The sequence below is a fragment of the Mustelus asterias genome, chromosome 1 (genome assembly GCF_964213995.1).
Source record: "Mustelus asterias chromosome 1, sMusAst1.hap1.1, whole genome shotgun sequence".
Classification (NCBI taxonomy): domain Eukaryota; kingdom Metazoa; phylum Chordata; class Chondrichthyes; order Carcharhiniformes; family Triakidae; genus Mustelus; species Mustelus asterias.
In genome coordinates, this window is record NC_135801.1 from 132,398,455 (window position 1) to 132,470,543 (window position 72,089).

Genomic DNA, 72,089 nt, shown 5'->3' on the forward strand with positions numbered 1-72,089 from the left:
CAGGCAGGTGGCTCCAATGCTTATTTCAATAATTTGGATACATTCTTTACTCCATTTATGTCAGATAGCAAACATTTTTATGTGCCAAGTGGGAGCAGGCCTGAAGAGGCTCTGTGAAATATTTTAATCTATGACCTCCTTTGCAAGGTTGCTTTGCAAGGGAACCTTTGGCCACCTCAGTCCTGGGTCTTTCCTCCACACTGGCTGTCATCATCCTGGAGCTCCACCACCCTAACCCTTCCTTCCCCTCCACCCCCACCACCTTCACTGCCTCCCACACTGACCTTTCTGGGCCTATTGTCTCAGGTTACTGCTCATACTCCGCAGTCACTCGATTTCCCACACCCATCCACTATCCTCTGCATTGACTCTGTCAATTTTTCAGGGGCGCCAGTGATTAAAATGAGGCTTGGGAATTAAAATTGCCCAGGCCACAAACTCCAGGACGGCCCTGCTCATGTCATTACTGTTCCAGGTGTAATAGAAAGGATTGAAATCACATTGTCAACAGCAGTGCCAAGGGGTAGTGCCCAGGAGGTGCTCAGGTAGTGCCAGGGTACTGCCCAGGCTTGACTCTCTTCCCCCAGGGATGTACTCACATGCCACCAGGTTCTGCTCATCAGCTTCATGTCTTGGGGGATCTGTCAGACAATCCACTGGGAGGGACTATCAATTTAAATGCCTGATCATTATATGTAAATACATTCAAATGGGGATCCCAATCCCAGCAGTTCCAAAACAGAGATACACTCGCTCTAACTGCTCGGCAATCGCTAGCTATAATCATGGCAAGTCATTCAACTTGGGGTAATTCTGACTGTGTGTGAGTGTAAAATGGCTGGGGTTCCCATTATGTCATTGGGATGGGGTGAGGACAATCAGAATGGGAAATCCCACCGGCATAAACTATGCTTTGGGATTCCTGTGGGATTCCATGCTCCTCACCCCTGAAAAGAGCGGAAAATCCCCTCTCCCTCAATAACCTTTCTGCCAGTATCTTTAATGTTGTATTCCTCAGGATCTGTGGTTTGGTTGGACATCACAATGTGCGTCATTGTTTATTTTGCAACTTCCAAAATGTTTCCCAAACTGTCTCTCAATATTATAATTTTTCATGTTAATCGGAACTGCCTGCATCTCCTTTTGACACATTCTCTCTCGCTTTGCTGATTTGCAGGTGGCAGGAAGAGGAAAGCTGATGACTTCTTTATTCAAAACCAATACACCAGGGAACCGGGTGAAATGGGAACTACCAAGTCCGGTTGCCAGCAGCAGTCCAATTGTTGCAAAGTGGCAAAGTCTACGCAGGAGAGAATATAAAAGTGCGGCTGCATCAAGTGGAGCTCCAGGAGTGACTGTAATTGAAGAGGAAGACAGGACTAGAATTGGGGCATTAACAAGTGCAGGGACAGCGACAGAGAGAGCGGGAAGAGGTGGGCTTGGTACTGAAGGAGAAGTAGTGATACAGGCAGAAGAAGGGACATTGGTAGCAGCTGAGGGTGGGGCAGGAGCAGAGAATGGAACTGCATTAGTGGCTATTGCTAAGATAGATGCAGGAGCAGAGACTAGGTCTGGGTTCCAGGAAGTGATAGAGATAGATATGGAGAATTTAGCCAAACTGAATCTTCCTCCAAGCAGGAAGGTGGATTTTAAGACTCCAGGTATGTGTCTGGTAATACTGTAACAAAATTAATATATCTTTCAAAGGAAATGTGAAACAGCATTAAAAGTGAATTTTTTTTGTGTGTCGCAGAAGGGATTGTTTCCTGATTTATCTCTTTTTATGTTAATATAATAAAAATTATAAATCTGCTACGTATTTACTCTGTCAAACCAGCCAGGTGCATTTAATGGATTCCCGACATAATGTCCAGAAGGTTCTTCTCTTTACAGATATGCATGACCTCCGAGTATTTCCAGCATGTTTTGTTTTTATTTCAGATTTCCAGCATCCGCAGTATTTTACGTTTGCTTTGCTTAAATGTAGTTGAAACGTGAGGAAGCTGCACTTGTTCCGAGCTCGCAATTACCAGCAACTGGGGCCGGAAACTCAGTGGATTCAGGTTCCATCCCGTTTCTTTTTAACTCATCAGACCCACCAGAACGACCTCGTAACTGAACAATTTAAATTGCACGGTTTCTTCCCCAACATTTTTTTTTGCTTTTCCTAAACACTAAGGTAACTTATCGCCACACATTGCGGTGAAAGCCACAAAGAGACAAACAAAACATTGAGAGGTCCAAGTTTGTATTGACTTGGCTGATTTCACATGGGTAATGATAGGGCTGCCGTCATTGTTCTCAACATCTTTGGGCTCCCGAGCTGTTTGCTATCCAATGCTGACCCCTACTGGCAGTTTAGATGTTTTTTCCTAAAAAAACCTGTGACCTACTTGTCTCCCAAACTGTTAAGGTCAATACTTGCTGTATAGTCAATGTGCTGGAGGATACCTGAAAAGTGATAACAAAGAGTTAAATGTTCTCAAGAGAGTAAGTAAGTGAGGAAAACTATTTATTAAACACAGGTATGAGCAGGGTGTAGGAATTGTAAAGAATGACAAACTTTATAATAAGCCTTCGGTTAACAATCACAGTTTCCAATATTATTCCTCAGTACCTTGAAACATTCTCAGCACAATGGATTACACATTAAAGCTAAATTCTTATGGAATGAAATAACCCCAAATATAATTAATTTGTGAAGTGTTCTAAAGCTGCAGCCAGTCGGTGCAATAACAACATACTGACTTATTTTCCTGTAATATTGAATATTATTTGATAAATTTGAACTCAACCAGTCAGTCACTAATCTTTCAGATTAGATGTCACCTGCCATCTACACAGTGGATACCCTGCACTGAGGACCAGTGGACTGGTCATAGCAGGATCACCGAATTGTTACTGCAGAAAGAGACCATTCAGCTCAATGTGCCTACATCAGCTTTGAATGATCAATTTGTTCAGTGCCATTTCCTTGCCTTCTGCCCGTAACCTTGCACATTTGCAGGGTGCCACTGTGGCACACTGATTAGCACTGCTGCCTCTCAGTGCCAGGGACCCGTGTTCAATTCCGGCCTCAGGTGACTGTCTGTGTCGAGTTTGCATGTTCTCCTTGTGTCTGCGTGGGTTTCCTCCGGGTGCTCCGGTTTCCTCCCACAATCCAAACGATGAGCTGGTTAGGTGCATTGGTCATTCTAAATTCTCCCTCAGTGTACCCGAACAGGCACCAGGGTGGTGACTAGGGGATTTTCATTACAGTGTGAATGTAAGCCTACTTATGACTAGTAAATAAACTTTACTATCAGCAAACTAACTGCCCAGCTATTTCCCATTCCACTTTTAAATGTTCTTAACAATACACCAGAAAACTAATCACTGCATAATGAACATTTTTTAAATGAAATAATAAAATAAATGATCAAACTGTGCCATTGCCTAAAGCTGCCCCATAATTAACAAACTTTGTTTTTTGAGTTCATTATTACACAACATTTTAAAGGCAAACCACATGTACAACTGCACTTATTGTCATTATGTACCACTGTTATAGACTTTAGAGCACTTAAGCAATGTTCAAATATTAAAAATCTGCATTATTTATTTTAAACATTTCTTTAAGAAGTGCATGTTGTGAAGTCTATACTCAATAATATAATGTGGAGATGTCGGCATAGTAAGAAGTCTCACAACACCAGGTTAAAGGCCAACAGGTTTATTTGGTATCACAAGCTTTTGGAGTGCTGCTCCTTCATCAGGTGAGTGACAGAGATTGCACTCACCTGATGAAGGAGCAGCGCTCCGAAAGCCAATAATATGAGGGATGCTAGTTGAACACATTTCTATCTCAGGCATCCAGACTCAGCTTCATGTGTGCGCAGGTTAAATATCACATGATTAAGTTCCCTTCACTCTGCCACATGAATGTGTCTTGGGTCCAACATCAACTTGTACTTTATAATGTATACCCAGATTGTAAAGTTAGCCCCAAAACAGGGCCAGTTTGGACCACTGACCCATGTCCACCAGGAACAATTCCAGGTTCTTGCATGCGGGATCAGACAGAATGGACTTGCATCCAATTTATCCCATCCAGATTTGATCCAGATCATAGAAACCAATGTAAAGTTCACTGTTCTATCCTCACTTTGCCTTATTTTCAGGTCACTATCGTAGAAAAAGATAAACATGCAGAATAGCTTGAAGATACAGATTTTGATTTTTAAAACTAATTTGTTCAAAGTAAACCAGATATGATTATCTCCTAGTCTTGCTTTGTAGTTGTGTCCACTGTGTCCAGTACTTGCTAACTATTTTTTATTGTTGGCCAAAATGACAGAGACTGCGAACAGGAAGAGAACATCCGCAGCACCATTTACTGATTACTACCTCCCTGGTCAGAAGCAATCCAACCAGAGCACTGCCAACCACTTTTTGAACAATCAGAAAGAAAGCTACATTTTAACAAAACAGGTAGGCAACATTAGAGTTCCTAACAAAGTAACATCGCCATGTTGATGATGGGACTGATTTTAGCAAATGTCTACCATCTTTGCTATAAATCAGTCAGTAAGTTTTAAAACTTACGGGGGCGGCATGGTCGCACAGGGGTTAGCATTTCTGCCTCAGTGCCAGGGACCTGGGTTCGCTTCCCAGCGTGGGTCACTGTCTGTGTGGAGTCTGCACGTTCTCCCTGCGTGTGGGTTTCCTCCCACAGTCTGAAAGATGTGCTGGTTGGGTGCATTGACCCGAACAGGCGCCGGAGTGTGGTGACAAGGGGAATTTCACAGTAACTTCATTGCAGTGTTAATGTAAGCCTTACTTGTGACCAATAAATAAACTTTACTTTAAAATTACATAATAGTTCATAAAACTGAGTAAAGTCCATATTAAAAACTATTTTGCTTTTGAAATACATTTTATGACCGAGCAATCTAGATGCAGCACTTTGAATGCCTGGGCTCCGGTCAGCCTGCTTGATTTTTTCTGCTTAGCATTTTTAGAATCACTGAATCATAGAATCCCTACAGCGCAGAAGGAGGCCATTTGGCCCATCGAGTCGAGTCTGCACTGACTTTCTAACAGTACCCATGCCCACCTCCCCCACCCTATTCCCGAAACCCCAGGTATTTACCCTGTTTATCCACCTTACGTACACTTCTTGGGACACTAAGGGGCAAGTTACCTTGGCCAATCCACCTATCCTTTTTGTTTACAAATTGAAGACCAGACCATAAGCAAGGGCTACTTAAGAGATGTTTAAATCAACATTTCAAACAATTACACTTTAAAAAAAACAACACAACCTGGGGCTCAAATCTGAATGTTACTAGCCCCTTCATTTAAGCTCATTCACTCACGCCCCATATAAACCATGGGGTATCAGTTTTAGATTAGTGTTCAAAATTTGATTTGAGAATTTAACCTTTTGCACATCTGTGAGGTTTATGACGCATGTGTTTTCCTGTCCGGTAAAATTCAAATAAATAGATTCATATCTTTGTTAAACTGGCAGAGAAATTTGATGCAATCACACCAGATGCTAGCCTGATGTACATGTTGCTAAATAAAAGCAGAACGTTGCAAAGAAATCTTGGAAGCATATAACCAGAGATATTAAGATATGAGCAATATTGTAAATGGATTTTAATGCAGGCAAACGTGAGGTCATCCTTTTTGAACATGAAAGATAAAAGCGGGTACTTTCTAAATGGTGAAAAACTAGATCTTTGGAGGTTCAACGAGATAAGGGAATCCAGGTACATAGATCATTAAAATGTCATGAACAGGAATAGAAAATAATCAAAAAGGCTGATGAAATGCTGGCTTTTATAACTTGAGGACTAAAATTCAAGTGGGTAGAAAATATGCTCTGGTTTTACAAAACCCTGGTTAGCTCCCACCTTGAATACAGTGAGCAGTTTTGGGCACCACACCTGAGAAAGGATGTATTGACCAGGGTGCAGCGTTTACCAGAATGATACCTGGCTTCCAAGCATTAAATTGTGAGGAGAGGTTATACAAACCAATGTTATATTCCTTGGAATTTAGAAGGTTAAGCATGATTTGATTCAGGTTTCAAGATATTAAGGGGAATATATAGGGGAGATTGGGAGAAACTATATCCGGTATTTGGGGAATCTAGGATTTAGGGGATATAGTCTAAAAACTAGAGCTAGGCCTTTCAGGAGTGAACATAGGAAACACATCTACACACAAAAGATGGTAGAAGTTTGGAGTTCTCTTCTGGAAACAGCAAGTGATGATTGATCAATTATTAATTTTAAAACTGATATTGAGAGAGGAACAAGATGAATTAAGGGATATGGGGCAAAAGCCGTGGATCAACCATGATCTCACCAAACAGGTTTAAGGGGCTAACTGATCCGGTTCCTATGTGTCCAGCAATGTCTAGGCACATGGATATGTATTACAAGCACATTCTACTGAAACTAGTTCTGATGAAAGGTCATGGATCTAAACCGTTGTGCTGAATTTTCATTCCAGGGTTCTGAATCTGACACCGAGCAGAATTCCAGATTGGAAACTCAGCTGCTGGCAGAGGGATGACTTTTGACAAGATGGCCAATTTATTGGCTTCCTCCAGGACCCTGCCTTATTAGGGATGGGCTCCAAGGCTAGAGAGCCAGTAGGAGGCCCTCCAGTAGGTACAGATCAGCAGTCCCAGCAGGTCGGAGCTGCTGGTATAGGGAACTAAAAAGATAGAGTGCCTCTGGATGGAGGCATCAGAACACAAAGAGACTACAGCTGCAAAACCGTTATCTTGGAGGGGCAACTCTTTCAAAGGCTGGCCTGAAGGTGTAGCTGTAGTCCTGTGGCACTGAGGTTGGGCAGGGGGTAGCATTTGCCCTATAGTTTATTGCAGAGAGGCAGCCTCCATCGCTTGGTAAGGTTTCTGCGTCATGATGGGCCCCATTGCTGACTTCTAGTCAGCATCAATGGTGTGGTCCTATTCGACAATATGGATGCATAATTGGCTAGCCTCTCCAAATTTATATGTTCAAAAATAATCTTAAACTGGCATGCCAACCGATGGTGCAAAATTGTGGCCCTATCGCCTTTCAGGATTACAGAATCATATAGTGAAGAACAGGCCCTTCAGCCCATCGAGTCTGCACCAACACATCCCACCTCATCCCATTTACCAACACTTCACCCATAGCCTTGTTATGATGTGCCAAGCATTCATCCAGGTACTTTTTAAAGGATGTGAGGCAAGTCGCCTCTACCACCCTCCTAGGCAGCGCATTCCAGACTGCCACCACACTCTGGGTAACAAAGTATTTCCTCACACCCCTTAAACTCCTGCCCCTCACCTTGAACTTGTGTCGTCTCGTGACTGACCCTTGAACTAAGGGAACAGCTGCTCCCTATCCAAACTGTCCATGCCCCTCAGAATCTTTTTTAAAATTCATTCGTGGGACATGGGCATCGCTGGCTGGCCAGCATTTATTGTCCATTCTCTAGTTACCCTTGGAAGGCAGTTGAGATTCAACCACATTGTTGTGGCTCTGGAGTCACATGTAGGCCAGACCAGGTAAGAATGGCAGATTTCTTTCCCTAAAGGACATTAGTGAACCAGATGGGTTTTTTCCAACAATTGACAATGGTTTCATGGTCATCAGTAGATTTTTAATTCCAGATATTTTTTTATTGAATTCCAATTTCACCATCTGCCGTGGTGGAATTTGAACTCGGGTCCCCAGAACATTAGCTGAGATTCTGGATTAATAGTTCAGTGATAATATCACTAGGCCATCTCCTCCCCAATCTTATATACTTCGATCAGGTTGCCCCTCAGTCTTCCTGCTCCAACAAAAACAACCCAAACCTATCCAACCTCTCTTCATAACTTAAATGTTCCATCCCAGGCAGCATTCTGGTGAATCTCCTCTGCACTCTCTCCAGTGCAACCCTTCCTGTCTCTGTGACCATTTGCAAGTTTGACCCATAAGCTCTGTTTCTCTCTGCACAGTGCTCTCAGACCTGCTGAATATTTCTAGTGGTTTCTATTTTATTACTAAAACTAATATTGATCGTCATTTTGAAAATATCCTCCCAAATAGAAAGCCCAGAGAGTGTTGTCTTGCAGCTTGAACAAGTCCAGAACTTTGACCATCAATGGAAAATCTGGAGCAATTTGTAAAGGTAAACTGATTTCCTATTATTTATCTATTTGTTTCCAACATATTTACTTTATGCTTTATAATGAAGAACTATTTTTGTTTTTGAAAAATTAATTTGCAAGATGCAGGCATATGGGTTTATACCTACCATATTACTGGGGAACTTAAATTCAGTTAAAGAAATCTGGAGAAAAAGCAAATATCATCAATAGTGAACTGGATAGTTGTGAAAATACTTCTGCTTCACTGATATCTTTCAAGGAAGAAAATCTACTGTCTTTCACCAGTCTGAACTCCAGCATCAAATGCAAGGCCAGCATTTGTTGCCCATCGCTAATTCGTGACTACCACTGAGTGGCTTATTGGACCACTTAAGAGGACTGTTAAAAGTCAACCACATTGCTGTCCAAGTCTGTGAATCATTGATACACCCGAACACCACGGTAAAATAATTAATTTGCATTGTGAAACTTCAAAGTGAAGGTAGCAGCACATGGTACCGTCTATCCCTGAGGAATCATTTTTTTCTTTATTCTTTCATGGGATGTGGGCATCTCTGGAAAGGCCAGCTTTTGTTGCCCATCCCTAATTGCCCTTGAATTGAGTGTCTTGCTATGTCATTGTAGGGGGCAGTTAAGAGTCAACCACATTGCTGTGGGTCTGGAGTCACATATAGGGCAGACCAGGTAAGGATGGCAAATTTCCTTCCCCAAAGGACATTAGTGAACCAGATGGGTTTTTACAACAATCAGTGATAGTGTCATGGTCACCATTACTGACACCAACTTTATATTCCAGATTTATTAATTGAATTTAAATTCCATCAGCTGCCATGTTGAGATTTGAACCCATGTCCTCAGAGCATTCGCTTGGGCCTCTGGATTACTAATCCAGTGAAATTATCACTGCTCTACCATCTCCCATTTTCATTCTTTCATGGGACATTGGTGTCACTGGTTAGCACAGTAAGAGGTCTCACAACACCAGGTTAAAGTCCAACAGGTTTATTTGGCAGCAAAAGCCACTAGCTTTCGGAGTGCCGCTCCTTCGGTCAGGAAGGAGCAGTGCTCCGAAAGCTAGTGGCTTTTGCTACCAAATAAATCTGTTAGACTTTAACCTGGTGTTGTGAGACTTCTTACTGTGTTTACCCCAGTCCAACGCCGGCATCTCCACATCGTCTCTGGTTAGGCCAGTCTTTTTATTGCCTGTTCCTAATTTCCCTTGAGAAGGTGGTGGAGAGCCACCTTCTTGAACTGCTGCAGACCATGTGGTGTAGGTACACCCAGAGTGCTGTTAGAATCCAGCAACAGTGAAGGAACAGCGATATAGTTCCAAATCAGGATGATGCGCAGGTTGGGGGGGAACCTGCAGGTGATGGTGTTCTGCTGCCCTTGTCCTTCTAGATGGTAGAGGTTGTGGGCTTGGAAAGTGCTGTTGAAGGAGCCTTACTGAGTTTCTGCACTGCATCTTGAGATGATATAAACAGTGGTCATTGTGCATTGGTGGTGGAGGGAGTAAATGCTGGAAGTGATGGATGGGTCACAATCAGGGTGGCTGCTTTGTCCTGAATGGTGTTGAGCATCTTGAATGTTGTTGGAGCTGCTATCATCCAGGCAAGTGGAGAGTATTCCATTACACTCCTGTCTTCTGCCTTGTAGATGGTGGATAGGTTTTGGGAGTCAGGAGGTGAGTTACTGTTGCAGAATTCCTAGCCTCTAACCTGCTTTTGCAGCAACAGTATTTATATGGCTAGTCTAGTTCAGTTTCTGGTTAATGGTAACTCACAGGATGTTGATAAAGTAAAGTTTATTTATTAGTCACAATTAAGGCTTACATTAACACTGAAATGAAGTTACTGTGAAATTCCCCTAGTTGCCACACTGCAGCACCTGTTTGGGTCAATGCACGTAGCCAGCACGTCTTTCAGAGCACCCTGAGGACCCACGCAGACACGGGGAGAGCATGCAAACTCCACACAGACAGTGACCCAAGCTAGGAATCGAACCTGGGTCCCTGGCACTGTGAGGCAGCAATGTTAACCACTGTGCCACCGTATCGCCCACACAGGTGTGGTAGTGGTGGATTCAGTGATGGTAATGTCAATCTACGCAGTGCGCTATGTGAATGAATTTTCTTTCCTTTGTTCATTCTCTGCCAACCATATTCTAGTAAGAAGTCTTACAACACCAGGTTAAAGTCCAACAGGTTTATTTGGTAGCACAAGCCACAAGCTTTCAGAGCACTGCTCCTTCATCAGGTGAGTGGGAGTTCTGTTCACAAACAGGGCATATAAAGACACAAACTCAATTTACAAGATAATGATTGGAATGTGAGTCTTTACAGGTAATCAAGTCTTAAAGGTACAGACAATGTGAATGGAGAGAGGGTTAAGCACAGGTTAAAGAGATGTTTATTGTCTCCAGCCAGGACAGTTAGTGAGATTTTGCAAGCCCAGGCAAGTCGTGGGGGTTACAGATAGTGTGGCATGAACCCAAGATCCCGGTTGAGTCCGTCCTCATGTGTGTGGTACTTGGCTATCAGTTTCTGCTCAGTAATTCTGTGTTGTCGTGTGTCGCGAAGGCCGCCTTGGAGAACGCTTACCTGAAGATCAGAGGCTGAATGTCCGTGACAGCTGAAGTGTTCCCCAACAGGAAGAGAACACTCTTGCCTGGTGATTGCTGAGCGGTGTTCATTCATCCATTGTCGGAGTATCTGTATGGTCTCCCCAATGTACCATGCCTCGGGACATCCTTTCCTGCAGCGTATCAGGTTGACAACGTTGGCTGAGTTGCAAGAGGATGTACCGTGTACCTGGTGGATGGTGTTCTCACGTGAGATGATGGCATCCGTGTCAATGGTCTGGCACGCCTTGTATACATAGGATCTGCTCAGATGAGGAGGATCGCAACAGACATCTCCAGACGCTGAAAGATGCTCTCATAAGAACAGGATATGGCGCTCGACTCATCAATCGACAGTTCCGACGTGCCACAGTGACAAACCACACTGACCTCCTCAGAAGACAAACACAGGACATGGCGGACAGAGTACCCTTCGTCATCCAGTACTTCCCTGGAGCGGAGAAGCTACAATATCTTCTCCGGAGCCTTCAACATGTCTTGCAGAGGTTGCTGTGGCAGGGTTGTGTGGTGTTGTGGTCACTGTTCTCCTGAAGGCTGGGTAGTTTGCTGCGGACAATGGTCTGTTTGAGGTTGTGCGGTTGTTTGAAGGCAAGAAGTCGGGGTGTGGGGATGGCCTTGGCGAGATATTCGTCTTCATCGATGACATGTTGAAGGCTCCAGAGAAGATATTGTAGCTTCTCCGCTCTGGGGAAGTACTGGATGACAAAGGGTACTCTGTCCGCCGTGTCCCATGTTTGTCTTCTGAGGAGGTCGGTGCGGTTTTTCGCTGTGGCGTGTCGGAACTGTCGATTGATGAGTCGAGCGTCATATCCTGTTCTTATGAGGGCGTCTTTCAGCGTCTGGAGGTGTCTGTTGCGATCCTCCTCATCTGAGCAGATCCTGTGTATACGGAGGGCTTGTCCATAGGGGATGGCTTCTTTAACGTGTTTAGGATGGAAGCTGGAGAAGTGGAGCATCGTGAGGTTATCCGTGGGCTTGCGGTACAGTGAGGTGCTGAGTCCTTGATGGAGATGCATGCATCCAAGAATGCAACCGATTCCGGAGAGTAGTCCATGGTGAGTCTGATGGTGGGATGGAACTTGTTGATGTCATCATATAGTTGTTTCAGTGATTGTTCATCATGAGTCCAAAGGAAGAAAATGTCTCGGTGTATCTAGTGTATAGCATCGGTTGAAGGTCCTGTGGGTGAAAAGGTTTTGTTCGAACCTGTGCATGAAGATGTTGGCATATTGAGGTGCTAATTTGGTCCCCATGGCTGTTCTGAAGGTGAAGACATTGTGGTCCAGGATGAAGCGGATGAGTTGTAAAATTGCATCTGGAGATTGACAGTTGTCGGCATTGAGTGCTGAGGCAGTTGCTGGTGTAGAGTGCCGAGACATCCTGTGAACAGAACTCCCATTCACCTAATGAAGGAGCAGCGCTCTGAAAGCTTGTGGCTTGTGCTACCAAATAAACCTGTTGTGAGACTTCTTACAGTGCTCACCCCAGACCAACATCAGCATCTCCACACCATGGCAACCATATTCTATCCATTGCACTATATTTCCTGTACCATAGGCCAGAATGTTTGTATCAAGCCTCTTGTGCGAAACTTTATTGAATGCCTTCTGAAAATCCACTTACACTACCTTTATAGCATTGCCTTCAGCTATCCACTTCTTCAAATAACCCATACATTACGAAGTGCTTATTAATTTAATGTTGAATAATAGATTCTAAGAATTAACCCATAGCTGCAGTAAGCTTTCTCATCTATAGTTAGCTGGTTTATCTTTGCATCGCTTGTTAAATAAGGATGCAAAATCAACTATTCTCAGGTCACATGATATAATTTGTATATTTAATGAGGAGCGATGAATTGTGAATAAAGTCACTGACTTTCTATCTGACGTCTTTCAAAACTTATTCCAGCATGGCTTGGTGTCGGATTCACTCTGGGTTCTGCTCATTTTTTCCACAGCTAATTCTAACAATTGTTCCATATTCTCTTCTCACACACTGATATTTGCATTTCCATCGATATTTGTGAAAATAATATCATTTATTTAAATGATATTATTTGCTGCACAAAGTGGCTGCAATAGAAGTCATTCCCTTTCTCGTACTGCGGCCTCACAGCATCAGCGACCTGGGTTCAATTCCGGCCTTGGGTGACTGTGTGAAGTCTGCATGTTCTCTCTGTGTCAATGTAGGTTTCCTTTGGGTGCTTTGGTTTCCTTCCATAGTCCAAAGCTGTGCAGGTTAGGTGGTTTGGAAATGCTAAATTACCTCCCAGTGTCCCAAGATGTGTAGGTTAGGAGGATTAGTGGGGTAAATATGTGGGGTTATGGGGATAGGGCCAAGGTAAGGTGTTCCGTCAGAAAGTCAGTGCCATTGAGCGCGTAGAGTGACATGAGTCCAGTCGATTGCCCCCTGCACCTGTGGCAGACTAGCTATGATCCTGAATCCCGCAGCCTTCTCATCCTGCTGGGCCTGGTCCAGATTGAAATGAATGAAGTCCGACACCCTTGCTTAGAATGCATCCGCCACCACATGGGTGGATGCTTGCAAAATGCTTTACAGGTCACTTCTAGAACCCTGGAATGAACCTGTCGCTTAGAAGTTGAGGGGTGCCGTGACCCTCACGGACACAGGGTGCCCTCCTCCTCCAAGTGCAAAGAATATGGCACAGGTACCGCACAGTGAGGTGGAGTCTTTGGCGGCACCTGTTGGTCGACAGCTCCATGAAGGACACTCAGGTCGTGTATACCCTCAGTCTCCTTCTTTGCCTTCACTGTTTAACTGCAGTGGGCCTTGAGCCTGCCCTGCAGCCCCCTGGGCTCCTGGTGCTGGGTGTTACCAGGGTGCCACTGCTTATTGCTGCTGGAGTCTGTGCTCCACTGGCTCCATAACATCTCCATCGGTAAGTAGAGAGAGAGAGAGTCAGCTTGGTGTCCGAGCCGCTTAACTTCAGAACCTCCCCTCACCCATTGGCCTCCCGGTCCTATCTGGCTACTGCTCACCCACATATCGGGGTCCTTCCATCTTCATCACTTCACTGGCCCCGGTCAATGCCCTTGCCTCGTCAGAGTCGCTCCTGGCCTCCGTCTAGCTGTCCCCTCCCGTATTTACTGTGTCACTGAAGGTTCTAACATGAGGTTGCCCATCCCTCATTGGCAGGGTCAACTGGATGGCTATGTCCACCTTTGGGGCTAATGGATTCGCAATGGCAGACATTGGGATCTGGCACTAATGCATCAACAGTCCCTCTCGATCCTGTGCACCCAAGCGTTTATTCTTGAACAATGAGTTATTATCGCCCTCCTTGACTTTGAGACAATGGGCAGCTGACATTGTTAAGGGTTTACTCTCGGTGGCCAATTAGTTTGACAAACATGTGTCTCAGGAATTTTTTTTTTAGTTTTCCCATTTTATTTTGCAACTACTGTACTTCAATGCACAGTATTACAACAGATCAATGTATAAGGTCTCCTCATGGCCAGCATCTGAGGTGCCTCTAAATTTTTGGTCTTAGAAAAAGCCATTTCAGCAGAAGCGTCAGAGTCCCTTTGCTTTGTAAAATTCAACAGAGCCTGATCAGTACGGCATCGTCAGCAGTCCTTCACCTGGAACTCTGCCTCATCTTTCATCCTTTACGCTTCACCCTGTGCATATGCTTCTTCCGACACTTAGTTCTCATGTCGACAAGGATCTCAAAAGCCCAGAACTGAAAGAAGGAGGCGCGCTCAGCTTGTCCGGATATAGATTCACAGAATCCCTACAGTGCAGAAGGAGGCCATTCAGCCCAATGCCACGCAGGCCCTATTCCTGTAACCCCACACATTTACCCTGCTATTCCGCCTGATGCTAGGGTCAATTTAGAATGGCCAATCAACCCAACCCGCACATCTTTGGACTGTGGGAGGAAACCGGAGCACCCGGAGGAAACCCACACAGACATGGGGCAGAAAATGCAACCTCCACACAGACAGTGACCCGAGGCCGGAATTGAATCCGGGTCCCTGGCGCTGTGAGACAGCAGTGCAAAGCACGGTGCCACCGTGCTGCCCCGGTTAGAGGGCACAATTACTGTCTGCATCAGGGATAGTCAAGGCCAATGGGCACCTTTCTTACTCAGGCTGCATCATTCTGAGATCTTATTGCTGTCAGCTGTTGCCTTCTCTTTCGGGATCTCATCCACCCAGCCCCTTAAGCCCGCCTCCTTCATTCACATCACCCCCCAATCTCATATGCCCCGCACCCACAGCCACCCCATGTCACCATCAGCTGAATAACACAGCGCTCTAAGAACGTTTGAAACACAGGCAGCAGGTTTCAGGACCAGACACACCAGCTGCGACCACCAACCCTCCCACCCCCCCCCCCCCCCCCCCCCCGCCTATCCCACTTCATGCTCCTTTTAATGATAATTGCTGCATTAGGAGTTGGGGTGAGGGGGGAGGGGTGGGGGTGGGGGGGGGGGGAGCGGCTCACAGTAGTTGCGAGGGGCAGAATGGAAAAAAGTAGCAACAGAATGAAACTGACCACTCTGTAATCTTCTGCATGATCTGTAATCTATTCGTCAAGATGCACAATTTCCTCTTGCAGCCTGCAGAGAATGTGTGTGGTTTGTTTTAACACTGTGGGCTTCTCTTCTATTTGCTACACCTACTTCCTGAGGCAAAGTGCCTCTGTTGACCAATGATTAAAAACCTCACTAAGTGTATCAGTACATCTCCCGCAAGAAAGAGCTGAATAAATTATTTTTAGAATTGCATGCAGGATTGCCAAGATATAAACTTTATCAAACTATTAGACTTTAGTGACCAAGATGTTTCATTTCAATTTCTTACAGTCCACTTTGTCTGGCTGTTTAACTATTTAAAGAGATATATCCATTGAGATGTATAAGCACATAAGCTTGCTATATTATGCATATAGGTTGAGAGAATTATGGAACAAACATTCGCAGGTTTTAGAAATTATTTAGAGTTTTAAAATCCAGATGTTAAAATGTGTAGTCTTTAATTTAATATGGGATGGAATTTTCTGGCCCTTCCCGCTGGTTGGATCTTCTGGTCCTGATGATGGCGAACCCCCCTCATGGCATATTCTCCGGCAGTGAATGGGTGAGCCACGCAAAATGCCGTAGACGTTGGTGGGACTAGGAGATCCAGCTGGCGGCCAATGGTGAGCTGCCTCTGCCACCTGAAAACACGCTGTGGGGCGTGCCGGAAAATTCCACCCATAAAGTGAGAAATCAGGGTGTAGTGTAATGACCCACAACCCATTCACCTTGAGGAGAACGGCATGACCAGAATAGAAGCTGAGCAAAGTGGGTGAATGTGATGGAGGAGTTTTTCACTATAATATGGATTTGTGTTTCAGGGGCCACAGGGTTCAGCATTAAATAAAAGCAAATTACTGTGGATGCTGGAATCTGAAACCAAAAGAGAAAATGCTGGAAAATCTCAGCAGGTCTGGCAGCATCTGTAAGGAGAGAAAAGAGCTGACGTTTCGAGCCCAGATGGCCCTTTGTCAAAGCTAAGATCAGCTTTGATGAAGGATCATCTGGACTCAAAATGTCAGCTCTTTTCTCTCCTTACAGATGCTGCCAGACCTGCTGAGATTTTCCAGCGTCTTCTCTTTTGGTTACAGGGTTTAGCATTGTTGTGGCTTCACATACTCAGGTGATGTGAAGTGTGCCTGATGAACATGGCACAGATTTCTCTGGCAGCAAAGTGAGTGGCCCTGGTCCCACAAATCTCCTCCTTCTCCTTGTTGATGGATGCAGGGTGGTCAGCACATTCCTCCTCCTATAGCTCCAGTCCTTTCTCCATGTTGTGCAAGGCACAGTGAACCACCACCTCGATACCCTTGCTGGTGGAAGCTCCCTAATCTGTCCAGATGACCTGAATCTTTCTTCAGCAACCAATTGGCTTTTTCAATGATCACCTTTAAGCTCATGTGGCTCTGGTTGTATCTTTCCTCTGCATCTGTGGTAGCGCTCCTCACAGAGGCAGTCAGTCCCATCCTCAGAGGGTAGGTCTTGTTTCCAAATATCCATCCCTTACTCAGTTAGGAGGTACAAAGACATGAGGGAGGATTTACAGGAGCAGATTGAAGGAATTGTGGAAGCGTTCAGGAGACCTTGAGCAGATGTACATGAAAACGTTCTGGAGATTATAAGGAGTGAATCCCATCAGGATGACCTGAGGTCACCTTGATTAACTACCCACATGGGGCAGTGACTCCCTGGGCAGGATTTTTGCCCGCAGGATACGGCTGGCCAGCTGCTATTCTGTTGGCCCTTGGGCCATTTTCCTGCAAACTGTGGGTCACCAATTAAGGTCAGTTTATGACGAATTACAGTCAATTATCAGAGGCTGACTGGGATTTTCCAGCTAGCCTGCAGGATCCCTGTAACGTCAGGGGGAGGTCAGCTGCCTGGAGGTGGACTCTCGAGATGGGAGAGGGCAACAGTTCCAGACAGGCTTGATGGCCTCTCTGCCTACCATAGCTGCGACTACAGGTCCCCTGTGGAAGTGTCCCCTCCACAATGGTGGCCTGGCAGCTGTGGCCATTTTTAAATTGTAAACTTTGTCTTACTTACAATGGAAGGATGCAGCTCCTTCAACATTGCAGAGCATCCTATTGGCCCTTCAGCTTTGAAAGACTGCCCACTGCCCTAATTGGATGGCAAGCAATGACATTCACTGGCATTACCATTGCTGAATCCACTCCTATCAACATCCTGGAGATTCCCATTGATCAGAAACTGAACAGAGGCAGGGAATTCTGTGGCGAATAACTCATCTCCAGACCCCCCCAACGCCTGTCCACCATCTACAACAGTCAGTGTGACGGAATACTCTCTCCTTGCCTGGATGAATGCACTCATGAAGCTTGACACCATCTAGGATAAAGCTTGATTGGTATCCCATCTACAAACATTCACTCCCTCCACCACCAGTGCACAATGGCAGCAGTGTTCACCATCTACAAGATTCTCAGCAGGAACTGACCAAGGCTCCTTAGACAGCACCTTACAAACCTATGACCAATGTCACCTGGAAGGATAAGGGCAGCAGATGCCTGGGAACAGCATCACCTGGAAGTTGCCCTCCAAGTCACCCACCATCCTGACTTGGAAATAGATCGCCATTCCTTCACTGTCGCTGGGACAAAATCCTGGAACTCCCTCCCTAAAGCACTGTGGGTGTACCTACACCACAGGGGCTGCAGTGGCTCAAGAAGGCAGCTCATTACCACCTTCTAGATCAATTATGGATTGGGCAATAAATGCTGACCTAACCAGTGATGTCCACATCCTGCAAATGAATTTAAAAAAAGCTTATTGGGTTTGGCCAATTCAGGAAAAATCACGGCTGAGCAGCTGTTTCCCACAAAATGTGGGCTCTGGGCTCCCATTTGACCTTTATGTTGGGGTCCCAGCCCAAAAACCCTGCCCTTTGTATCTGTGGAAATACTGCAGCAAATGTGAGAGCCTTCTGGGTCTGACTGACCTCCCCAAATGAAAATGGGCGTAAGAGGTGACCTTGGCAGACATTGCATTGGCAATGTTTGTCCGTCTCGTCCTCTTGGGAGGAAGTCTTGTTTCAGGAGGCTGCAGCTGTCAGCAGCAACTTTCCACAAAAGCCTGGGTGTCCTGAGGCCCTGTTGCTCAGTCATGTCGAGGAAGCTTATCCCCATTACTTATATACCCTGCACTGGGTAGATCACTTCCTTTGAGCTGGAGCTCTGTGACCATCTCCGCTGCTCTGTGGAGCAACATGTGGCTGTGGAGAAGGCCGGCTGCCATTGCTATTGATGTTGTTTCTGTTGCTGTGGTTGCTGCTCATCTTGTTGCTCATCTGAAGTCCCAGTTCGAGCTGTAGAAGTGGCTCCCATACTGAACTGAAGATTGACAGCTGGGAAGTGAAGGTCCAATGAACTGACTCAAATGTATTGGAAATGATCCCTGCAAACACCCTTTCAGAACAGGTCCTGTGGGCAAAAGCCTTTCACAGAGGCAAGGAAGCAGCTACGAGTTCTCAGTATTTAACAGATTTGTTTGTTCAGATCTCTCATGCTTGATTTTCTAAGCAAGTTCTACGAAGCCTGGAAAATCTGTACACCCAGAACTAAAGTTCAAATCCTGCTTTTAATGAACATCATCATGGTCATTCAAGTTCATGGTCATTCAACAGCAAGTTCTGTGCTGTACTGTTCTATGTTCTATGTTCTATCACGCGTTATAGTTACCAACCCACTGGTCTCGCAGTGGTTTCTTAAGTTCAGCAGTTTATCCTCAGCCTGAAGGTGGAAGTCAGCAGCTTGCTGCCAGTTTTTGTGCACGTTGGTATTTTCAGCCTTTAGACCAATCACTAACCCCATTCCAGTTTTCCAATTAAAATTCCCCCCATGAGATTCAGTTTGAATGCCAAGTGAATGCACTGTTACATTCCCTGGGTTAAGCTATCATTATAATACGTATTCAGCAGTGTTAGTCTATTTCAGCACTGGGTCAATGTCATGTTCACCAGGGCAGGGTTTGATGTGCGCTTCTTAATCAATGAGGGTCACTCTGTTTTCCCAGCCTGGTTAAGTTCCTACATGTCTTCCCAAGCTGCATGATGTCATATTCATCTATGATTGCCCATGATGAAGTTTTCAAAGTCACGTAATGTTCAGGATCCTGATGTTTGAATCATTGTACATCTAGACTTCAGTATTCTTCTCAGTGCTGATCTGACAGAGAATAGAAATTCATTTTGGGTGGTAGGATAAATTGAATGGTATCACACATTAGCTGCCTGTTATACACCCACCAGATATTCTGGAATTGAATATATGGACAGGATATATATATTTGATGTTATGCATTTTGCGGTCCTACCCAGGAAGAATTTCTATCCCTAGTTATTAATTTATCATCCATTAAAATTGGTATCAATTGCCTTTAGCTACTTAACTGGTCATTCTTCAGGCCAGTGTCTGGACAGTAAGGTGATATGCACACACGTAATTCCAGCAAGGTGAAATATTGCCAATGAATTTTACTGTGACTCATCCATTTACTGATTATTGATCAGTATTTATGATTAGATTGAGGCACTGATAAGAAAGGAATTAAAGGCCCTCGCATTCATGTTGAAATTGCTGTTCTTTATCTCAGCAGACAAGAACAACCTTGGTGATGCTTTTCTTCCTGGTGAATGTGATGGTACAAAAAGCAAACGATGTATATCCCTCACCCCTATGAGAGTCTTAGATGCTCCAGGTCTGAAGGATGATTACTGTAAGTATTCTTGCAGATTTCTGGGCTTTACAAACATTTTTACTTCCTTAGGAATCATATATTTTTGAGATTGGCTTCTGTATATCCCAAGCCTCATTCACACCGGTTTTAGAACTAAATTGAAAGTAGAAAATGAGCAGATTATTCTCTCTGGGGTTTGTTGAATTGCAATATTAACCTGAATTAATATTGCTGGGGAAAATGAATGTGAATGTAATAATGATATTATTGAGGAACTTGATATTGGTATCAGCATTTTCACAAATTAACAACTGACTATTGTGCTGTATCAAGACTACAACAAATGGGTAATTATCTGAACAGAATGGTTCTGATATCATCAAGGAAGGAAGCAGTTGATATTAGATTTGATCCAAAATATGTGTTTAAAGAGAAGCATTGCACTATTTGGTTATTTCAATTTTGTTGAAGTTTATTGAGTATAATATTGTAAAATAACTTTGTGAAGCATAACCTTTTTCTTAACGGATGTTAGTTCAAAATGTTTTGATTTTACCAGATAGATAATTCCATTGAGTGGAATGACCACTATTCCAAAAAAACATTCAAAATAAACTCTACTATTACCTGGAACCAAATGTAAGTCTAAAGACTTGAAGAATATTGGTATCTCTCTCTCTCTATATAATGTCCTCGTAGACTAAGGATTGCCTTTCATGGTTCATTGTCACAAACCACACTGATGTTACCTGCAAGGGTGTCCCGACTCGAAACACCGGTTCATGGTGTTGTGTAGTTTTTTTTGGAATATTGTGAGGAGTCACATTCAACCTCCAATGAGAAGCCAGTCCAGTCATTGTGTAAGCAATTATTAAAGAATATTTATCAACTTAACAGACAGAAAATTATACGATGAAAAGGATTACAATACTCTAAGATACTTAAGTTTATGAATAGCTAAATACACACACAGTTTATGTAGAAATTATCCCCTTGTTCCAAAATATATCTATAATCCCAGAGCTCCCAAAGACTTCCCTTTCCAAACAACATCCAAATTTATATAAATCTATAAGTCAAATCCAGCTTATAGTTACCAAACATTACAGGGCTGATGATCAAGTCTGGGAAATGTCTTTTCCTGGTGCAGCAAAGATATTAAAAGTTTCTTGCAATGCCTTGGCTCTAAGACTTAGATGCAACACGACAGCATCTCTGAGAATTAAAAGATGTTGCAGGACCCGTTGGCTGTGAAATGGATCTTAGCCTCCTGGCTGTGGGTTGGCTGGAATGTGGAGGAGAATGACACCACCAGCATGAGTTCAATCCCCATACTACATCTGCCTTGTAACAACTGTAAAAAGAATTTTAAAAGGCCTGAAAGGTAAAAATCTGCCTTGTAGAACTGACTTCTGGCTGTGAGGTGTGGACTGTCGGCTGCTACCAAGGAGGAGTAACAGTTATACTGTTTGTCCTTTTGTTATTTCAAACTCGAGTCAGCTGTCTACATATCTTGAATTCTTTCCTTTTCTGGAGCTTAGCATTTCTACAGCCCTGAATCACCCAGTCATTTAGATAAACTGTTTCTGTTTGTGGAGCTTAACATTTCTATAGCAGTCATCTAAGTAATCTGTTTCTACCACTAAAGCGATTCACACCTGATCATCTTTAGATGCTCTCATATTGTTGAAATGCCCTGATCACTTTTAGAGGTATTGCCTGTCCCTGAAAATGCTGCTGTTACTGTTGTTAGGCAGATTTCTACCTTTCAGGCCTTTTTACATTCTTGTTACTGTTGCTGCTAAGGAAATCCTTGAAATTTATGCCATATTATTGTTATGGGGCAAGGTGAGGAGACAGGCCCCAAAAACTACTTCAACCGGTATGGGGATTAAATCCATGTTTTTGGTGTCATTCTCCTCCACACTCTAGCTAACTGAGCACTCTGGCCCCTATATCTAGTACAAGCGGTTATAAACACATTTAAATAACAACGAATAAATAATAATAGCCTTTCTTAGGACCCCAAATAGTTCAGTGGGAAGGACAGAGGTTGAATACCTAGCCTGTGTTTAGTTAATTGATCTTCACACCAGTTGCAGTAGAGATCAGTCAAGGTCTGATTTTAATTCAATCACCATTGCAGAGAAATACATGTGTGTGTGTGTGAACATTATGAGAGAATGGTACCAAGTTGACCTGTGATGCCCTGTCTGTCAAATCCTCTTGCAACAGTCAACTTCAAGGCTGTTAGATGATGTATGGAGATGCAACTGATGATCATGGAACTGTGCATCAATAAACAATCTATACATCTACCATTCTACATTTAATTGGTGCAAAATGAGTGTAGTCCTGGCATGTTTGCTGGAGCTTGGGTAATAGATCTGGGACCATCTTCCTGCTCAAAAATTCCAGTCGGATTGATTACTGGTCCTCAATGTATGTAAATAACATGATAACAAGGGCAAAAAGCTGCTAACTCATTGATTCAGTCATTTACACCAGAATTGCACCCAACTTAACTCAAGCTTCCAGAAATTAAGACGGTTAGGTTACTTGCATGTCTTGTCAAACCAGGAAGTGGTTGAATTCACAAGCTTTGATGCACAAATTTTGTCTGAACTATCAGCTTTGACTACAGAGATTAGCAAAATATTTTTTCGGCTGTGTATGCAAGAAAGGATTCTGCAAACTGACCCTCAGTCATTCCAGACAGGTAAATCCCTGTTGCCCACCTTGCCATGGAAGCCTTCCCACGAGTTGATTATGTGCATTCTGTATCTGTTGATTTTTTTTCTGTAAGCTGCAGACCTGGAAGTGACAAGTCTTGTGGCTAATTGTGTTCCTTGTGTGAGGTAGTAATTGGAGGCAGGGAGATACCACAGGCTTTTGAGGCCTAGTTTTTGCTCATAAAAGTGGTTTATCTTTAGTAGTATTTGTCACCTTTTTAGAGAAATTAAAGCAAGAATCTATTGTGTGTTCACAAAATTCTTTGCTCAGTCTCCTTAATGGGATAAACATTCTGTCATTATACTGTGATATGGCTGCCTAGAACCACAAAATAGTAACTACCCTTGATGTCCCAGAGCATTTTCCAATCTATTCTGTGAGGCATAATAGGCTGCTGTGCATTCTAAGGCAGTAAGACATTTTAGTTTACAGTGTCCTCTCAACCTGTCAAACTGCAGGCTATGTTTGTGTTTATATCTTGATTAACAAGTTGACTGGCCGGGTAACTGTCATATTAGAGGGTCTGGTTGCTGAACAGAAGACAAGTTGAATCCCATTTTCAACTGGCCGTCATATTTTGGGTTTCCATCATAGGTTGTTTCACCCAGTTTACCTGGGCAAGAAGGGAAAATGGGACATGGAGGGAGCTGTTGGAAAATTTTGAAAGGAAGTCTAATTAGCCAAAGAAACCAATTGCCCTGGCTGATGGCTGTCCCTCCATTCAAAGATAACATGTATCATAGAATCATAGAATCCTACAGTGCAGAAGGAGGCCATTTGGCCCATCGAGTCTGCACCAACCACAATACTACCCAGGCCCTATCCCCATAACCCCATGCATTTACCCTGGCTAGTCCCCCTGACACTAAGGGGCAATTTAGCATGGCCAATTCACCTAACCCGTGCATTTTTGGACTGTGGGAGAAAACCGGAGCACCCGCAGGAAACCCATGCAGACATGGGGAGAATATGCAAACTCCACACAGACAGTGACCCAAGCTGGAAATCGAGCCCGGGTCCCTGGCGCTGTGAGGCAGCAGTGCTAACCACTGTGCCACCGTGACACTCAAATGTACTCGAGGTTTTATTTTTCTGCCACGGGTCTTCATGTGGCTGAACAGGCCGATTCTCCCACAAATCTTTGGGCACATGGGGCAGGAGGTCCCGAAAGGTTGTGGCATCCGGAGTGCAGGATTTGCTTCCTTTTCTTTCCGTCTCTGCTATTGCTCTGCCTCATCATTAAGACATTATCACTCAAAGCATGGTACAGCTTGATGGACAGGTTGTCACCATTTTGAACGAGTGTTGCAAGCTCCTCCAAGTCATTTCATGCTAAAGGCATGATATGAAATGTAGTTTTTTGCTGTTAGACCCATTCTGTATTAATTTTTTTAGATCTTAACTTGGTTGACTGGAACGCTGCAAATCTGGTAGCCATTGCACTTTCCAATGCAGTGTACCTCTGGCACCCGGAGAAGGGAGTGCAGCAAACCATAAATTTGGAATCAGGGTTCATCTCATCAGTCGCCTGGATTAAGGATAGAAACAACCTTGCAATTGGAACCAGTGCTGCAGATGTGCAGGTGAGAGGATATTAATGATCATCTTTTCAGCTTGATTTGAGTAACCAAATAGATTATAGAAATTATTGTTTGTTTAAATCAAATTTTTTACACTTTAATGTCGCATACAATAAATTCTGGCATTCTTCATTTGGCGTTAAGAAGCGTTGCCATTATAAAAGTGATAACAGAAATACATCTGCAATAAAGATTGTATAATCAGGAGAGGTGGACCCTGCGTTTTTCATTCTGGTGTGAAGGTTGCTCGAAGGGCGCCATCTTACCGCCCATTCACAACACACGGCCACTGCAGTGAAGGTAGAGAATTTGGCAGCAAGCCAAATCTCCATACGCTGCGGCGGGATGGGAAAATCCTGCTGGTGTGAACGATCAGAAAATTCTGGCCAGTGTTTCAAAGGCCAGGGCTGAAGAAATTCCTGGAGGGAGAATTCTCTCCACTTGACTCTGGTCACCTGGCACCTGGAGCCATTTTTGGGATGGATAAAAGCAGCCCCAAACCAGGGCCTTTGCAGATTTTCAATGGATCCTGAGTGGAGACCAGTCATCTCTGGGTTGCAGTGGACATTCCACCCTAAGCAGGCCTCGTCCCCTCAGTCTGCATCACAGGACTGCAGCTGGCAGCTCTGAATGTAATGGGGCTATCAGAAGCAGGTTGGATGATTTAATCAGGTGGGGGCCAAAATCTTGCCAATGCCAGGTTGAGTTGAAGGAATTAAGTTGGCAGTGTTACAGTGGTGTGTCTGGCCAGAATCTCTTTTCCCTACATTTGTATGCCATATCTCCTTGATAAATTACAACTATGTGTGGGTTAGGTGGATTGGCCATGCTAAATTGCCCCTTAGTGTCAGGGGGTCTAGCTAGGGTAAATGCATGGGATTATGGGGTTAGAGCCTGGATGGGATTGTGATTGGTGCAGACTCAATGGGCCAAATGGCCTCCTTCTGCAGTGTAGGATTCTATGATTCTATACTCCAAATTAAATTACACTTTCAGGGTTAAACCAGCGCCAAATGTTCCACCTGATTTACAACTGGTTAGAGGTGGTATGCACCAGATGAGGTGGTTCATTCAGATCAGAGGTGAGCAGTTGTCTTTGTTGAACACTGAGGAAAAGGGGATGGGGAATAGGAGCAGGGAAAGTTCATGGATCTGGACTGTCGTTAGCAGGTAGGGTGAAGCAGGGGTGGGTTCTTGCATGTTGGGGTCAGGCCTGAACAGGAGGAAGAGCAGGGTTTACATATGGTGGAGTCAAAGCAACAGTGGGAGCAACAATGGGGCATCGACCGGTTGAATGATCGGTGTGGAGGGGTGGAGTGTAGCAGGGGAGAAAGTAGTTTAATTAGAGCAGTTGTCTGGCCTACAGGCTGGCATCCAATGTTCCCAGGGAGTTCCAATGTCCAATGTTGAGCCCTGGGTATTTAATTGAGGCAGCTCAATTGAGAGAGGAGTTGAAGCATAATGGAGGGAAAGCCCATCTTGAGAAAGGGCAGGTCAATGGTGTCTGAGGGTGAATTGAGGACCACAGAAGACAGATTAAGAATGATGGAGGGAGGCTTATAGGAGGCAGGTCAAGGATGAGACATGAAAGGTCAAGGGTCACTATCACTGGATCAAACATGATGGTGGGAGATTCAAGGGTGATTGAGAGAAGGTGTAGTAGGATGACATTTGGAGATTAATAATTGTCATTGAATATGTTGCATGCAAACTTCAGATCGTGGTAGATTGGATACATTTTGTTCACAATCTTTCCTTTAAATTCAAGTTATGGGATGTTGAGACTACGAAGAAATTACGAAATATGCACAGCCATAACTCGATGGTTGGTGCTCTGAGCTGGAATGACTACATTCTTAGCAGGTATGTCTTTAGTAATCTGGTTGCACAACCACCATCTAAACTTATATCAACTCACACGTTTCACACATTTTAGCTTAATTTTACAAAGCACTTACGTGTTCCTGAAACAGGTATAAATTGACTGTTAGCATTTTCTGGGTTTTTACTGTATGTATTGGATTTCTATGTATTTCTATGGATCAGGGGATATGGGCAGAAGGCAGAATCAGGGTAGTTTCTAGTTTCGAGACACAGTTTTGTTCAGATTGAAATAGTTACTGAGAGAACCTCATATTTAACCACTCCAGTGGGAAAAAGCAGAAACTGGAACTAAAATTTAAAATAAAATAATAAAAACTTATTTTGAGTTTGATGTTTTCTCCTTTTTGCAAAACATAGCTTTATGCTTTGCATGTTAAACATTGCATTGTTCAGAACCAATGTGAAAAGTGTAAGTAGAATTCCCCAGTCCTTCTGCGCACATCTTGTTTGTATCGATTTTATTGATTTGAGTTATCATTTTCACATAAATGGAAAGATTATTTTGATTTTCAAGCCCAGGATGCTTTGTGTACTCGAACACCATCAGTCATAGCGGGCAGCCCCCGACCAGAGGATGAACGTCAGAGAGCCGCTCTCTCCGCTTTCTGCTTTTTTTTTTTCGTGCCCCCCCCCGGGCGCGCTGTCAGATTTTTTTCGAACTGCTCATGCGCAGTTCAGAGCTTCGATCGGTCCGCCAGCGCTAAGCCCCACCCACAGCGCGAATCAGACCGGAGCCAGCAAAATGCGTATGGGCGCACTGGAAAGAGGATTCCAGGCTCTGATCTATTTGATACCCAGATCCGGCACTTAGACTCAAAATGGTAAAATTCCCCCCACAGTTTCTCATCATATCTGGTGAATACTAAGTTCTAACCAAAATGAGATAACAAATTGTCTTTGTTCCAGATCATTATGGATAATGGTTTCAAGTACTAGCTCATTAGGTCAGGGCTCGTTAGCATTCTGATCCCCTCCTTGTTTCTGTGGCATCAGACTGCCTTCTTCTGTTGAATTGAGCATTAGGATATTGTACCTTTTTTCTAATTAACCCGAAAACATTTAAATCTTCCTTTTCAGATACAGTTCTGAAAATCTCTGCGAGGTCAGATAGCCAATAATTCTTATAAATATGAGCAAAATACTGCAGATGCTGGAAATCTGAAATAAAAACAGAAAATGCTGGACAAACTCAAAAAGTCTGGCAGCATCTGTGGAATGAGGAACAGAGTTAACATTTCAGATCTAAATGACCCTTCTACAGAACATAATTCCTAGTCTTCCATGAGTATCTCAGCCCAGAACAGGTGAATGAGTCTCTAGCTCTGCTGAAGCCACAGGGGGCAGTACCATTTGGAATTAATAGGAAAAAGAATTTGCAGTTTGCAAAGGGGAATCACATGGGTGTTTGCAAGTTGCCTCTGTATCCATCTTATTGTCACTGTTAATGGACCATAAACTTATTTCAAGTCTCCAACGTCCTGACATCTCCATTTTTTCCTTTCACCTGCCAAATGGCCATCAGCCTTGAGGAAGATAGCATGACAAGAGTGGAAGATATCAGGAAGATGCAAAGATTCTTGATTTTGAGTGGCATGGTGACACAGTGGTTAGCACTGCTGCCTCACAGCGCCAGAGACCTGGGTTCGAATTTAGCTTGGGCCACTGTGTGGAGTTTGCATGTTCTCCTGTGTGGGTTCCCTCTGGGTGTTCCGGTTTCCTCTCTCAGTCCAAAGATGGGCGCAGTAAGAAGTTCTTACTGTGCCCACCCCAGTCCAATGCCGGCATCTCCACATCATAGTCCAAAGATGTGTAGGTTTGGTGGATTGGCCATGGTAAATGTGCGAATTATGAGGAAAGGGTGGGGGGTGGGCCTGGGTAAAATGCTCTTTCGGAGAGTCGCTGCAGGCTCGATGGGCTGAATGGCATCTTAATGCTCTGTTGGGTTTCTATAGTTCCATGGAATGCATTGTATTCTGGGATGGGGCATCCAATGGGTTCTCCCCCTCAAGTTGCGCTGTACTCATATGTCGGACTGATTTGAGGTATGTTGGAAATGGAATTCCACATTTTGTAAATAACTGCCGAAGTTTGTTGAAATAGGAATAAAAATGTGTCATATATATTTCCACCTGTTTGCTTTCTGCAGTGGCTCCCGATTTGGCACAATTCACCATCATGATGTAAGAATTGCACGGCACCATGTTGGAACACTCTGTGGTCACAACTCCCAAGTATGCAGCCTCAAATGGTCACCAGATGGTGGGCTCCTTGCTAGTGGTGGCAATGATGGTCGACTGAATATCTGGCTCAATGATCCAGGAGCCAACATTAACAGCAAAGCAGACGTAACCATTAATAATCAACAGTCAGCTGTAAAGGTGAATATTGCTTAACTGTGAACAATGTTGCAATGCATGTTTTCTGTCTTACGCTACCAATCAGTTTAAAACCTTAATTCATATCAAATTTTCTCAAGTGGTTGGGTGGTATCGTAGTTTAACTGAACAGCTTTTTTAGCTCTGGGACTTGGAATTAAATCTACCCAAGCTGATAGGATGAGCATATTATCTGTTGGTTCTATGTAAGTGTTCCATGTTCCTCGTGCGGATGATCCTCCGGGGCTACACTGATCATGTAAATGAGAGGTGATCTTATAAGATCCTGAGAAGACTTGGCAGGGTGGATCCTGAAAGGATGTTTCCCCATGTCGGAGAGACTAGAACTAGGTTTTAAAATAAGGGGTATCTATTTAACATGGGGTGAAGTGAAATTGTTACTGTCAGAGGTTGTGAGTCTATGGATCTCTCCTCCTTAGAGAGCAGTGGAGGCAGGGGCATTGAATATTTCTAAGGCTTAGTTATATAGATTATTGAGCAACAAGGGTGTCAAAGGATAAATGGGGGAAGAAAGGAAAGTGCAAGTGCTCCCACAATGAAACCAGTAAGGAGTCTAACAACACCAGGTTAAAGTCCAACAGGTTTATTTGGTAGCAAACGCCACTAGTTGTTAGACACCTTACTATGTTTACCCCAGTCCAACGCCGGCATCTCCACACAATGAAACCAGCCATGATCTTATTGAATTGCCAAGCAGGTTCGAGGGGCCAATTGGTCTCCTCCTGCTCCTAATTCATATTTTTGTATGTTTAGTTGTATGTTTATGTTAAGTATGAATTTGAACTGAGCAGTAAATCTCAGCTGCCAATGCTATGCAAACGAACCAGAATGTGAAGTTTAGACTGAATTCAATTTCAGGTGGAGTTTAGCCTTCAATGGAGTTACTTTACTTTGTTTTATTTATTAGTCCCACAAGTAGGCTTACATTAACACTGCAATGAAGTTAGTGTGAAAATCCCCTAGCCGCTACACTCTGGCACCTGTTCGGGTACACTGAGGGAGAATTCAGCAAGAAAACGAAAATGAGAAAAGAGGAGGCAGATTCAGCCAAGGATCATTTATTTTAGCAGCCAGCTCCAACACTAACTGGAAGCTTCTCCAAGGAATCGCAAACCATGAGGATTATGCAAAGGAAAAGGACTTTGTCTTGACTGCAGAAACGTAACATGATACACGACCAGAATTCAGAGGTCTGAGTCTTGCTGGCTGAACCAATCCCAGTCCATCCACCAAGAGGAGTAGATTCAAAGCTCCAATAAACCCGAACTCCCACTGGAGCCTCCTCAGAGAAACTTCATCTCCACTCTCCACTGTCAGCCCCTGTCGCACATCCCCCTCCAGTTCCCAATAGCTTCTATTCACAGAAGTTCTTCTTGTCCCCTCCATCAGTGGGTTTGCAACTCAGCAAATGCTGATCTTTAGTCCATCTCCATCAAGTTTCTGTGATTCCCGGGAAACCATGAGATGCATCAATTGGTTCTGGAATTTCTCAAACTTCTTGACATTCTGAGCTTGGTCTGTCTTGTACTGCAGGCACACAACATCAACATTCTCACACAACACACAACATTCTCTCTTCCACCTTCTTCTGTTGGGAAAAAGATACAAAAGTCTGAGGTCATGTACCAACCGACTCAAGAACAGCTTCTTCCCTGCTGCCATCAGACGTTTGAATGGACTTACCTTGCATTAAGTTGATCTTTCTCTACACCCTAGCTATGACTACATTCTGCACTCTCTCGTTTCCTTCTCTATGAATGGTATGCTTTGTCTGCGCGCAAGAAACAATACTTTTCACTGTATGTTAATGCATGTGACAATAATAAATCAAATCAAAACATCATCAGTAACTTTCATGGAGAGAAGCCCAGCACAGTGCCGATACTTAATGACCACACCACAAGAGTTTCTCTGCTGCTTTGACGAATTCCTCCCAGTTCTGGATGTTAGTCATTGTCACTGAGACAGGCCTCACTGCGCAGGTGCCCAGCACTGAGAGGAACAACCAATCGCACACCATGTACTAAATAATCTCTACATTGCACACTACATTCTGCCTTTATTTAATGAAGTTATCAGAAAGGATGAAACTAGCTCCTTCTTTACAGTAGTTTAACATTTTCCCCATATATATTCAAAGGTTCTAAAGTTGACGAATGGAAACATTGCTGGGGTAAATCACAGGGAGTGGGATCAGACCTGAGGAAATTAGGAATTGAACTAAAACATGCATGTAATATTTAAACCTCACCACCCAACCTCTAGAAACACCTGCTTAGTGAAATGATGATTTCCTATTCCATCCATACAGGCAGAAAGACATTCTAGAAAGTAGCTTTATCTACTGGATGCCAAGTTAACCCATTGTGAAATGGCAAGGTTAAAATGGATCATTGAGCCAAAGATCCAGTCCATGGTTCTGATATTATAAATGTTTCTATATCCAATTGCAAGAAAAGGTAGTAATTTGACAAAGCATAATATTGAATTTCCTTTTCAATAGGCCATGAACTGGTGCCCTTGGCAATCTGGAATTCTTGCTGTTGGGGGAGGAATGAAAGATGGCCATCTGCGCATATGGGATACAAAGAGTGGGAGCTGCATTCAAGACGTGGACACAAAATCACAAGTAAGACAATAAGATAATGTACAACAGGACCATAGCATTAATGTATTTAATGATTTTATGATTGTGTTTTGAGATTAGGAGAATCTGAAGTATTGTTAATTGATTTTGCTTTGATATTAAATAGTGAGGACACAAGACAGAGTTTTATTTATGGACAGCCAGAAATCTGTGGCTTCTTAATGCACCTCCTTCAGAGAGTTTGAACTCTTTACATTATGTTCCAAGTCAGAAATGTTCTGGCCTCTTCCAGTTTGGTACCATGACCTGCCGCCTTGTCTGGCTGCTTGGTGCATAGAATCATGATGTATTGTTAAAGGTTGACTAGTGTGCAGTAAGGTAGCTTGTTCTTGAGGTGTGCAGACTACACTACCCTTTTTAAAGGCTGCATTCTAACTTCTATGCACTCAAGTATATTGCACAGGATTTATGGTCATTATTATCTAATTGAGGTGATCTCGGAAAGTCGAATGTGAATGCCTCTCCTGATCAAATCTTTTTCCATTGCTGCAACAACGGCTGACCTCCTACATGTGGACATTTCCCCTGTATTTTCACGCTTCACCGGCCAGCATAAATGAATGATTTTGAGTCATGAGCCATTTTGAAAGTATTGGTCAGCTTGAGTAGGTTTTGAGGTTTGTACATATGTGACTGTATGTATGCATTTAATGGTTGATCATGTGTACGAGAAATGTCTTTGAATTTTTTCCGACTTACAAGCAGAGCCCATTATGTGCATATAAAAATGAACTGGTGATATTTGGTCACCACATAAATTGCAATATTTGTTTAGAAATAAATATTTCTATTTATTTGGCTTCACTTCTCTGAATAGATATATTTTAATAAATATCAATTTAATTGTGGTACCAAACTGGAGGAGGCCAAAACATTTCTGATCATTTACCACAATTGTGCTGAAAATATTAATGTTACGATCCCAGCTAATGTTACTACTGGGCAATCAGGTCCCAGAGTGGAACCCAGCTTGACAGATCTTACCTTTAATTTTTGTTTGGAGATGTGGATGAACAGAGTCACAAGACGGCCGATTAACTTTTAACAAAAGAATAAACATTGATTAAACAAGAAAAGATTAACTATAATACACTACTCCTTCACTCTAGTTATGTTTTCATAGATATACACAGATTTGTAAGGATAACGCAAGTTACAAAGTAAATCTTATGCTCCAATATTCACAGTGAGTACACAGTCCATTCAAACCGATAGGTGAACTGTGTGTGGTCAGACACACCCCACACTCTGAAACCAACTGCAGATGCCACCTAAAATAACCTCTGTAGATTTCTCATCAAATGCCCAGATGCTTACACTGTCAGCCAGCTGATTTCATTGGAACTCTGACTTGCACACGAGCGTCTCCAAACTCCGCTCTCGAAGAACACGCTTGGCATCTTCTCCCAAACAACGCTTTCTCTCCAATGCCGTCACCAAGAATCCGCATCAAGAATTTCAATCTCTCCTTTCCGTATTCCTGTGCCCTGGAACATCCTGTGCATTCAACTTCCACACAATCTCCCGGGTACCCAGCCACGTTAACTGAACACCACTGCTTCACAGGTTGTACTAATGTGTCAACAACCTTTTTCACATCAGATGCTTGGCTCTTGCTAGCTGCCATCTCCAGGTCTGCACCTTGCAGCCCTGTCTTCAACTGGGAGCCTCTCTCTGTCCCTTTCTTTAACTTCAGTGAACAGAATATTGTTCAGATTCCAGTTCTTTGTCCCTTTGACTTCAGTCTTTCAGGGATTTTCTTCTTCTCAGTTCCTGGCTTCTGACTGTGTTTTTTACCTCCTGGCTCTTGCATTCTGTCCCTCTGTATTGTCCCACCTGTGCTGGCAGTTTCTGTAGAAAGCTTCTTGCGTCTGGATTGCCTGGTTCCAACTGAACTCAAATGTTTTTGCTTTTCAGTGTGGGCCTCTGGCTGCTAAGCAGCAACTTAGTTTTTTTACAGCTTGCAATTGTTTTTGCAGCATAAAATCTCAATTACAAGGTACGCAGAGTTTAAAGTGAAATGAACCTATATAGACTTGTAGGCACCTTTGTTTAACATGAAGCTAAACTAAAGTTTTAACCATTCCTCGCACCCAAATACAGAAACACAAATTAAGCTTGCTTAAACTTATACCTTATTTCTAATACACACAACACAAATATGAATCACTTAAACTTTCTCTATTTCCCAACACCACCTCCTTTGGAAAAAAAGAGAAGTTCACAACCGTGAAGATTTCTCTACAATGGCATTATTTCTGCTCCATACAAACTCAACATTATGAATGTCTAATAAAATAACTTATTACGTCATACAAGTAAACGTATCTTATTTCACAATTCCACGTGTCATACCAAAACAAGGTCAATAAATGTAACAAGATTATCAGAACTCATGGCATCATCATAACACAAGTCCTGCATTTTGTTTCCTCCTTATTCCTAGTTTTTAACTCAGCAAAGAAAATTTCATTCAGGTCTACAGTCTAATTGTCCTTTTCTTTAACTGTAGGTGTAGTTCCATCCTCAAGTTCATTTTCTGAGCTCAGATGTGGTAAACCATCATTTTGATTTAGCAAAGTAATAGAATCATACAATGCAGAAGAAACCCTTCAGCCCATCGAGTCCGCACCAACACATTAGAAACACCCGAACTCCCACCTAATCCCATCGTCCAGCACTTGGCCCATAGCCCTGAATGTTATGAGGTGCCAAGTGCTCATTCAGATACTTTTTAAAGGATGTGAGGCAACCCACCTCCATCACCCTCCCAAGCAACACATTCCAGATCATCACCACCCTCTGGATAAAAACGTTTTTCCTCACACCCCCGCTAAATCTCCTGCCCCTCACCTTGAACCTATGTCCCCTCATGACTGACCCTTCAACTAAGGAGAACAGCTGCTCCTTATCCATATCTCTCATAATCCAACATGACTTCCCTGCTTTTGTAATCTATGCCTCAATTGATAAAAGCACGTATCCCATATATCTTTTTCATCACCCTACTAACATGCCCTTCTGCCTTCAGAGATCTGTAGATAAACACGTCAAGGTCCCTTTGTTCCACAGAATATCCTTGTGTCCTACCATTCATTGAATACTTTCTTGTCAAATTACTCCTTCCAAAGTGTATCACCTCACACTTTTCAGGATTAAATTCCATCTGCCACTTATTTGACCATTCCGTCTATATCTTCTTGTAGCCTAAGACACTCCGTCTCACTGTTAACCACGTTGCCAATCTTACTAATCCTACCCCCCACATTCATCATTGTCATTTATGTAAATGACGAACAATAGGGGGCCCAACACAGATCCCTGTGGTACGCTACTGGATACTGGCTTCCAGTCACTAAAGCAACCTTCTATCATCACCCTCTGTCTTGTACAACTGAGCCAATTTTGAATCCGTTTTATCAAATTACCCTGTATCCCATGTGAATTTACCTTCTTTACAAGTCTCCCATGTGGGACCTTGTCAAAGGCTTTGCTGAAATCCATATAAACTACATCAACTGCACTACTCTTACCTACACACCTGATCACCTCCTCAAAAAATTCAATTGAATTTGTTAGGCATGACCTCCCTCTGACGAAGCCATGCTGACCATCCCTGATCAAGTTTTGCCTCTCGAAGTGGAGATAGGTGTTCTCCTTCAAAAGTTTCTCTAATAGTTTCCCTATCATTGATGTGAGACTCACTGGTCTGTAGTTCCCTGGTTTATCTCTACAACCCTTCTTGAATAACAGAACCACATTAGCTGTTCTCCTGTCGTCTGGCATCTCCCCTGTGGCCAAAGAGGATTTCAAAATTTGGGTCAGAGCCCTGCAATATCCTTCCTGGCCTCCCACAGCAGCCTCGGGTACAATTCATCTGGACCTGGAGATTTATCCACTTTTAAGGCTGTCAATACCTCCAATACTGGGGCGGCACGGTAGCACAGTGGTTAGCATTGCTGCTTCACAACTCCAGGGACCTGGGTTCGATTCCCGGCTTGGGTCACTGTCTGTGTGGAGTTTGCACATTCTCCTCGTGTCTGCATGCGTTTCCTCCGGGTGCTCCGGTTTCCTCCCACAGTCCAAAGATGTGCGGGTTAGGTTGATTGGCCATGCTAAAATTGCCCCTTAGTGTCCTGAGATGCGTAGGTTAGAGGGATTAGTGGGTAAATATGTGGGGATATGGGTGTAGGGCCTGGGTGGGATTGTGGTCGGTGCAGACTCGATGGGCCGAATGGCCTCTTTCTGCACTGTAGGGTTTTTATGATTCTATGATACTTATCGTTCCCGATGTCAATTTGCTCAAGAACCTCACTATCTTGCTCCCTGCATTCCATACCATCATCTTTATTCTCTTGGGTGAAGACGAATGTGAAGTATTCATTCAACACTCTACCAATGTCCTCTGGTTCCACCCACAGATTGCCCCCTTGGTCCCGAATGGGCCCTACTCTTTCCTCTTCCCATTGATACACTTATAGAATATCTTGGTATTTTCCCTACTTTTATCTGCCAGAGCTTTTTCATAACCCCCTTTGCTTTCCTAATTGTTTTCTTAAGCTCCACCTTGCACTTTCTGTCCGTCACTAATGCCTCCACTGATTTGCTCCCCTTGTACTTTTTAAAAGCCTTTCTTTTCCTTCTCATTGTATCCTGAATATCTCTGGCCATCCATGGTTCTCTGGGCTCCTCAATATCCCTCTGACTATCTGGGTGTCTACAATAAACACTCAACAATGTGGCTGCCCCTTTATATTCCTAAGCTCTACCCACAAAGCTTCATTTGATGCCCCCTCCAAGCTATCATCTATCTTTACTGCAGTAACTGACTCCTTAACTAATAATGCAATGCCTCCTCCTCTTTTACCTCCTCCCCTGTCTCACCTGAAAATTCTCTGACATTTTTGTGCATTAACATCTCATTTCTTCTCTGGTAAACAAATCGTTTTTTTAGCTGATTCAGGGATGATATTAAGATGCTTCTTATGTTCACTCAGAAGTACTCCTGCTTGGTTTGTTCTTTGAACCTTTTATGATCTTGTTTTTTCTCCCAAACCCCATTTTGAACAGCTCCGTTCCACTACTCTTTGAGCATCATCAATTACTTTCTCTGAAGGATCACAGTTTGTTCTAACCCTTCAATGTTTTGCATAATTTTTGAACTATCTCTGTCCAATTCTCAACAGGTTTTGATGGTCATTTGCAAACTGTCCACTTGCCTGTCTTCCAACTGATACATTTTGTGTTTGATCATTGGGATAGCACCTGTAAATGAGTGTCTCTGGTCATTTACCTAAAAAATAATTTTGTAATTTAGTTTTTTGTTGACTCTTAACAATTTTCAAATTTTTGGGCACTTTAGTTGTTTCCCATTGTCCATTACTGGGATATGAACCTCAGTAAGGTTACTTGGATCAGATTTTTGCTCAACTGCATTAGAATTGGACATTGAGTTTTGCTACACAGGAGCAACTTTGGAACACTCTATACCACCCTTATTCTCTTTCATTTACTCCAGTTTTCTTCCAGGTTCTCGAACCTCATTGCTCTTTTCGTGACAAAGTTTTAACAGTCCTTTAGTTTGGTTTTTAATTCTGCATTCGACTAATTATTCTGATTTACCAGCAATTCCTTTCCTATTCAAGACATTTTCCATGAATCTTCATAGAGAAATCGGATGTTTGAAATTCATCAGATTTTAACCAAAGATTGCGCTTTGTTAAGTTTTCTTTTATAAGTTTATCATTTAAGTTCATGTACTCAGTCAAGTGTTCGACATTCTGTGATTGATTCTGTTGTTCTTGCCAATTCTCTTTTTTCATTATCAAACTCATCTTTTGTACATGAAAGTTGGTTTTTCACAGTGATCAGGTTTGGTAAGTACTCCCGTTTTTTGGGCGTACTTAGCAGAGCGAATCTCCGACACTCTGTGTATCGCTGAGTGCCTCAGCGCGATCCACTCTGGTAAGCAATAGGCAGGGCCTATTCCCACCTGAGATCGGCAGCATAGTGCTGAGTGGGCCACTGCGCATGCGACGATCTGTCCGTGCAGAGATCAACGCATGCACATTGGCCCAGCCTCCCATCACCGGCCACGCTGGTCTCCGATCACTGGCCTGTCTCACAGACCCCCTGATTGCTGGCCTTCCTGACCCCCCCACCACCAATCGCTGGCCGACCGGACCTCCCGGGTCAGCCCCAATCGCCTCCTCCCTCCCTCTCTCACCGATCCCAGTGGCAGCGAGGCCTCCCACCCCACTGATTGCACCTCCCAGTATGCCCCACCCACTTGGCACTGCCCAGTGGGTAGTGCCAAGGTGCCCAGTGGGCAGTGCCACTGCTCCCCTTGGGCAGTGCCAGGGTGGCACTGACCAAGATGCATCTTCCCCTTTGCCACCGGCCTCCTGGGGGTGGGGGGACCTCAATAGCCTCTGTCCCCACCAGTGGGGTGAGGATGCCTGTCCCCCATTTGTGGGGAGCAGTCATAAACCCCGTTGGAGGGAACCTCTCCCGGCGGGGGTGGGGGGCGAATCTAGTGGGCCCAGAGACTATTTCCATATGATAATCAGCTCTGCACCGATTTCTGGCACGGAGCTGATTGCGCATAAAAAAAAGTGTTTGTGAGACTCATGACCGGTGTTCAGCGAGCCTCGCTAAAGGCCCGCCACTGGTGTCTCACGGCTTGTTGTGCTGCTCAAGCTCATTTTTGTCTATAGTAGTTTTCAAGAGTTTGTAAGATCAACATGATCAATTGTCTGCTGTGATACAGTGTCACCGTATTACTGTCTTCACTGGCCAAATGATTACCCAGAATAAATACAACTCCTTCAATAGGTGATTTAGGGATAATTCCACCATAACAATTCAACTTACAAAGTCAATTCTTAATTTAACTTTACATAAAGAAACATTTTAATAAATTCCATCGATATCCCTGATCAATGCTTTTTCCTTCATGAAACTATCTGGAACACACATCATATCATCAGCCACCATCTATGATTGATCTGTCCCTGTTCCTCTCAAAAGTTTAATTTGTTTACTTATTATGTTGGAGGAGTAAGGGAACACTTCTCCCTTTGAAATAAAGCATCCAAAACCTTAACTAGCTTGACTTCCTTCAAAGGTACTTAAAGAAGAATTCTCTGAACTATCTTGAACCATATTCTCCTTTCTCGTAGATTCTGAGGGAACAGATTTAACCTGTACCAATGCTACAGTTTCAAAATGACTTCCTTTTCTGGTGTTACCTTTCCTCTGACTGCACGCGGTCTCCAATTTAGTTTCCAGAAATCTGCCTGAATGTGCCCCACCTCAGGCCTTTGAATCTCACTTTGACCCTCAGCACTTTCCTTTCTGATCTGAGGTGAAATTTCTTCACCATTCCCAGCTGTCTCTTCGCTTCCTTGGCTACTTGTTTTCCTTTCACTTTCCCATTTTCTATCCTTCTTAGATTTATGGTGTTGTCTGGAAATTCGGCACTTTGACCAGTGTATTATCACTCTTTTATCAAGATGCACTTCCTTGTGTAATGAACAGAAGACAGAGAGTTGACTCCCGATTATACTTTAAGAAACTTTTGTCATTATTACAATACTTTTGGTACCAAACTTTGACAAGGCACCTTTGTTAAATGAAACTCCTTTTACTTAAACTAAACACTACTCTAGCACATTTATCTGAGGCCCGAATACTACCTGTGAGGTTGAACTGGCCGGGCTCGCTCCACCGGGCATGAATCCTTGTCTTGGGTCTTTGCTGAGTTCCAAATTCAGGATTTTCCACGTTATGAAAATTAGTCTTGGTTCTTCGCTGATTCTTCACTGGATCCTTGTTGCACCTCTGCTGCTGACACCGAGTCTTCGCTGGTGGGGTTTCTAGGATTCCCCTTTATCCTCCTTTTGGCACCTTTCCAGAAGTTTCCCTGGCAACTAGCCAATGGGATTACGGAGTCCAAATATGGAAGACGCCAGGAGTACCTGTAGATGCACGGAGCGCATGTAGCCCCTCCATATATGGAAATGCGGCACTGGTGTGTCTGGTGAAGCATCCATAACGTTGTCCTTATTTGGTTGGGGAGGGAACCTCAGGCCAAAGCACACAGGACATGTCAGGGCTTGCCCAGCTTGCCTTGACCTGTGCCAGTTCAATTTGGCTTGTCCTAATTCCCATCAGGCCTGGCTGCTCTGGCTGTTGGCCTCCTGGCCACAATGAGGATGATGAAAAAAGTTTGGGTCTATGGATCAGTTCATAATCAACACCATCCCTGTTGCCTGTCTAGCCATTTTAACCCTCTGTTCCGCAACATGGCTCCTAACTACTGAAGGAAATGAATCTTTAAATTCTTCCAAGGGTACTACTTCCGAAAAAGCTCTGCATGTTGTCTCTACTTTTACTGCCCATATTCAATGGTCAAAATTATTTTGATTTACCCTCTTGAATTCAGTCCAGGCTGTTTCCTTGCATTCCCTTTCTTAGCGTACAAACACAGAAAGACAAATTAAACTTACTTAAATTTATGCCTTACTTCTAATTGACACAACACAAATATAAATTACTTAAACTATCTCTATTTCCTAATTACATTGGACTGGAGTGGGCACAGTAAGAAGTCTCACAACACCAGATTAAAGTCCAACAGGTTTATTTGGAATCATGAGCTTTCGGAGCGCTGCTCCTTCATCAGGTGAGTGCTCTGAAAACTCGTGATTCCAAATAAACCTGTTGGACTTTAACCTGGTGTTGTGAAACTTCTTACTGTTCTATTACCTAACATTAATGGATACCTATAACATTTTCTATCAAGCTGTGGCATCACATCATATTCAAACATAAGTTCCATGATGTGGAACTTAAAATGATCCCCTGACAACAACACAGACCCTGCGGACCTCCCAATTACATAGGACAATTTTTTAAAGCTCTTGAGGCAGTGCTATGTAGCACCTTCCCGTTAACCCCGAGAGAATGATGTAAACTGCTGAAAAACATCCAATGTCACAATTTCTTTCTTGATTGGCAGCGCTGCTCCTGATTTTCTCAATCAAATTGTTGTTTGTTAAAAAACTCTTTTAAATGTTGTTAAGGATGTGGGCAACATTGGCAAAGCCACAGTTAATACTGCACCCGAGTTGACCTGTGGTCCTGTGGGCCTTCCCCTGAGCAGCGTGTCTTCATGGTACATCGCCCTCGGAGGTTGGGTTGTTACATTTGTGAGACCTTTATACATTTTGAAGTTTTTGACAGCAGGACAAGTACACTGGAGCGAATTGATGTTTTCACTGTGGCTTGGTAGCTTTTGATTCAGTGCCCTTTTGGTGCACACCTCCCACAACAGCATTCCTGTTATCACCAGTTGTTTCCAGCAGCTGTACACAGTGCTAAATGTGACCTGCCAATGGCTGCATTGTATTTGGAAAAGCAAAAGAAATTCCTTTTGCTTTTCAGGGACATAATCGTGGCAGACACATGAAATCAAAGAATAATATTATGTGATCACATCAAATGGCACAGCCCCAACAGCTTGGGCCTATTGGATGAGATCTGACTTCACTGTCTACGTTTCAGCAAGTGGCAGTTTTGCTATTTCTGGGGGTGTCACCTGAAACAGTATCCATTACAGGGGGAGTCTGACGTTTTGGGTGGAATTCTCTCATGCCCCTGTTGGCATGTTCAGTGGCAGGTTTGGGAGGTGGTGGCGGGGGGAGAGGGAGTGTGCAGGGGGAACGAATTCGGCAGGAGGCCCAAATATTGGAACCTTTCGCTGGCAGCAGATCGGGAAACCCACTGGAGGCTGGCGTGAAACTGATTTACACCCCGCTAATAGGATGCAAATGAAGGCCCGACCATAATCTTCCCCAGATGCGAGATTCTCTGTGATGCCGGCAAGAAAGCATGCCGGTTCAGAACACATCTGGAACAGCGTGGCATGCAGAGGTCAGGACTTACCCAAAGAAAGCCTGGAGCTGCCTCCATAGTTCAACATGAAGGCTGTCAGTGACTCTGGACCATAGAACTTTGGAAGACCACAGCAGTAGGTGGGGGGAGGGGGGGGGGTGGGTTGGTGGAGAGGGGGTGGAGGGGGGGAGAGCATCTACCAGATGGATCCTCCAGCCTCAATGTCATTGAAGAGGTCCATCTTCTTTCTTCAACGGTGAGTCAGGGATGTTTGGCGTCTTTTCAATATGGCACCCAGCTATGATGGCGGGATGAGTTCAGTCAAACTTGCCCCACAATGGAATCATTGTTCCCGGTTGCATAATTGATGAGGTCAGGGAAGATATGACATGATTTCCCATCTGCCTCCTCAGCAGGAAGCTCTCCACATCCCTGCCCCCACCACAGTACTTAGCTCTAGATCAGAGAATTCCACCCACTGTGATAAAAGTCATCACCGCATTGAAGTTTTATGCTGAAGGTTGATTTCAAGCCATTTCTGCTGCCCTCGGTCAGATGTGTGAGTTGAGCAAACACGGATGTATCAATCACTTCAGCCCTTTGTTGGGGCAACAAATTTGTCACTTTTTCAGATGAAGGCAAGGTAAAGGCTCAGCACATCAGTGAAAGGATTGGATTACTGTACCGGAAATACAAAGCGTGGAGAAAGACCAAGGCCGGAACTTTCTGGCCATTCATGCCAGCAGGATCTTCTGGTCCTGCCAAGGGTGCGCCCCCGCCACGGGTTTCACAGTGGCGAGGGGTGCATTAAATGGGAAACCCCGTTGACAATGGTGGAACCAGGAAATCCCACCATCAGCTAATGGTGGGTGGCCCCCCACCGCCATGTAACACGTGGCGGATTGCGTGATAAACCCTGCCCTGAGTATTTTCCCTGCAGTTTCTGTGCGACTATTGTCCAAGTAATGGATTGTTTTGAGGTTGATGCAAAATGTTTTGAAAAGTTTTACAGGCAGTGTGAAGACTCCAGTGTTTAACCCAACAATTTCGACTGCCATTTCAATCAGACTCTCCAGCAGAAACTGCTTGCAATTTTCAAATGACCCCTTGGCCTGAAAATTGGCCAAAGTCAGCGACACATCTCTGACTGCTGAAAGTTCCCTCATGACAGAGAGGTGAAACTTCCTGGCTGCCATATATTAAAAAAAACACCCAATGCTGATACCAATTGATATTTTATTGTTGTTTCAGATTTGTTCGTTGCTCTGGTTATCACAATATAAGGAGTTAGTAACTGGCCATGGCTTCCCCAAGTACCAGGTTTCTGTCTGGAATTACCCATCTCTTATGAAGTCAGCTGACCTGAAAGGTACGACTTGACCATCTTGCAGATTGCATAAAAAGATAAATATGTCAGGAATCTCACTGACAGATTGTTTTATGTTGAGTGGTTAAGCTCAATTTTCCAAATTCTCGCTCATGGCAAAGTATCTTACGACCAAAAGAACATATCTGGGAAAATTATAAACAATTGTCCATCAATTCAAATTGATTCAAGGAAGGAAAATACAAGATGGGTGGCACAGTGATTAACACTGCCGCCTTACAGCGCCAGGGACCGGGTTCGATTTCCAGCTCGGGTCACTGTCTGTGTGGAGTTTGCACATTTTCCCCATGTCTGCGTGGGTTTCCTCCAGGTGCTCCGGTTTCCTCCCACAGTCCAAAAGATGTGCAGGTTAGGTGGATTGGCCATGCTAAATTACCCCGTAGTGTCAGGAGGACGAGCTGGGGTAAATACATGGGGATGTGGGGATAGGGTCAGGATGGGATTTTGTCGGTGCAGACTCGATGGGCCGAATAGCCTCCTTCTGCACTGTAGGATTCTATGATTAGAAGCAGTTCAGAGAAGATTGACTAGACTAATACCCGGAATGGACGGGTTGGATACTGATAAGAACTGGAAATAACACCCTTTATATTTGTTCAGATAAAAGTCTTTTTAAAATTCATTTACAGGAGGATGTGGGCATCGCTGGCTGGCCAGCATTTATTGCCCATCCCTAGTTGCACTTGAGAAAGTGGTGGCGAGCTGCCTTCTTGAACCGCTGCAGTCCCTGCGGCGTAGGCACACCCAAAATGCTCTATCCCTCTCACCACATTGTATTTCAGAACATTTACCACAGTACTGACAATACTCACTAGAGTCTGCAGTCACTTTGGGTGCTAGATACCACTGTCTATTTTACAGATTTGATGAAAGCTAGTTATGACAGGACATGTGACAATGCTACATAGTTATTAAAATATGATTTGTTGGCGAGCGATCGAGGTAGGTTGGGGGTGTGCTCTGCCGTGGGGGGCCTGCCTCCCAGGGGGGTCTGATCCCGGGGGTGGGGGGGGTCTGCCGGGGTGGTTAGCGGGGGGGGTCCGCGAAGGATGGTCGAGGAGGATGGGCTTCGGAGGTTCCCCTGCAGAATAGAAATCCACTTCGGACTTTTATTCTGCAGGTCGCTAAAAGTGTGGATCCGGAACGGGCCAGAAGACGGTAAAGTGGGATTTGGCGGTAGGGTTGGGCGCGCGGTTCATTAAGTCGATTTAGATGCATGCCAATGCATTTAAATCGTCGGGCCGCCCGATTCGGGCGCGGGCTGGACCTGCGCCCGAATCAGGTGTCGGTAAAGCCGCGATCTGCTTGGAATCAGGTGCAGATCGTGGTATAGGCCCGATGCCCAACTTTACCGCGATTTCGCGCCCGAAAACAGGCGCGAAGTTTTGGTTAAATCGTGCCCTAAGTCAATTAGGATTATATTCACTGAGTTCAGAAGAATGAGAGGGGATCTCATAGAAACTTACACAATTCTGACAGGGTTCGATAGGGTAGATTCAGAAAGAATGCTCCCAATGGTGGGGGAGTGCAGAACGAGGGGTCATAGTTTGATGATAAGGGGTAAACTTTTTAAGATTGAGGTGAGGAGAAGTTTCTTCACCCAGAGGATGGTGAATGTGTGGAATTCACTATCACAGAAAGTAGTGGAGGCCAGAATGTTGTGTGATTTCAAGAAGGAATTAGATATACTGCCCACACAGTTGGTCCTTCCGGTAGGATCTGTAGGCTGTGAATTAGGGTAGCCATTTCTGACTCTCCATCATGACTGCAGTGCAAGACTCCACTGTCTTACCCTTTTTATTAAAGAAATTATCAAAGATTTTAAAGCATATTGTGGGAACACCCTGTGTAGATGGTCAGTGCTAAACACCATTTAATTTCATTTAGCTTGGCTCTTGCCTTAGTCCAGACAAACCATCCATCATGATGTTTCAGGTGCGATGTTTCTGGCACCCCTGGTGATATGTATGTGATAAAGTCCATTTCCCCTCAGCTGTTGTTGATGTTTGTATAGTGGCTGCTGTCTGGGTCGTTAGCTCTGATGGCCCCTCAGTTTCTTTAATTGGATTGACTGATGGTCACTGTTTTGAGATGGAAATGTCCCAGTGTTTTGGTTTCGGTATCGACATGTTTTGAAGATTAACCCCTTCCAGTACAGCAGAGATTTGGTCTGTTTGCAATATTAATATCCATGAAGTTTTGCAGGTTTTATATTTAATCAAAGTCCAGCTAAAGAACTTGCGATCTTGCACCCACCACTGGCAAAATTGGGGGAAGTGGATAGGCATTTCATCTCCTTCCCACACTCATCATCCCCCAACCTCCTGGTCCATCACCAAGAGCCTCGTAAAATCCTTTGCCTTTCATTATTTGTTTTCCACTGTTATCTCTTACACCTCCACCTTTGCTTCTCTTCTTTGAGACTAGGCCTGAATTGTTCACTCCCAGGTTGGGAGTGCAGAGTTGGGACAATTGCTGGCTCCACAAATCTGACTTGGGACAAAGTGCTCCAAAAGATCCCCATCTTCTAGTTTTCACTTCTGATACAGAGTATTATCCTGAAATGTTCACAGACTATTTTTGTGCATTTCCAGCATTTTCTTTATGCCATATGCTCCTTTGGATTACCTGAGAACTTAGAAAAGATACGGGAGCCACTAAATGCTATTTTAATTAGCATTTGGATGTCAGTCAACAGAGGTCCATAAGTTGATGCAAAGACATCATGCCTGCAGCCAAAGTGGTTTGAGCTTCTTAATTGAGCTAATTGATAAAACTCGCTCAGGGAAATCGTGCTTGACAAATCTTGTGGAATTTTTTGAGGATGTGACCAGTAGAGTGGACAATGGTGAACCAGTGGATGTTGTGTATCTGGACTTTCAAAAGGCTTTTGACGAGGTCCCACACAAGAGATTAGTGAGCAAAATTAAAGCTCATGGTATTGGGTGTGATGTATTGACGTGGATGGAGAGAGAACTGGTTGGCAGATATGATGTGGAGATGCCGGCGTTGGCCTGGGATAAACACAGTAAGAAGTTTAACAACACCAGGAAAGGATGTCCCGAGGCATGGTACATTGGGGAAACTATGCAGACGCTGCGACAACGGATGAATGAACACCGCTCAACAATCACCAGGCAAGACTGTTCTCTTCCTGTTGGGGAGCACTTCAGTGGTCACAGGCATTTGGCCTCTGATATTTGGGTAAGCGTTCTCCAAGGTGGCCTTCACGACACGTGACGGCGCAGAGTCGCTGAGCAGAAACTGATAGCCAAGTTCCGCACACATGAGGACGGTCTCAACCGGGATATTGGGTTCATGTCACCCTATCTGTAAACCCCACAGCTTGCCTGGACTTGCAGAATTTCACTGGCTGTCCTGTCTGGAGACAATACACATCTCTTTAACCTGTCTTAATGCTCTCTCCACTCACATTGTTTGATTAGCTGTAAGTATTCGCATTCCAACCATTATTCTGTAAATTGAGTTTGTGTCTTTATATGCCCTGTTTGTGAACAGAATTCCCACTCACCTGAAGAAGGAGCATAAGGCTCCGAAGGCCTTTGCTACCAAATAAACCTGTTGGACTTTAACCTGGTTTTGTTAAACTTCTTACTGTGGCAGATATAAAGCAGAGAGTGGGAATAAACAGGTCCTTTTCAGAGTGGCAGGCAGTGACTAGTGGGTACCGCAGGGTTCAGTGCTGGGACCCCAGCTATTCACAATATACATTAATGATTTGGACAAAGGAATTGAATGTAATATCTCCAGATTTGCAGACGATACCAAACTGGGTGGCAGCGTGTGCTGTGAGGAGGATGCTAAGAGGCTGCAGGGTGACTTGGACAGACTGACCGAGGGGCAAATACTTGGCAAATGCAATACAATATGGATAAATGTGAGATTATCCACTTTGGTGGCAAAAACAGGAAGGAAGATTATTACCTGAATGGTGGCAGTTCAGGAAAAGGGGAAGTGCAACGTGACCTGGGTGTCATGGTGGAACAGTCACTGAAGGTTGGCATGCAGGTACAGCAGGCGGTGAGGATAGGTAATGGCATGCTGGCCTTTATAACAAGAGGATTTGAGTATTTGAGAGGATGTTTTGCTGCAGTTGGTGAGGCCACACCTTGAGTATTGTCTGCAGTTTTGGTCTCCTAGTCTGAGGAAGGACACTCTTACTATTGAGGGAGTCCAGCAAAGTTTCACCAGACTGATTCCTGGATGTCAGGACTGACATATGAAGAGAGACTGGATTGACTGAGCTTGTACTCACTGGAATTTAGAAGAATGAGAGGGGATCTCTTAGAAACATATAAAATCCTGATGGGACTGGACAGACTAGATGCGGGAAGAATATTCCTGATGTTGGGGAAATCCAGAACCAGGGGTCACAGTCTAAGAATAAAGGGTCAGCCATTCAGAACTGAGATGAGGGAGCTGGACATGGCCCTTATGGCTAAAGAGATCAAGGGGTATGGAGAGAAAGTGGGAGTGGGATACTGAGTGCATGATCAGCCATGATTGTACTGAATGGTGGTGCAGGCTCAGAGGGCCGAATGATCGACTCCTACACCTATTTTCTATGTTTAATGTTTTTCATTCTACATAATCTCATTTTGCAGGTCACAGAGGGAGAGTTCTGCATCTGGCATTAAGTCCCGATGGCAACATTGTGTTTTCAGCAGCAGCTGATGAAACAGTTTGTTTATGGAGCTGTCTCACTGCCAGTGAGCAGACGCTGGATGTAAAACACACTTTGTATCAATCTTGAGGATTCACAATATTGATTGTCGAAGACAAGGTACTTATTCCAAAAAAAACCAAACCTTTTGAAATGCGAGAATAGTCATTACTGTCCCAAAATATGTTGTTTGTGAAATCTGTCATTCTTGATTCTTTTAAAGAATAGTTGTGAAACTTGTAAAGATGTTCAGAGAAACTTGAGTGTAGTTGTGCATGGAACACAGGACTTTAGCATACAGATACAACAAGCCTTTAAGGCAGCTGGCATGGTTAGCTTTTATTGCAAAGGGATTGGAGTACAGGAATACAGAAGTCTTACTATAATTGTATAGGGTTTTGGTGAAATTACGCCAGAAATGCTGGTCGCGATTCTCCCATCACGACCCACAACCTTTCTGGTGGGTCGTAATGGGAGATGTGCGTCGCCGGCCTTGTTCCGAGATTTGTGCGTGCGCCGGGAATGCATGCACATCTCCCAGAGCCGGCAAACAGTCGCCGATCAGACCACGCTGGAAACCGGCGGGAAGGCGGGTAAGAAATTTGAATTTTTAAAAATATGTTTTATATATCGTTTAAATCTAATTATCGGAAACTTACCAGTCCCGATTGAATCTCCCACCCTGCCAGGAGTACTTCATTCCGATGGGGTTGTCTAGCTCCCCATGTTCGGGGAACTAGTAGGAGATCCCCCACTAGTTCCTTTGATAAGGTCCCCCATGGTCGGCTTATGATGAAAGTAAGGAGGTGTGGGATAGAGGGAAAGTTGGCCGATTGGATAGGTAACTGGCTGTCTGATCGAAGACAGAGGGTGGTGGTGGATGGAAAATTTTCGGATTGGAGGCAGGTTGCTAGCGGAGTGCCACAGGGATCAGTGCTTGGTCCTCTGCTCTTTGTGATTTTTATTAATGACATAGAGGAGGGGGCTGAAGGTTGGATCAGTAAATTTGCTGATGACACCAAGATTGGTGGAGTAGTGGATGAGGTGGAGGGCTGTTGTAGGCTGCAAAGAGACATAGATAGAATGCAAAGCTGGGCTGAAAAATGGCAAATGGAGTTTAACCCTGATAAATGTGAGGTGATTCATTTTGGCAGGACTAATTTAAATGTGGATTACAGGGTCCTGAAGACTGTGGAGGAACAGAGAGATTTTGGGGTCCATATCCACAGATCTCTAAAGGTTGCCACTCAAGTGGATAGAGCTGTGAAGAAGGCCTATAGTGTGTTAGCTTTTATTAAAAGGGGGTTGGAGTTTAAGAGTCGTGGGGTTATGCTGCAACTGTACAGGACCTTGGTGAGACCACATTTGGAATATTGTGTGCAGTTCTGGTCACCTCACTATAAGAAGGACGTGGAAGCGCTGGAAAGAGTGCAGAGGAGATTTACCAGGATGCTGCCTGGTTTGGAGGGTAGGTCTTATGAGGAAAGGTTGAGGGAGCTAGGGCTGTTCTCTCTGGAGCGGAGGAGGCTGAGGGGAGACTTAATAGAGGTTTATAAAATGATGAAGGGGATAGATAGAGTGAACGTTCAAAGATTATTTCCTCGGGTGGATGGAGCTATTACAAGTGGGCATAACTATAGGGTTCGTGATGGGAGATATAGGAAGGATATCAGAGGTAGGTTCTTTACTCAGAGAGTGGTCGGGGTGTGGAATGGACTGCCTGCAGTGATTGTGGAGTCAGACACTTTAGGAACATTTAAGCGGTTATTGGATAGGCACATGAAGCACACCAGGATGATAAGGAGTGGGATAGCTTGATCTTGGTTTCAGACAAAGCTCGGCACAACATCGTGGGTCGAAGGGCCTGTTCTGTGCTGTACTGTTCTATCACGCCGGAATGAAGGGGGGGCAATCGGGGCCCCCCAGGGGGTCGGGCGGCAGGGGATGGTGCCCCCTGGGCATGGACACACTGGCAGTGCCAGCCTGTGCCCCCTGGCACTGCCCAAGGGGCAAAGTGCCCATGTCCAGGGGACACCTTGGCACTTCCCAACAGGCATGGGGCAGTGCCAAGGGGGTGGGGCCTATTGTGGGTGGGGCCGAGGGGCAATCGGTGGGGGTTCCACTGCCACTCTGCAGACAGGATTGGTTTGGGATGGAGGGAGGGCAGCGATTGGGGCGGGCTGGGGGGATTTGCCTCCTGGAGGGGGAGTCAACGGGGGGTGGAGGGGCTGGACATCAGGAGGTTGCCACTGCTGGCGGGGGGTGGGGGGGGGGGGGGGGTGGACATCGGGGCGCTCCGGGGCGGGGGATCAGGGCTGGCCCAGGAATTGTGGGGGCCGTGATCGAGCCATGGGGGGGCTGGAGGGGCTGCACTGCGGGGGTCCCCAGTTGGCCAGCAAACGGGGAGTCTGACAGATCGCGGCCACTGCGCATGCGCAGAATTCCAGAACTGTCAAACTCCGGCGTGAATAGACACCCCCCCCCGGGGTTTTTAATGAGATTCACAATTGGGACCTCTGCAGTGCACAGAGTGCGGAGATTCAGACGAGAAGCTGAACTGACAAAACAGTTGGGATCTAGAATAGTTTCCCGCCAACTCTGGGTGGCACGGTAGCACAGTGGTTAGCACTGCTGCTTCACAGCTCCAGGGCGCTTTGGTCCACCCGAAACTTGCTGATCTTCCAGCTGAAAGAATTGTCCTCGGCCGAGTGTTGCAGACTGGCACATTCCAAGGTCCAGGACTACGTGCTCAGGGACGCGCTCAAGCTTGGGGCAGCCGCCGCAAAGGCACAATGGGGAAAGGCCACCGTGTAAAGCATCTCAACCGAGGCAGACCGAGGGCCCGGTAACTGCAGAATACACTCCGCCTGCGAACTGTGTGCTCACCTGAAAAATAACGGCACACAGTGAACTCTGATGTATGTACATGGTTTTAAGTAATGAAATGTAATGAATGTAATGTTTAGTAAATAAGCACTGTATTGTACTGTAAAAATGATTCTTTTTTGCACTGTTTGTAACTTTTGGATCTGTCGTTTTGCAATTTCTTATTTGAGAGTTTTTTTAAATGAATAAAGTATATTTTTGAAATAAAAAAATATTGTAATATCGGTCATCTTGTTTAAGAATTTTTAAATTCGTTTGTTAAAAGTTAATCAGCAGACTCCTGTTCAGTAGCCACCCTCCACATTTCTAAACAAAAAAAATAAAAGTTAGAATCTATTAAGCCAGGTTCCACCCTGGGATGTGACCTGCCCAGTAGTATCAGCTGGCATCATAACAATTGTTATTACTGTTGTGTCGGTATCTGTTTTGTCATCCTGTGAATCCTGATGCAAAACCCAACTCTGATCCTAAATGAAATTGGACAGTATGCATGTCTACTTGATAATATAAATGTCATCAATTCCACTGACATATCACACAGGATCACAGGAAACAGGAGCAGGAATACATCACACAGCCATCAAGACTGCTCCAACACTCAAAATAATCCTGGCTGATCCTGGGCTTCAATTCCACTTTCCCACCCACTCCCCATATGTCCTGGTTCTCGGAGACACCAAGGGCTGCATCTTACTGCCCTTTTGGACATGTTTATGGCGGGATCACACGTAACAATTACAGGTGGCTCGCCCCCTGTCTTCCCACCCACCCCTGAACCAATCCCCAGAATATGATAGGTGGTTAAGGCACCCACTGGCCCGCCTGCCCTTAGTCTTTTTGAGGCCCTTAACTGCCCAATTAAGGGGCAGTTGAGCATCTAATTCCACCTCCATAACATGGTTGGTGGTGAAAGGTGGACGAGAGTAGGTAAGCCACTTTTTCATCAACTCTGGTGAAAAGCCAGGAAGAAAGAGGGGGTACCTCTTTTGGGGGTGCTCTGTGTGCATCCCATTCCCTCAAAAATGGTATTCTCCTTTGTGCCTTCCCCAACTGAGCTCCAAAACCTGACCCTTCCTCCATTCCCTTCTCCTCTCCCAGGGATCCTTGATTGCTGGCCACCCAAAAAAGCCCCAACATAGTTCAGCTTCCCTGACCTTTATTGCCGGGGAGTCCCTTGTAGTTCCAGCAGAGGTCACTATTTGCTTCTTACGCTGGTGGGTCTACACAGCTGCCAGCCAATCAGACCGGCCGCCAGCTCCCAAAGGTGAGATTCCCTGCCACTGAGGAGCAGAATGCCCATGCAGAGCTTATTAAGGCTGCCTGTAATGTGTTGTCATTGTGGGGCAGCCTTATGTAAGTTGTTCACCAACAACGTTCCTAACTAGGGGATCAGCAATACTCCACCCCCACCCCGCAATAAAATCCCGCCCCATAAAGCTGTCTACTCCAGCCTTAAATGATGGAGCACCCGCAAGCCTCTGAGGCAGAGACTTCCAAAGATTTACAACCACTTGAGTGAAGTGATTTCTCCTCATTTCCGTCCTAAATGATTGGTCCCTTTTCCTGAGATTGTGGCCCATATTTTAAATTCTATGCTCAACAGAAACAGTCTCTCAACATTTAACCTAGCAAGCCCCTTCAAAATCTTGCATGTTTCAATGAGATCCCCTCTCATTCTTCTAAACTTCAGAGAATATAAACCTCAGCCGCTCATCAAAGGACAACCTCCTCATCCAGTGGACCAATTTAATGAACTCTTGCTGTACCAAAGCATTTCCTTCACACAGTGGCCACGATTCTCCCAAAAGCGTCGAGTTCATAGAATCCCTACAGTACAGAAAGAGGCCATTCGGCCCATTGAGTCTGCACCGACCACAATCCCACCCAAGCCCTACCCCCATATCCCTACATATTTTACCCACTAATCCCTCTAATCTACGCATCTCAGGACACTAAGGGGCAATTTTAGCATGGCCAATCAACCTAACCCGCACATCTTTGGACTGTGGGAGGAAACCGGAACACCCGGAGGAAACCCACGCAGACACGAGGAGAATGTGTAAACTCCACACAGACAGTGACCCAAGCCGGGAATCGAACCCATTGGCGTGCATAAAGGATCTGACGGGGAGTGCCCTTCTCACCACCAGCCAAGCCAGGTCTTGGTGCTTGTTTGTGAGTTCTGGTGATCAGGCATTCTGCCAGATGACACTGACAGTCTGCTCAGGGAACCATCCGACAGGATCCGCCATCTCCTTTTCTCTCGGGGCCTCAAGGACATTACGTGCTGACCACTGCTTGATAGCCATGTGGTCAAGGGTGTGTTTCTGGAAGAATTTCTCCACGAAGGACAGGTGCTGCGGTACGGTCCAATTACTTGGAGCGTTCCGCGGCAATGTGGCCAGACCCATCCTCCGCAACACTTGGGACAGGTAGAACCTCAAAAAATAGTGGCACTTGTTGTTAGTGTACCGAGGATCTACACACAGCTTGATGCAGCTGCACACAAAGGTGGCCATCAGAATGAGGCGGCATTGGGAACGTTTTTCCCTCCATTCTCTGGAGATTTGTGCATCGCCTCCGGACACGATCCATCTTTGATCTCCAGATAAATTTGAAGATGGCCTGGGTCACTGCTGTTGCGCAGGATTTGGGAAGAGGCCACACCTGCGCCACGTACAGAACCTCGCATCGGATCACAAGGTTTTTCCCAGTGATGGAGAGGGAGCATTGCTCCCACAATCCCAATTTTTGTCTGGCTTTGGCGATGCGCTCCTCCCAGTTTTTGGCGCATGCCCCTGCCGCTCCAAATCATATCCCCAGCACCTTGAGGTAGTCTGCCTTGATGGTGAAGGGGACAAAGGATGTGTCAGGCCAGTTCCCAAAGAACATGGCCTCGCTCTTAACCCGGTTGACTTTGGCTCCCGAGGCCAGCTCGAACTGCTCACAGACTTGGAGGAGCCTGAGAACAGACGAGGGGTCCGAGCAGAAGACAGCCACGTCATCCATGTACAGGGAGGCTTTGACTTGCGTGCCTCCGCTGCTGGGATTGTAACCCCTTTGATGCCTGGGTCGCTTCTGAGGGCCTTGGCGAAGGGTTCAATGCAACACACAAAAAGGACAGAGGAGAGAGGGCAGCCCTGCCTGACTCCAGACCTGATTTGAAACATATCTGATTCCCACCCGTTGATTGAAACTGCGCTACTGATGTCTGTGTAGAGCAGTTGGATCCAATTGCGGATTCCCTCCCCATGATGCAAGATATTTGCAGAGGCAATGGTGTAGAAATTAATCTGGGGTCACTATTGGGCCCTTAGTTGGCACTGCCCAGGTAGAGGACAAGTGGAACTTGAGGAACAACTCAAACTGTGGCCATCCAAGTCAGGCCATCACCTACCTACTGAACTCCTGCCCTGAGATATCCATTCATGTTGTCCTCACAATCATTCACACTGCTTCAGTTGAAGCTGTTGAATGCATTGTGAACCTCGACATCGAACTATCACTGCTTCTCTGCTCTGTAAAATGGATATACTTCCAATCTTGGAAAGTGTTCGGAAGATAAGCAGATTTCCCTGCGCATTGCAAGATCTGTATTTTACACTCTGTGTTGTTGATGAACAATCATAGCAATGTAACAGTTCTGTGATGTGGAACAATTGTACCACATTCTATCCGCTTCCTGATGATACCACATGATTTTCCCAGCATGCCACCATGAGCAGGAGAGGTCAGGTGATTCTGGTTGGCGGTATCAAGGTCATGCATTGCCATCTTATCAAGCTGATCACCCCAGGGAAGCCACTTTCTGAATGGAAAATTAGGCTCAGGAAAATTATTACCTGGAGTGCTTAAGTTCCTGAGCTGCTGGAATTGCCATCTTTTCCTGTATTTATTCTCCACTGTAAGAAGTTTAACAACACCAGGTTAAAGTCCAACAGGTTTATTTGGTAGCAAAAGCCACACAAGCTTTCGAGGCTCTGAGCCCCTTCTTCAGGTGAGTGGGGATTCTGTTCACAAACAGAACTTATAAAGACACAGACTCAATTTACATGAATAATGGTTGGAATGCGAATACTTACAACTAATCCAGTCTTTAAGAAACAAAACAATGGGAGTGGAGAGAGCATCAAGACAGGCTAAAAAGATGTGTATTGTCTCCAGACAAGACAGCCTCCACATCACATTTATTCTCCACTGCCTCAGTTATTCACAAGCTCTCAGTGTGTCTCAGGTGTTTTAAATTTATTTTGTAATGCTGCTCTCTGTTGTTCCATGTTAATATCTTAACCATCTCTCACTTTCCATTTCAGCACTTACCAGGCCAATCCACTTCTCTCTTGAATTCTTCCAACACTTTGTTCTGTTCCTTTTAAATGTGTTTTTCCCAGTTCTGTTGAAATGTTCAATATTAATTTCATGATTTTTTCACAGATGTTCTCTGATCCAACATTTTTTGTTTTTGTGTCAGATTTGCCTTAATGCCCTCAGGGCAATGGGATGGGTAATAAATACAGTCTTGCTTATGTCACCCATATCCCAAGAACAAATAAAACAAATTCCAGTATTATAGAATTCCAACAGTGCAGAAGGAGGCCATTTGGTCCATCGTGTCTGCACCAACTCTCTCTGACAGAGTACCTTACTCAGGCCCTTTCCCCCATCTTATCCCTGTAACCCCACACATTTACCATCCCTCTAACCTACACATCTTGGGACACTAAGGGGCAATTTAGCATGGCAATCCACCTAACCGGCACATCTCTGGACTGTGGGAGGAAACTGGAGTACATGGAGACCCATGCATACATGGGGAGAATGTGCAAACTCCACACAGACAGTCACCCAAAGCCAGAATTGAACCTGGGTCCCTGCCGCTGTGAGGCATTAGTGCTAACCACTGTGCTATCGTGCAGATTGCACTGTGAATTCTGCATTGTTGGTTTCATTTTTAATTAGACAGCAGCTTCAACGCTTTGACCAACAACATACTTGGTGGGGCACAATTCCTGGAAATAAGCAATGCCAGGAGATCTTTGGTTTACAGGAAATCATCTCAGTTTGGATCTATATGACGTAGTCTGACATATCACTTACGGTTGAGAGAGTGAAGCACTACAGATAGTGAATCATCAATTTACCCAGTGTCTATATTGTCAATAATTGTAAAGTATATGGAGTATGTCTGGAAAGGTGAACTTCAGACCAAAGGCTGCCAAAATGTATTTCTGTACTGCAACTAGTATCAGCTATGAATAAATGACTATATTAAAGCATTGTTTGTTTGTTTAAAGAACCAACTAAATGGCATCTCTAATATTAAGTAACAATAGCTTTAATGCAGTACCTATAATAAAACATACCCGGCACCTTCTCAGAAATGTAATTTAAGAAAAGTTGATGCTGGGATGTAATGTATGACTAAAAACTGGTTTAATCACAGTTGAAAAAATATTCCACTAGTAACTCCATTAAATGTATCTTTTGCCAGTTCAGCAAACAGAAGTTATTCAGTCATCCCAAAATATTTTTCAGCACTTGAAGGGAAGACACAAACAGAAGAAACTTTAAGTCTAACCAGATAAGTACCGTAAATAAAATGCACGTCTGTTAGCATTTGAAAGAAAGATGAGTCATCCTTTCGGTTGGAAAACCTCATCAGAGTTGTCTGCAACGTTTCTCCCTCTACAAAATATCACTTGGTTAATTTGTCATTTAATGTTCAGTAGCAAATGGTTTTCAATTCTTTCTGTAGATAAACGTGTCAGTTAGAAAGAAAGCCAGCAAACCAACCACCCTGGACTTCATGAGTCAATCTTGCCAGAAGTGTGGTAAGAGATACAACAATCCTCTTATTAACTTTTAATGAGGTTTTAAATTCTCCATTACTTTTGTTAAAACTTTTCTACATATTTCCCACACAACAATCTCCCCAAGGACAGATGCAGTATACCCTCAATATTCTTCCTCTGAGGACCAAGCACTAGAGAGAGATTATTGTTTCAATTTTAGTTATAAATGATAAATATGATTCATATATATTCAGTTCAAACCTGAATGTGTCATTTCTTAAAGCTTAGGTTGTTACTGCTAACATTCAGTCATAATGTCTAAACATTAAAATTTGAACAAACTTTAATGTGGTTAAACAGTGAATCGGAGATGATTTTTTTGTAGCTGCAAAGCCTCATTATTCCAGCCACACAGTTTTCAGAAACAGCCGTTTTGACTGCACAGAGGATCGATGATATGCAAATCATGCTTGCTATGTTTACAACAAAATGATTCTACATTTCAGCTTGAATAGTGCCTGTACTTTATAATCATTTCACGTATGAAGATGGAGTAAGAAAACAAACAAACCTTTTCATGCTGCAATATTCTGCTTAAAACAAATATTTGGAATTATCATCTGTGATTGCTTTGACAAAAAAAACCAATTCATCCTTAATAAAGATGGGAACAAACATAATATAGAGAACAATATCAGGGAGTAAAATTGTGGTTGCTTTAATAAAGTTGAAATCCTGAGGTATTCATACAGTATATAGAACTGTCTATATTAGTATTTATAGCCAGAATATAGTGAACTGGATTTCTTTCCTCTCATTGGAGATGAAGATGTGGTGCAAATTTCTCACGCTACCCTGACCCTGTTGCGACCCTGACCCAGTTTCCTTCTTTTAAAGTCCATTCACTCTACATGCTGGGCTCCTTCACATGAAGGGAGCTGTTGCTACTGATGAGAAGGAGGAGGAGGACAGTTCTGTTATCCAGTGGGACACCTGCTGTAGCACCATGAAGCAGGGAAGCTGATGCGAAAGGTGGCAGTAATATCTCGCAGACCTGGGAACATTTTTGAATTAATGCTTTGGACAGGATTTGGCCTTCAGGAGGTGGAAATCAAGTCCTTTTAATGAGGAAGAGACAGCCATTGTAAGGTCTTCTTGCTCCAATCAATTGATTAGACAGCCTGTTTCCATGGCATCAATGATTTTTCTTTTATTCATTCATGGAATGGGGGTTTTGCTGGTTAGGCCAGCATTCAGTGTCCTAATTGTCCAGGTCATGTTGAGTTGCCTTCTTGAACAGCTGCAGTCCTTGTGGTGAAGGTGGTTAGTGAGGGAGTTCTAGGATTTTGACTCAGTGACAGTGAAGGAATGGTGACATACTTCTAAGTCAAGGTAATGAGTGGCTTGGAGGGCAACCTCCAGGGGGTGGTGTTCCCATGTATCTCCTCCTCTTGTCTTCTAGATGATAGCATTCATGGGTTTGGAAGGTGTTGTCGAAGGAACCTTGGTGTGTTCCTGCAGTACATCTTGTAGATGGTACACACTGTTGCTACTGTGCATTGGTGGTGGAATGAGTGAATGTTTGTGAAAGGGATACCAGTCAAGTGGGCTGTTTTGTCCTGGATGGTGTCAAGCTTCTTGAGTGTTGTTTGGAGCTGCACTCATCCAGGTAAGACACGAGTATTCCATTACATTCCTGACTTGTGCCTTGTAGACTGTGGACAAGCTTTGGGGAGTCAGGAGCTGAGTTACTCACTGCAGGATTTCTAACCTCTGACCTGCTCTTATAGCCACAGTGTTTATATGGTTAGTTCAGTTGAATTTTTGGTCAATGGTAATTCCAAGGATGTTGATAGTGGGGGATTCAGTGATGGTTACACCATTGAATGAGGGGAGATGATTAGATTCTCTTTTGTTGGAGAATGTCATTAGCTGGCATCTCTATGGCACAAATGTTACTTGTCTTTTGCCATATGTGTATGTAATCCAGTTGACAGAATATGACCAGTACTGCCCCTTAGAAATCTGTCTTGATGTTGTTATTCCCTGTATTTACCAAAGACGTAGATGAGGTAATAACGAGTTCAGAATTTGGTTGAAAGTTGTCGACACTAAGTTAGGTGGCAGAGCAATTATTGTAGATGGGAGTTGAAAGGACATTTCAATAGGACATTAATAGATTCGATCAGTGGGGTAACTGCAGCAGTTGAAGTTTAGTGTGGAAAGAGTGAGATCATCCACTTAGAAAATACTCTGATCTTTCTTTCTATGGTACTAAGTAGTGAGAAAGCAGGAACTGAGAAAGAACAGAGCCATTTAGGGCTATGTACAGAAATCTCTAAATTTGGACAATTATAAAGAAAATAATTAAAATGCCTAATTGACATTGCCTTTATCTCAAGGGACTGGAACTCAAAACAATGATATAGTCAAATAAAACTCTGGTTAGGGTGTGTTCAGTTGGAAGCATCTCTATAAGGATATATTAGCCCAGATCTTCCATTACCTGGAGTGTTGTATCCCGGAGGTACCTCGGAAGATGCACTGGAGATCACCCCCAGAGGTCCCCGTGTGAGAACTATATGGGAATTGCCTGGCAAGTGAAACTTCTGATGGGCAAATACCCTTCACCTGGAACCATCCGATATTCTGATCGAAATCGGAGATTTTGGATGATTCTGGCTCTCTTAGTAGAATGGTTATCCAGGAAAAGATTAAAACCATTCCCAACTCCTGGGTAACTATGGGAATGAAGGACTCTTGATCCCTCACTGGACCCCCCTGACTATTTCCCGTCCCACTAACCATCCCTCACCCCACCTGACCACCCCAACTCCCCGACTATCTCCACCCCTCACCCCTCAACTGCTGCCTTTATTTCGTTACTAAGGCCTCCACCTCCGACTATCCCACCTCCTCCAGTTACCCCTAACCCCCAACAACCCCCCAGACCCTCTGATCACCCATTTCCCCCAAACCTCCCGACCACCTGAATACCCCCCAACCCCGACCCACCTTCCCACCCCTGCCTGACCCAACATACCTTTGACGATCCTCACCACCTGCTGCTGAGGTCACAGAGTGAGTGGTTCACAACTGTGATGGGAAATTGAAAGCACAAGGACCTGAGTTGTTTGCTATATCCCAGGAGACTGTATCCTGAGCTGCTTACTGTATCCCAGGACACTCCCAGGCAATCTGGGAGGATTGGCAGCGCTGACATGGCATTGTATCGTCAAGATGTTACACCTCTGTTGAAGCTGGGAGCTGCCACAATATCTCACACCATTGAGGGCCTCAACATTTCAGATGCCCTGCAGGTTTATTGAAGAACTGTTAACACCCAAGAATGGTAATTACTGCCTGTGTTACAAGAGACAGTTTCAATTCAAAGGTTCGGTGGTTTACATGATACTTTAATGGTTTGGATGAGGAGAGGCAGAAATGATGACTTACCGGTTATGTCACTGGACTAGTAACCTGCAGATCCAGGCTAACGCTCTGAGGACACAGTTCAAATCCCACCACAGCTGGTGGAATTTAAATTCAACAAATAATCAAGGAATTGTAAAGCTAGTGCTAATAACAGTCACCATGAAACCCTTGTCAATTGCTGTTAAAACTCCTCTGGTTCCCTTAATGTCCTTTACTGCAGGAAATCGGCCGTCCTTACCTGGTCTGGCCTACATGTGACTCCAGACCCCCCAGCAATGCTCTCTGCAATGGCCCAGAAAGCCCAGCGAATTCAAGTGCTATTAGGGATGGGCAACAAATGGTTGCCTTGCCAGTGATATCCTCATCACATGAAAGAATAGATAAAAAATTAATGGTTTATCTCTGAGGCAGGGGAAATCTGCCCTGTCACTAAAGTATCACTTCAGAATCGCACTTATTCACAAGAATAGTTCAACCCACTTTCATTATACACAACATGGAGTCGCCGGCGTTGGACTGGGGTAGGCACAGTAAGTAGTCTCACAACACAAAGTTAAAGTCCAACAGGTTTTTTTGGTAGCACGAGCTTTCGGAGCGTTGCCCCTTCATCAGATGAGTCCGTTAGAGGATTCAGTGTGACTCATTTCACACATTGAGAATTTCAGGTTTTTATTACATTTTGTAATTAATGCAGTACAATGTACGAGAGCTTTGGATAAAAACATGCTGGCTTTTCTCTGAGCAAAGCAATTCAACAAGTTATGAAGTAAAACAGAGTGACAGTAAGACTCAAAACTCAATATAATCCTTCAGCCGTCATGTTGTAAGCTTGCACACCAATTATTTTCTGAATCCAGTCCAGGTATTTCTTTGATATGAGAGTGTAAATCCCAGGCTTCTTGGCTGTTGGTTTTTTAGGACCGTATGACACAATCCCTTTGTACACACCTTTGCAAATTAAAGGACCACCTGAATCACCCTGGAAAAGAGAAATGAAAATGAGAGAAAGGTGATATCAACTGGAATTAGCTATATTTGAACCGTTCAATTTGTAATACATTCATGTCAAATTGAACGGTACTCAGTATTGATGTACATGTTAAGGCTTACAAGGAAAGTTCAGAGTCAACGACATCACTAGAGTTGCACATAGCTCAGAACAGGTAAGGACAGCAGATTTCCTTCCCTGCATGAGATGGGTTTTTACAATAATTGACCATATTTCACACCACTGGGTTTATATCCTAGATTTTATTAATTTATTGTAAATTCCACTTGCTGCTATGGTGTGACTTGAACCCATGTCCTTGTACGTACATGCCTGGAGTATACATTGCAATTAATCTCGTTGGTCCAGGAAATATCATATCCCATCACATCTTGCTGTCAAACATATTATCTAATGGTTAACCAGCCCACTCTTGAATTTGCTGCTATAATCTGCCCTTACCACCTGATAGCTCATTCCTCCCTTTAAAAATGTCGTTCAATTGTTACAATTGTATGGTTTAAATTGTGAGGGGAGACTGTGGTGTCGTGGTAATGTTGCTGGACTAGTAATCCAGAGGCCCATCCTAATACCCTGGGGACACGCGTTCAAGTCACACCATAGCAGCAAGTGGAATTTACATTAAATTAATAAAATCTAGGATATAAACCCAGTGGTGTGAAATATAGTCAATTATTGTAAAAACCCACCTAGTGCAGGGAAGGAAATCTGCCATCCTTACCTGTTCTGGGCTATGTGCAACTCTAGACCCACAGTAATGTGGTTGACTCTGAGCTGCCCTCCGAAATGGGTGAGCAAACCGCTCAGTTTTACTAAGCTGCTACAAAATGGACTGCAGTTATTCAAGAAAGTGGCTTATCGCCAGCTCTTCAGGTGCAATTAGAGATGGGCAACAAATTCTAATCTTGCGAGCAACACCCGTGTCACATAAAGCGCTAAAAAAGATATTTTAGGACCGCTGCTTTTGGTTTTTAAGATTATTATATGATTATATTTAGCATAAATGAAAGTAGGTCAAGTGACCTGTTCTGGGGTCTATCTGACAGAAAGCTGTGTGGTTTGATTGTTAGAGATGAATTGAAGGCTCACAATGTGTTACTGAGAGGAAAGTGTGCAATATTTATACTTTAGTGACAATGGCTACATTCCTTGAATATATCCTGAATAGACCCTGAGTCTCCTATTGTCCCAGAAAGATGTTACAGATTTTGGGTTGTAAGCAGTTGTGCTCTAAACTATCTGTTTCATTTTAAGCTGAAATGGAATTGGGTTCAAGGAAAACTAATTATCATTTATACTTAGATACAAAGCTAATTTGTTTCTCATTGCTATGGAAAAGATAGTAAACAAGGCATTTTTGAGATCAAGTTACAGGCCTCCCTATAAAGTCATGAATCTCACAGACAAACTACAGGATTGTAGTTTGATCTTGCATTTTTTGCAGATATCCAAAAGGTAGAGAGCAAAAACAGGAGCAGAGGAAATGCTGACTTTATCGTTTAGCACACACAACTTGGATGGGAGCTGATGCTCAAATTGAAGACTGATGGTGGGATTCTCCGCCATGCATGCCCAAAGACCGGAAACTCCTGCCCAAAGTAATGGATGTTTGTCCGCTGAATTTTCTGTTCCGCCCACTACAATTCCCGCACTGGGCGGGATGGGAGATTTCCGGCCTGTGTTTGTAAGAATTCAAAGGAGACTGGAAGATTTGCCTGGCTTGAAGCCAGAAGAAAGAGTTCTACAGAGTAACCCTTACGGTGAAAGGCAGTTCTGTAAGCAGACATTACCCAGCTTGGAAGTAAAAAGGAAGCAACCCATCGGAAGCTGGGAACAACTGTGAACTCTTTACCATAAGAACTGACATTCCATGGGGAGTTTGATATATGATAAGCAAAAAGGAATTGTTTATTTCCATAGTCTAAAGTATAAATTACCTACAAAAAGAAAATAATGTGCAGTCAAAGAACAAAGAACAGTACAGCACAGGAAACAGGCCCTTCAAGCCTGTGCCGCTCCTTGGTCCAACTAGACCAATCGTTTGTATCCCTCCATTCCCAGGCTGCTCATGTGACTATCCAGGTAAGTCTTAAACGATGTCAGCGTGCCTGCCTCCACCACCCTACTTGGCAGCGCATTCCAGGCCCCCACCACCCTCTGTGTAAAAAACGTCCCTCTGATGTCTGAGTTATACTTCACCCCTCTCAGCTTGAGCCCGTGACCCCTTGTGATCGTCACCTCCGACCTGGGAAAAAGCTTCCCACTGTTCACCCTATCTATACCCTTCATAATCTTGTATACCTCTATTAGATCTCCCCTCATTCTCCGTCTTTCCAAGGAGAACAACCCCAGTCTACCCAATCTCTCCTCATAGCTAAGACCCTCCATACCAGGCAACATCCTGGTAAACCTTCTCTGCACTCTCTCCAATGCCTCCACGTCCTTCTGGTAGTGCGGCGACCAGAACTGGACGCAGTACTCCAAATGTGGCCTAACCAGCGTTCTATACAGCTGCATCATCAGACTCCAGCTTTTATACTCTATACCCCGTCCTATAAAGGCAAGCATACCATATGCCTTCTTCACCACCTTCTCCACCTGTGTTGCCACCTTCAAGGATTTGTGGACTTGCACACCTAATCAATAATCTTAAGTTTTATTGGTGACCTAGACTCATAGTGAGCCACATTATATAGTTTGCAGAAGATTCAGAACTCAACAACATAGTCACTATTGATGAGGTTAGTTGTAGACTTCAGGAGGATGGAGAGAGAGTAGTGAAATGGATAGAAGAATGGCAGACGGAATTCAATGCAGAAGGGTGTGAAATGATGCATTTTCAGATGACCAATGTGGAAAGAGTATATTTACTATAAATAGCGTGCAGGTGCAGGAAACAATTAATAAGACAAATGGTATGTTGGCCTTCATTTCCAGGGGATTTGAGTACAAAAGTAAAGATGTCTTGCTGAAATTGTATAGAGCCTTGGTAAGACCACACCTGACGTATTGTGTACAGTTTTGTTTCCTTATCTAAGGAAGAATATACTTTCCATCGAGGGAGTACAATGGAGATTCACCAGACGGCGTCCTGGAATGGTGGGATTATTCCATGAGGAGCGACTGAAGAAACTGGGTCTGTATTCCCGACTGCTTCATAGAATGAAAGGCTTGCTCATTGAAACTTAAAAAGTTCTCACAGGGTTCAAAAGGGTCGATGTAGAGAGGATGTTTCTGGCTGGGGTGTTTAGAACTAAGGGACAGAGTCTCAGAATAAGGGGCAGCCCCTTTAGGACCGAGATGAGCAGCAATTCCCTCATTCAGAGGACGATGAATTTTGGAATTCTCTACTCAAGTCAGCTGTGGAAGTTCAATCATTAAGAATATTCAAGACTGAAATCAATAGATTTCTGGATACGAATGACATTGAGAGATATGGAGAAGTGGGAAAAATGGTGCTGAGGTAGATGATCAGCCATGATCTGTTTGAATAATGGAGCAGGCTTGATGGGCTGAATGGCCTACTCCTGCTGCTATTTCCGATGTTCTTATGGTTTTGAAATTGCTTTTGTGTCCAAATACACAAATCCTTAACTGTGGCAGGACAAGTTGTTAAAATCATTTAAAAAGCAAAATATTGCGGATGCTGGAAACCTGAAACAAATGTAGAAAATGCTAGAAAAACTCAGCATGTCTGGCAGCATCTGTGGGGAGAGGAAAACAGAGTTAATGTTTCAAGAGTAGAGTCATGAGGATTTGAAACATTGAGGGGGCTGTTCAGCCCCTGTTTTCAGGGGACGGGAACAGCTTAGGGGACTTTTCCCAGCCCCCTAGGATCTGTTACATCTGTTTGCATATGTATACCAGGCGTTTATGTTGGACTGTGCATCACGTTGGAGTGAGGGCACAGGCACCCACAATGTACACCTGGTGACACGATCCACTGGAGGTACTGACCAACACTGTCACTTGGCACTTTCTCCTGGCACTGCCAGGGGTAATGCTGAGGCTGTTCCATTGGGGAGGTGGCAGGGGTTCCAGGTTGGGGGAGGGGCGGATGGAGTTCCGTGGTCGGAGGCAGGTGTGGTTCTGTGGTGGGGGAGGGGTTCCGTGTCTATCGGGCGAGAGGGAGGAGTGGAGGGGCAGAGTGGTTCTGTGTCCATAGGGTGTTCCTTTTTACAAGCGTCTAAGTCGCTGATGGGGTGGGCTTTGGGACCTGCCCCCTACTTTTTTTTGAAAAAGTGCAAAAAAGCAGGAAAATCTGGCAGTGCAGCCGACACTCTGCTTTCCCCGCCTGAGTTGACACTTTGCCAAAAAATAGCAAAATTCCACCGGCTAACTCTGTTTCTCCCTCCACAGAGCCTGCCAGAGTGTTGATTATTTCCAGTAATTTCCACTTTTATTTCATTTAAAAAGCATATGAGTTAATTGATATATATAGGGAGGCCTGGAATATAAAAGTAAATAATCATTCGTAAAGATCATACAACACTGGTAAAGTCTCAGCTGGACTATTATGGCACCACACTTCAGGGAAGATGTGAAAACCCAAGAAGGTTATAAAGGAGGAATTATCAGGGTTAGGGTTTCAGTTATGAGGAAAGGTTACCACAGTTAGGATTGTTCTCCTTGGAAGAGAAAAGGTTAAGAAGTGACCTAATGAGGGTTTTCAAGGTGATGAGGGGTATACAGAGAAAGGCTGTTCCCTCTGGTCAGTAGGTCAATAAGAAGTCTCACAACACCAGGTTAGAGTCCAACAGGTTTATTTGGTAGCACAAGCTTCCGGAGCACTGCCCCTTCATCAGGTGAGTGGGAGTTGTGTTCACAAACAGGGCATATATAGACACACACTCAGTTTACAAGATAATGGTTGGAATGTGAGTCTTTTCAGGTAAAGACCTGTAAAGACTTGCATTCCAACCATTATCTTGTAAACGGAGTTTGTGTCTATATATGCCCTGTTTGTGAACACAACTCCCACTCACCTGATGAAGAGGCAGTGCTCCGAAAGCTTGTGCTGCCAGATAAACCTTCTGGACTTTAACCTGGTGTTGTGAGACTTCTTACTGTGCTTACCCCAGTCCAACGCCAGCATCTCCACATCATGGCTACCATCGACAGTAGGTCAATGACCAGAGGTCAGAGATTCAAAATTTTAGTGATAGATCAAGAGGAGAGGGTGGCATGGTGGGACAGTGGTTAGCACTGCTGCCTCACAGCGCCAGGGACCTGGGTTCAATTCCGGCCTTGGGTGTCTGCGTGGGTTTCCTTCTGGTGCTCCGGTTTCCTCCCACAGTCCAAAAATGTGCGGGTTAGGTGGATTTGCCATGCTAAATTGCCCCTTAGTGTCCCAAGATGTGTAGGGTAGGGGGATTAGTGGGATAAATACTTGGGGTTACGGGGAACAGGTCTGGGTGGGATTGCCCCTTAGTGTCAGGGGGATTACATGGGGTTGCAAGGATAGGGCCTGAGTGGGATTGTTGTCGGTGCAGACTCGATGGGCTGAATGGCCTCCTTCTGTCGGGATTCTATGATTCAATGAGAGATGGGGAGAATTTCTTTCACTCACAAAGTTATCAGGAACTGGAACACTTTACCTGGAAAGATGGTCGAAGCTGATAACATAAATAATTTTAAAATTGAGTTGGACAGGTGATGAGGAAGTTAAGGATTACCGGAGAAAGCTAAGATGTGGGACTGACCATGTTTACTTTTACAAAGACATAACAGGTCAACTGGTGTCCTTTTGTGTTTATAATTCTATGATATGACAGGTGTCTGTGAGTTTCTTGCAGTGAAGGCATTTATCTTTTATGTGTCATGTATTTAATTGAGATGCTATTTTAACAGAAATTGGATGAATATTTTCATTTTTTCTTCCACTTCATTAAGTACCAGTCAGGGAGTTAATTGGGTAGTGGTTGATCTACTCCAGGGTCAAGGATCCCGGGAGCACAAATCCCACCCGTCGAGAACTGTCTGCCAGTCAGAAGCCAGTAGCTCCTTGTTGCTTGTGCCTGTTTTCCCTGAGAAGATGATGATGGTGGGCTGCCTACTTGAAGCATTTTAATAAAATTGTGTGACTTCCAAGAGCACTTCAAGGGCAGTTCAGGGTCAACTTTGATGAAGTGAGCTTGTGGTCACAAACAACCCAAAGCACCTTAGGAGAGCAGGATTCCTTCCAGAACCCATATGTTTTTACAGAAATTCTAAAACGTTGTGATTATTTTCTCTGATACCAGCTAGTGGATGGAGAAAGGATAACTACGGCAATGATTTTGACTATAATAACGGCAATATTAGCTTTAAAAAACAATGATGTAATTGAGAGTTAAGCATGCTGGGATTTTTGGTCAAGATGTAATTAGAAACTGTTGCAAGCTGCAGAGTTACTGTGAATAGTGACCTGGTCTGGGAAATGTGGTCTGAAGCTTCCTGTGTTGAACAAAATGAAGGGAGTTGTTTAGCTGGAGCTAGACTCTATGGCACCAAAATTTATGGGTTAACCCATATGTGATGTGAGCCTCATGTTATCTGAACCAAGCATTATGGAGTCATTTCGAAGTAATTCCATTGTCTCTTTGAGCAATGCGATCGGTTTCTGGTTACACCATTGCCTGGGTGTTAGAGAACCTTCCAGAAAGTTGAAACAATTTTTGGATAAAAAAGATGTGCAGTCCCTTGTCTCCAGCGATAACTCTAGAGATCAACCGTCACAAGAAATGCCCTGAAGAGCACCTTTAGAAAAAACACGAGGATAGATTCTACATTGGGAGCGGACCTGGCCATTCCATTCTAAACCGGGTAGTATCTATTTTCAGTTAAAGAAGTAGAGTTAAACAGCTAATGTTCAGTGAAGAGTTCATCTTTGGTGAAGAGTTAATGTTAAAGTGTTGCAACTGTTATAAGGTTCAGTTTGGTACCTAAAGTGTTAAATAAAGGAAGATTGTTAAGAGAATTAAGAGTCGACTTCTGTCCTTGTTTCTCACATTAATCTTGAATGCTTGGAAAGTGTTTAAATTAGTAATCAAATAATAAACTAACACAATATACTCACCAAGCATGTGTCTTCTCTGCCTTTGCTGTCACCAGCACAGATCATGTCCCGGGTTATTACTGGGTTATGATTGTAATAATCCTTACTGTTGCATGTTTTACGATCTATTACATACAGCTTCACTTCTTGAAGTGTGTCAGATGGAGATGTGGAACCTATAGTTGTTGTTCCCCATCCTGCCACTGTACAGCGTGTTCCACGTTTCAGATCCGCAACCTTGTCTTTAGGTAGTTTGAGCAGTTTCACATTCTTGTTGATCTTTGCTTCACTGGCCAACTATGGGACAACAAGAAAAACTTAATATTTTTGCTCTTCTTCAAAACATGAAGATCTCATTGTATTGATTTATTCCAGAATAGGTCTATAATCTTCTCCTTGTGAGAAACCTGCCTCGCAAACACCTCCCTTCTAGGATTGAAGACTCTTGACTTGGATCAGTCAATGGTTCCATGGGCACTGACTACTCTCTGCTCTGGCTCTCCAGATGTTGTTTATCATTTATGGACCGCGTTGGTTATTGTTGTTATCTGGAGGTTCACAACTCAGCCCAACCCAATTCACATCCAACATCCACACAGCAGCAATCAGCGGACAATCTGGAGCAGGATTCCCAGTTGGTTATCAATTTGCAGTCCGAGGGTGATTGAAACCATTCGTAGGAAAGTAACCGCTGTTCAAGCTGGCAGTAATTAACGTGAATCTGGGATTTTCCTGACCTGTGTGTGTGATCTATTTACTCTCTTCAACAACATGTAGATATCCATGTGTAAGAAATTTAACATCTCCCATTGGATGGTTTGGAGTAGATATCATTTTCTAATTCTTTTTAAGAAACCAATGCAAGGAATGTGGGAATTGGGTAAAACGTGGCTGATAAAATTCAATGTCATTAGTGTTTAAGTGGCACACTTTGGTTTAAAAAATACTTGTAGCAATTATAATTAAATGGAAGCAGGTGTGGTGCTGTGTAGCATGGAAAGATTTTGATCACATGACAAGGCAGCACCCTGGGTTGAACAAGAGGTAAAAATAAATAATGGAATTCTAGATTTTATCATAAGAGATACAGAAAATAAAAACCATGCAGTGTTAAGGAACTGATATCAAATCTTAATAAGACTTCAGTTAGAGAACTGTGTAAGGCAGTGGTGGTCAAGCATTGATTTCCATCCACATAAGAACATAAGAACATAAGAAATAGGAGCAGGAGTAGGCCATCTAACCCCTCGAGCCTGCCCCGCCATTCAATAAGATCATGGCTGATCTGAAGTGGATCAGTTCCACTTACCCGCCTGATCCCCATAACCCCTAATTCCCTTACCGATCAGGAATCCATCTATCCGTGATTTAAACATATTCAACGAGGTAGCCTCCACCACTTCAGTGGGCAGAGAATTCCAGAGATTCATCACCCTCTGAGAGAAGAAGTTCCTCCTCAACTCTGTCCTAAACTGACCCCCCTTTATTTTGAGGCTGTGCCCTCTAGTTCTAGTTTCCTTTCTAAGTGGAAAGAATCTCTCCACCTCTACCGTATCCAGCCCCTTGATTATCTTATAGGTCCCTATAAGATCCCCCCTCAGCCTTCTAAATTCCAACAAGTACAAACCCAATCTGCTCAGTCTCTCCTCATAATCAACACCCCTCATCTCTGGTATCAACCTGGTGAACCTTCTCTGCACTCCCTCCAAGGCCAATATATCCTTCCGCAAATAAGGGGACCAATACTGCACACAGTATTCCAGCTGCATAGTTCTTTTCTAATCAGTATGACTGAAGTGATATGCACATAAAGCAAGCACACGTGAAGTGAAGTGCATGCTGATTAGTTCTGTCTGTTGTGTGCTTCTTCCACAGTTTAAAGTGCATGTAACCCTGTGTCGTAGCCTGACCAGGTTGGCACCTCATTTTGGGTGTGTGGCTGGTGTTGCTTCTGTATGTTCTCCAACACTCCTCACTCAATCAGAGTTGGTCTGCAGGCTTGACAAGAAAAGATTCGTAAAAGAAAATGGCCCTTAATCCTTGTCAAATGACTATTGCTGAAAACCAATAGGACCAGGGTCAAGACATGGATAATGAAGGAAATTAAGGAGAATATTAAATTAAAGACCGATGCATACAGAGTGGCCAAAAATAGTGGAGAATTGGAAGATTGGGAAAACTTTAAGAAACAACAAAGAACGACTAACAAAGCGATAAAGAAAGGAAAGATAGGTTATGAAGCTAGGCTTGCTCTAAATATAAAAAATGATAGTAAAAGCTTTTACAAATATATAAAGAGGAATAGAGTGGCAAGAGTGAATGTTGGACCCTTGGAGGACGAGAAGGGGGATTTAATAGTGGGAAATGAGGAAATGGCTGAAACTTTAAATAAGTTTTTTGTGTCGGTCTTCACGGTGGAAGACACAAATAGTTTACCGAATATTAACGATAGAGGATTGGTAGGAGGAGAGGTACTCAATACAATTAATGTTACCAGGGAGGCAGTGCTTGGTAGACTAACAGGACTGAAGGTGGACAAGTCCCCGGGCCCGGATGGAATGCATCCCAGGGTACTGAAAGAAATGTCAGAGGTAATAGCGGATGCCTTAGTGGTTATTTATCAAAATTCGTTGGATTCTGGGGTAGTGCCGGCGGATTGGAAAACGGCTAATGTTACGCCGCTGTTTATAAAAGGAAATAGACAAAAGGCGGGTAACTACAGACCGGTTAGCTTAACGTCTGTAGTTGGGAAAATGCTGGAATCCATCATTAAAGAAGAAATAGCAGGCCATCCGGATAAGAATGGTTCGATTAAGCAGACGCAGCATGGATTCATGAGGGAAAGTTGTGCTTGACGAACTTGTTGGAATTTTATGAAGATGTGACTAGTGCGGTTGATGGAGGGGAACCGGTGGATGCGGTGTTTTTGGATTTCCAAAAGGCATTTGATAAGGTGCCTCACAAAAGGTTGCTGAAGAAGATTGGGTCACACGGAGTTGGGGGTAGGGTGTTAGCGTGGATTGGGGATTGGCTATCCGACAGGAAGCAGAGAGTCGTAATAAATGGGTGCTTTTCTGGTTGGCAGATGGTAACTAGTGGCGTGCCGCAGGGATCGGTACTGGGGCCTCAACTATTTACCATTTATATAGACGATCTGGAGGAGGGGACTGAGTGTAGGGTAACAAAGTTTGCAGACGACACAAAGATAAGTGGAAAAGTGAATCGTGTGGAGGGCGTAGAAGGTCTGCAGAGAGATTTGGACAGGCTGAGTGAGTGGGCGAGGATCTGGCAGATGGAGTATAACGTGAACAAATGCGAGGTTATTCACTTTGGAGGAAATAATAGCAAATTGGATTATTATCTAAGTGGAAAAAAATTACAACATGCTACTGTGCAAAGGGACCTGGGGGTCCTTGTGCATGAGACGCAAAAACCCAGTCTGCAGGTGCAACAGGTGATCAAGAAGGCAAATGGGATGTTGGCCTATATCGCAAGGGGGATAGAATATAAACGCAGAGATACCTTGCTGCATCTGTACAGGGCATTGGTGAGGCCGCAGCTGGAATACTGTGTGCAGTATTGGTCCCCTTGTTTGCGGAAGGATATATTGGCCTTAGAGGGAGTGCAGAGAAGGTTCACCAGGTTGATACCAGAGATGAGGGGTGTTGATTATGAGGAGAGACTGAGCAGATTAGGTTTGTACTCGTTGGAATTTAGAAGGCTGAGGGGGGATCTTATAGGGACCTATAAGATAATCAAGGGGCTGGATACGGTAGAGGTGGAGAGATTCTTTCCACTTAGAAGGGAAGCTAGAACTAGAGGGCACAGCCTCAAAATAAAGGGGGGTCAGTTTAGGACAGAGTTGAGGAGGAACTTCTTCTCTCAGAGGGTGGTGAATCTCTGGAATTCTCTGCCCACTGAAGTGGTGACGGCTACCTCGTTGAATATGTTTAAATCACGGATAGATGGATTCCTGATCGGTAAGGGAATTAGGGGTTATGGGGATCAGGCGGGTAAGTGGAACTGATCCACTTCAGATCAGCCATGATCTTATTGAATGGCGGGGCAGGCTCGAGGGGCTAGATGGCCTACTCCTGCTCCTATTTCTTATGTTCTTATGTAAGACATGGTCAGGCTCAATTGTGATACCTGTTCAGGATCAGGCAGCTTGCTGATACCCAATCTCAGCACTCCCATGTGAAGAATTGCATCGCAGGAACTGTAATTTTCTGAATGTTTTTGTCTCAATCTTTGACAGTAACTTAACTTATGAAAGTGTTGCCAGACCTCACTCAATGTCTGCCAAAACCCTCTCCTCAAAGAGACTGAAGATGTCAAACGCTTCTGTGAAATTCAACGTCGATGTCTTTCTAAATTAATAATTTTAAACACCACAAACAAACCCAAATGAAAGAAATGAAGTTCATACTTCGAGCAGCATGATGTCATTTTCCGGAGTTTTTTTGTTGAAACCTGGGTGGGGATGTTGCTCCTTCACCGGAAGCTTTTGTTGACTCTTCTCATTCCGTGAGAGAGAATGAGCTCCAAGAACTACTTGAATAGGCCCTTTGCTGAGTTTTGTCAGAAAGAGAGATAATTATTCTTTCATTAAAAAAAGACAATGTTTAAAAATTAAGGAGAAAAAGAACAATCAGAGTTTCAAATAGTGTAAGGATATCAAACTGAAAACATTTTA

The 72,089-nt window shown here is 44.1% G+C and overlaps 2 protein-coding genes and 1 pseudogene across 2 annotated transcripts in view; 1 reads left to right on the forward strand and 2 right to left on the reverse strand.

Moving 5' to 3' along the window:
• The first annotated feature begins 1,198 nt into the window (after positions 1–1,198).
• On the forward strand, positions 1,199–47,325 carry LOC144510523 (cell division cycle protein 20 homolog). The gene is made up of 8 exons (XM_078240054.1): positions 1,199–1,661; positions 19,947–20,066; positions 24,156–24,343; positions 26,109–26,203; positions 28,371–28,602; positions 31,124–31,249; positions 42,416–42,533; positions 47,177–47,325. Exons 1-8 carry the CDS (start codon positions 1,199–1,201, stop codon positions 47,323–47,325), a joined length of 1,491 nt encoding a protein of 496 aa, XP_078096180.1.
• On the reverse strand, positions 30,039–30,574 carry LOC144500012 (signal recognition particle 9 kDa protein-like; annotated as a pseudogene).
• A 12,675-nt stretch (positions 47,326–60,000) lies between the features above and the next one.
• The window catches only part of LOC144500095 (granzyme K-like), a 16,706-nt gene continuing 4,617 nt past the window's right edge, over positions 60,001–72,089 (reverse strand). Inside the window, exons 3-5 of the mRNA XM_078222894.1 lie at positions 71,823–71,964; positions 67,415–67,690; positions 60,001–60,327 (exon numbers count right to left, since the gene is read on the reverse strand). Coding sequence (XP_078079020.1) covers positions 60,145–60,327; positions 67,415–67,690; positions 71,823–71,964 — 601 coding nt within the window. The 3' untranslated portion in view covers positions 60,001–60,144. The remainder of the gene's footprint in view (positions 60,328–67,414; positions 67,691–71,822; positions 71,965–72,089) is intronic.

Coding starts and splice junctions, on each gene's coding strand:
- LOC144510523 (XM_078240054.1), top strand. CDS start 1,199: ATGACTTCTTTATTCAAAACCAATACACCAGGGAACCGGGTGAAATGG. Junction 1,662..19,946: donor GGTGGATTTTAAGACTCCAG/GTATGTGTCTGG, acceptor TTATCTCAGCAG/ACAAGAACAACCTTGGTGAT. Junction 42,534..47,176: donor GAAGTCAGCTGACCTGAAAG/GTACGACTTGAC, acceptor CTCATTTTGCAG/GTCACAGAGGGAGAGTTCTG.